The 66,686-nt window shown below is 37.6% G+C and overlaps 4 protein-coding genes across 9 annotated transcripts; 3 read left to right on the top strand and 1 right to left on the bottom strand.

Moving 5' to 3' along the window:
- Nucleotides 1-16,587: 16,587 nt before the first annotated feature.
- On the top strand, nt 16,588-17,220 carry LOC132305074 (uncharacterized). Its single transcript, XM_059802761.1, has one exon. It carries the CDS (start codon nt 16,588-16,590, stop codon nt 17,218-17,220), a length of 633 nt encoding a protein of 210 aa, XP_059658744.1.
- An 11,709-nt stretch (nt 17,221-28,929) lies between these two features.
- Nucleotides 28,930-34,053, top strand: LOC132303455 (cell division cycle 20.2, cofactor of APC complex-like). 6 transcript variants are annotated; one of them, XM_059800712.1, is made up of 6 exons: nt 28,931-29,306; nt 30,835-30,947; nt 31,877-32,458; nt 32,564-32,829; nt 32,930-33,086; nt 33,582-34,053. In XM_059800712.1, the coding sequence occupies exons 2-4, from the start codon at nt 30,945-30,947 to the stop codon at nt 32,699-32,701; spliced, it is 723 nt and encodes a 240-aa protein (XP_059656695.1). In that variant the 5' UTR covers nt 28,931-29,306; nt 30,835-30,944; the 3' UTR covers nt 32,702-32,829; nt 32,930-33,086; nt 33,582-34,053. The 6 variants fall into 6 exon arrangements, with proteins under 6 accessions (XP_059656691.1, XP_059656690.1, XP_059656695.1 ...); XM_059800709.1 differs by having other exon boundaries at nt 33,482-34,053; XM_059800710.1 differs by having other exon boundaries at nt 33,470-34,053.
- Nucleotides 34,054-38,095: 4,042 nt separating this feature from the next.
- On the bottom strand, nt 38,096-43,610 carry LOC132303454 (G-type lectin S-receptor-like serine/threonine-protein kinase At1g67520). The gene is made up of 7 exons (XM_059800706.1): nt 42,339-43,610; nt 40,055-40,150; nt 39,728-39,936; nt 39,409-39,619; nt 39,040-39,277; nt 38,781-38,931; nt 38,096-38,682 (listed from the first exon to the last, which is right to left on the bottom strand). Exons 1-7 carry the CDS (start codon nt 43,597-43,599, stop codon nt 38,374-38,376), a joined length of 2,475 nt encoding a protein of 824 aa, XP_059656689.1. The 5' UTR covers nt 43,600-43,610; the 3' UTR covers nt 38,096-38,373.
- Nucleotides 43,611-46,608: 2,998 nt separating this feature from the next.
- Nucleotides 46,609-47,481, top strand: LOC132305073 (uncharacterized). The gene is made up of 2 exons (XM_059802760.1): nt 46,609-46,696; nt 46,820-47,481. Exons 1-2 carry the CDS (start codon nt 46,609-46,611, stop codon nt 47,479-47,481), a joined length of 750 nt encoding a protein of 249 aa, XP_059658743.1.
- The last annotated feature ends 19,205 nt before the right edge of the window (nt 47,482-66,686 follow it).

Genomic DNA, 66,686 nt, shown 5'->3' with positions numbered 1-66,686 from the left:
AGCGTAAAGAGCTGTCAAGTAGTCATGACGCCTCTGGATCTTGTGGCCTGCCATGTAAATGTTCTGAAAAAGAACTGTGTCGATGAACCAGAAGTCGTCAGGCAAGAAGGTCCTGGTGGCGAATGTCTGACCACCTGCATGATGGCCTGTCAAGGAGACAGCCATGTCAGAAAATGAAGGCCTATGCAGCCTCGGGTATGTCTCTGCAAGCTCAGGTGGACACCGGTGTGGGCACCGGCAAGCACGGGCCAGAGTGTCAACTGTGATGACAATCTCATGGCCGTCCAGTGTAGTGATCATCTTTGCGGTAGATCGTAGCGAGGGCCAAAGATGCTGAAAGAATAGCCGCACCAGTCGCGGGTATACAAGGCCGGTGACTGGGGCAAAGATGGCTGAGAGGCCCCGCTGCATGATATCCTGATAGCCAGACCGGGTCAGGATAGACTTAGAGAAGTACGCAGTATCGAAGTACGACTCCTGAGCCACGGTCATAGCTGCATATCTCGGCAGCAACTGGTCACGGCGCTGAGCCGGTAGAGGTGGCTGCGATGATGGCATGGCGACTGTATCTGCCTGATGGCGCACAGGAGAAGGTGATGGTGTGAAGGCTGAAGGAGCCTGGGATGTAGATGGCATGTGGTCAGCTCCCTCCTCAGCCTCGTGGGATGGGGACTAAGGGGGAGTAGCCTGTGCGGGCTCCGCCTGAGCATGAGATGGCTCTGCAACCATCTCTATCTTGGGCCGCATATGTCTGCGGGGTCGCTGTGGCCCCGAAGATCTCCTGGCTGTACTCTTGTACCGCGGAGGCATGATCTGTAAAAAGACAAGAAATTTTCAATATAAGTCAGTGCCAGATATAAGAATTTAAGTGCATAATAGAAACATGTATGTCAAATAAGATAGACAAAATACGGATGACATGAATCTATGATGATGATGAAATATGAATCATGCTAAGCAATGTAGGTATGAAATGCATCCAATGTGGAATATCACAGGCATTGTGCATATAAAGATAGCATAAAGACGACACAAGATGAATGGAGTGTGTATGTATGATCTGTGAAAGTTCGATCGATCGAACTTTAAGTTCGATCGATCACAGAAATTTTCGATCGATTGAAGTGAAAAATGTTCAAAAGTTGGATCGATCGAAGTGAATTGGATCAATCCAACACTTGGATCGATCAAAGCATGAAAGTGCACAAGATTGGATCGATCGAAGATAGTGAAATGAAGTTCACTACTTCGATCGGTCGAAGAACAAGTTCGATCGATCGAACTGTGCGAATGCCGAATTTTGAAAAGTCACAGATCTGTGAGATCTAGAGCACGGGGCCCACACAAACGTGTTTGTGGGCCCATCTACACACCAAACATCCCATCCTCAACACCCAAACATTCCCCAAATGCCAAATCAAATCAAAAATCCCCAATTTTGGTTCGGCCGAATGCATGTGTATATGTATATCATGTAACAGGAAATTCAAGCTTCAAAATGGATGATTTACACATTTATAACATAATTCGACATAGAAAATCAATAACATGCATCAATTTAAGCTTTTGAATCAAGAAATGGGTCGCGGTTTACCTCACAACCGAGAGGGATGAGATGAGAGAGAGTGTGCGAAGCCGCGGTGAAAATAAGGCTCTACCTTGCCGGAATTGGCTCGCCGGAGATGGGGAAGATGATTGGAATGGAGGTTGGCCGGATTGAGATGAGATTGAGAGAAGAGGGAGACTAGGGTTTGGTTTCCTTTTGAAGTTGGATCGATCCAAAGTGATCGATCCAACTCGGTTATATTTTTAAAAACACGATATGCAGAGTTCGATCGATTGAAGATGGAGTTCGATCGATCGAACTTAGGTCTCCACTCTTAATGGCATTTTTTTGAAATTTTTTTTTTTTTGGAATAAATTTTGAAAAATCAAAGGGAATTAAATTAATGAGATGCAAATTTCGATCGATCGAAGAGGATAAAGAATGTACAAGTTTAAGGGTTCAAGAGTTGATATGTGCTGGAACCTTGGATCGATCGAACTTGGAATTCGATCGATCGAACATGAAAAATTTTGAAAAGTCCCGAGAGCATGCATTTTGGAATTTGGATGCAGGTCCAAAATTTTTCTAAGTGTTGGGACTATGATCGATCGAACCACATGTTGGATCGATCGAAAGGTAGTTCGATCGATCGAAATGGTTTACGATCGATCAAACTTTTGAAAATTTGGAGATCCCGAGAGCATGCATTTTGGAATTTGGATGCAGGTCCAAAATTTTTCTAAGTGTTGGGTGCAAAATGAGAGCTGGATCGATCGAGTCCATAGTTGGATCGATCGAACCAAAGTTCGATCGATCGAACCAAGACTTGGATCGATCAAAATTATGTCTAAATGCTCAAAATGACTTGAATGCTCATGCAATCCCTTACTCAGTTCCTTCCAATGTATATGAACCACAAAAATAGTATCTAAACTTCGCAAGAATCAAAATGCAAGATAGAAATGAGGGAGGAATAGGGTTTTGACATCCTACGAATTTCAGTGCTAGTCTTTAACGTCTCTAGCAAGACCTAGGGTTCTTTTAACCCGGATCAAAGATCTTGCAATGCATCCCCTCCTTTTTGGGATGAGAGATGTTTTGAGTTCCACCCAACAAATGGTTCTTGGAAGAACTTGTTGGATTTAACTCAAAAGATGTTTTTAAATTCTTATCAAAATCTTCATCAATATGTTCATACACCGGGTCAATAAGATTTGCAGCCTCTAAATGTCTTTGAAAGACTTGACCCTCTATGTATGGTTTCAATCTTTGCCCATTCACCTTGAAGATGTTCCCCTTCTTCAAGTCTTGTATCTCTACCGCTCCATGCGGTGCAACCGAGATAATTTCATAGGGACCTTCCCACTTGGTTCTCAATTTGCCGGGAAAGAGTTTTAACCTAGAGTTGAAAAGCCAAGCTTTTTGACCGGGTTCTAAGGACTTCTTCACAATATGCTTATCATGGAAGGCTTTGGTTCTTTCTTTGTAGAGCTTGGCATTATCATAAGCATTGTGCCTTTGCTCTTCCAATTCACTCAATTGAAGTAGCCTATTCTCTCCGGCTTTGGCTAGGTCAAAATTGAGCTTTTTAACTGCCCAAAAGGCTTTGTGTTCTAGCTCAACTGGAAGATGGCAAGGCTTCCCATAAACAATTCTATAAGGGGACATGCCAATGGGAGTCTTATATGCCGTACGATAAGCCCACAAAGCATCATTTAGCTTTCTTGACCAATCTTTCCGGGTGGTGTTAACCGTTTTCTCAAGGATATGCTTAATTTCCCGGTTAGACACTTCAACTTGTCCACTTGTTTGAGGATGGTAGGGAGTGGCTACTTTGTGAGTGACGGAGTACTTAAGAAATAATTGCCTCAAGAAATGATTGCAAAAATGCTTTCCTCCATCACTTATCATAGCCCTTGGCATACCAAAACGAGCAAAGATATTGGATTTAATGAATTGAATGACCACGGAGTGATCATTTGTTTTGGTAGCATAAGCCTCAACCCACTTAGAAACATAATCAAAGGCAAGAAGAATGTATTGATAACCATATGACATAGGAAATGGACCCATGAAATCAATGCCCTAAATATCAAAAATTTCAACAACCAATATATTGGTTAATGGCATCATATCTCTTTTAGAAATTGTTCCCATCTTTTGACACCTCTCACACGACTTGCAAAAGTTGTAGGCATCTCTATGAATAGTGGGCCAAAAGAGCCCACTCTGAAGAACCTTTAGGGCGGTCTTCTTTGCACTAAAATGCCCACCACATGCAAGTGTGTGGCAAAACACTAGGACACTTGGGATTTCACTCTCCGGAATGCATTTTCTCACAATTTGATCGGGACAATAACGGTATAAAACAGGGTCTTCCCAATAGTAATTCCGGATGTTGGCAAAGAAACGATTTTTGTCGTTCTTTGACTAAGAGGTTGGAAGCTTGCCTATTGCCAAATAATTCACAATATCAGCGAACCAATGCATTATTCCATTTGAGACTTGAAAAAGTTGTTCATCCGAGAAGGAATCATGAATTGGAGGACTAGGGAAAGGCTCTATTTGTAATCTGGAAAGATGATCAGCAACCACATTTTCGGTGCCCTTTTTGTCCTTGATTTCAAAATCGAATTCCTGGAGGAGTAAAATCCATCTAATCAATCTAGGTTTTGTTTCCCTCTTTGTTAAAAGATGTCTCAATGCAGCATGATCAGAGTAAACAACAACCTTAGATCCTAGCAAATAAGAGCGGAACTTATCAAGAGCAGATACTATAGCAAGTAATTCCTTCTCGGTAGTGGAGTAATTCAATTGAGCTCCTGAGAAGGTTTTGCTTGCATAGTATATGGCACAAGGGAGCTTACCTACTCGTTGGCCCAAAACTGCCCCCATGGCATAGTCAGAAGCATCACACATAATTTCAAAGGGCAAAGACCAATTAGGAGGTTGCATGATAGGAGCAGATGACAATGAAGTGCGCAATTTATGAAAGGCGTCTAGGCATGCTTGATCGAAGATGAAAGGAGTATCCTTGGTAAGAAGATTGCACAAAGGTCTAGCGATTTTGCTAAAGTCCTTGATGAAGCGGCGATAGAAGCCGACATGACCTAGAAAAGAGCGAACTTCCCTCACCGTTGAAGGTGGGGGTAGTTCAGAGATGAGTTCAACTTTTGCCTTATCTACCTCAATTCCTCTTCTAGATATGACGTGACCCAAAACAATTCCCTCTTGAACCATGAAATGGCTCTTTTCCCAACTAAGAACAAGGTTTGTTTCACGGCATCTTTTAAGCACTAAGTCCAAATTTTTGAGGCAAGCATCAAAGGAAGACCCAAAAATAGAAAAATCATCCATGAAGACCTCAAGATACTCTTCCACCATATCCGAAAAGATAGACATTATACACCTTTGAAATGTAGCAGGAGCATTGCACAAACCAAAAGGCATCCGTCTATAAGCAAATGTGCCAAATGGACATGTAAAGGTGGTTTTCTCTTGGTCTAATGGGTCAAGGGCCACTTGGTTGTAACTGGAATATCCATCTAGAAAGCAATAGTATTGTTGCCCCGCCAATCTCTCTAAGATTTGATCAATGAAGGGTAAAGGGAAATGATCCTTTCTAGTGGCGGCATTTAATTTTCGGTAATCAATGCACACACGCCATGAGTTGGCAGTGCGCTTAGAGATTTCCTCACCTTTAGCATTTTCAACCACGGTAATTCCCGACTTTTTGGGAACTACTTGTGTAGGACTCACCCATTTGCTATCGGAGATTGGGTAGATGATTCCGGCATCCAAAAGTTTCACTACTTCTTTCTTAACTACCTCTTTCATGTTAGGATTCAATCTCCTTTGGGCATCCCTAAAGGGTTTTGTATCCTCTTCCATGAGTATACGATGCATACAAATGGAATGATCAATTCCCTTAAGGTCCGCCACACTCCACCCTATAGCTTTTTTGTTTTCTTTAAGTACATTAAGTAGAGCATTTTCTTGGTCCTCATCTAGGCTTGAAGAGATGATAACCGGAAGAGTGTCGCGAGGACCTAGAAATGCATACTTAAGATTAGAAGGCAAAGTTTTTAGCTCAAGAGTTGGTGGAGATACCAAAGATGGAACCGGAGGAGTACTAGAAAGTGAAGGAAGAGGCTCAATTGGAGTTTTCCATGGTGGACAATTCAAACTTGCTACGGATTCCATTATATTGCTTACTTCATTGATTGAATTTTCATTATCAAACCCAGAACTCTCATACATTTCAAGAAGACATGAGGCAAGATGATCATCGGATAAAAGAGATAAGAGATCATCCTCAAGCGGTTGTTTCATGATCATTGTGGGAATTGATTCCTCAATAACCTCATCTAACACATCAATAACATAACACTCATCTTCATCTATGGGATGTCGACTTGCATTGAAAACATTGAGTTTGACCATCATGTTGCCAAAAGAAAGATCCATGATTCCGGACCTACAATTGATAGTGGCATTGGCGGTGGCAAGGAATGGTCTTCCCAAGATGATTGGGATTTGAGTAGTGGAATTAGCAACCGGTTCAGTGTCTAACACTACAAAATCAACCGGAAAGTAGAATTTATCTACTTTGACAAGGATATCCTCAACCATACCCCTAGGTGTTTTGACGGATCTATCGGCCATTTGAAGTACCACCGAGGTTGGTTTTAACTCATTTAACTCCAACTGGACATACACAGAATAAGGAATCAGGTTAACACTTGAACCTAAGTCAAGAAGAGCTCTCCGGATCTCGTGATTTCCAATTACACATGAAATGGTTGGAGCACCGGGGTCTTTGCATTTGAGTGGAGTATTTTGTTGAAGAATGGAGCTCACTTGCTCCGTGATGAACACTTTCTTAGGACCTTGTCCTTTGTTCCTCCTCTTTTGTGTGCAAAGATCTTTCAAGAATTTGGCATAAGGCGGAATTTGCTTAATTGCATCTAAGAGGGGAAGATTTATGTTCACTTGCTTGAAAACATCCATCATGTCAAGTATTTTCCCATCTTGCCTCTCTTGAGGTGAGGTTTCTCTCAAAGCATAAGGGAAAGGAGCTTTTGGCTCATGACATTTTGGCACTTGAGAAGATGATGAAGATTGAGTATTCCGATTTGGAACATTCTCATCCAAAGAGATAGGTATGGAATTGGAATTTTGATGAGTGACAACATTTGGTTGCACCGATTCACTATCCTCCTTTGGCAACTCAACCTTATTGTCAACTTGCTTACCACTTCTCAAAGTAGTGATTGCTTGTGTTTGAACTTGTGAGACATTCTCCGACGTAGAGTTTGCCTCCACACAAAATTGAGCTTTTGGGTTCCTCTCGGGTTGACTAGGTAACTTACCCACTTCTCTTGCATTCAATGCATTAGTTATGATCCCGATTTGGGATTCTAGCTTTGATATAGATTGAGAGTGTGAATGCAACAAATTTGTGTTCTTCTCTAGGCTATCCAAAGCCATTAAAACCTTATCTTCAAATGTAGAATCATTATGAAGTGCATGAGGAGAATGATGCTCCGTTTGGAATTCATACAATTGAGGATGTGAAGAATTATTCATTCTTTGATGATATGAAGGAGTGAACCCTTGAAAACTTTCATTTCTCTTGTGAGGTGGAATGTACTTGTTTTGAAAATTCTGAGCTTGAAAAGAATTTGGATGTTCATTCCACCTTGGAACATAAGCATTGGAATAGGGATGAGCAAATGTAGCATTGACTTGTTCATAGTGTTCATTATAAGCATGTCCGTGGGGACAATCAAAAGTAGTGTGCAAAACACTTGAACATGTCATACAAGGCTTATACATTTAAGAGGTATGATGATGAGGATAGGAATTGTTAGCCGGTTTTTGATTTAACAAGAATTGGTCAAACTTTTGAGAAAGAGTTTTAATCTCAGCTATAATTCCCATTGAACTCTCTATTTGACAAACTTGAGAATTTTTCTTCTTCTCTTTTCTTTCATGGTCAATTTGAGAAGTATAAAATTTTTGTAAAGAGTTTTCGCTCATCTTCTCAAAGAGTTGCCAAATGTCATCCTCATGTTTCCCAAAATATGATCCTCCACATGATGTATCAACAATGTCTTTATGAATGTCGGATAGGCTCTCATAGAAGGATTGAACCACTTGCCATTTTGGAATGCCATGATGTGGGCATTTCCCTAGTAAGTCATTCAATCTTTCCCAAGCCTCATGTAATAACTCCCCTTTCTTTTGAGAAAAAGTTCTAATTGAAGTACGCATAGCATTGGTCAAACTCATGGGATAAATTTTTTTTAAAAATTCATTTTGCATTTGCATCCAAGAAGTTATAGAATTTGCTTCCAAAGTATTGAACCAATGCTTTGCCTTGCTTTTGAGTGTGAAAGGGAAAAGGAGTAGTCTAATCACTTCCTCCGGGACATTCATGTATCTAATGGTGGAACATATTTCAAAGAATTCATTTAGATGCTTATAAGGCTCCTCATCATTTAGACCATAGAAAAGTGGACACAATTGAATAGTTTCGGGCTTGATTTCATATTGATTTGTCTCGAAATTAGGCAACATGATACAAGAAGGTGCATGGTATGCATGGAGATCATAATAGTCACGAAGTACCATTGGAGGCATTGGAGCTTAAGCTCCGAGACCGTATTGATCGGGAGGGAGGTTTTGCATGAAATGCGGGTCTAGGTAACCAAGATTACCCTCTAGGTTTTCCATGTGAATGCCTAGAGTGAATGATCAAGTAAAGACCACAAATCACAACAAAGCAATCAAACAAACACTTCTCCTCCACAACAAGTCAAATATCATCAACTTCCTCCATATACAATAATTCCCATACTCCCATGCTTTTAATGATATGCAATGCCACCACGTGGGCCCCCGATTTAACTAAGGAGATTGAGTAAGAAGGTCTCACAATAGTCCTTTAGCACTTCAACTCCAAATTTAAAAGCTTAGCTTAGCAAAAAAAAAATTTAACAACTCTTCATTTTAAGCATTTTTCCTTTGCTTTGCTTTGCTCCTTAGCTTGGAATTACTTTGCTAGCTCCTTGCTCAATGCACCTTGTTAATGAAGAACAAACTTAATAAGTAATCAAAAACAGAAAATAAAAAGAAAGTAAAGACACGATCAAAAGAGTACTAATCCTAATTGAATTTCACAATTCGACGTTGCCAATTTAACATCCCCGGCAACGGCGCCAAAAACTGACCGGTCCTTTACAAGGGTCGCGATACCAAGTCAAGCTTGAAGAGTTTTGTGTGTTTAGGAGGTGGCCAAGTTTTACATTTATAAAAAGCCACTACTACCTTTCTCTATATAAAATATAGATAGGGCGAGTAGGGATCGTCCCAAGGGATTTGAGGGTGTATCGAATTGTGAACTATGGTAATTAGGGTTAGTAGGTCGAGTGATCACACAATTGGTTGGTTGATTGATTATACTAAATGAGCTAGACTATAATAAAGCAATGCAATAAGATAAAGAGTAAGTAAGAAGGAAAGGTCTTGGGGTGTAGAGATCACCACCAAACAATACTATTCCAAACCATAATCAAGTGACTAATGAGGGAAATGAATGTATTGCAACAATGTTGTGTGTGTAAAAGACATTCAATTGGTAAGGGTGACTCAACAAGTGCAAATTGTCTCAATCAACATGTGTGAGGCCACAATACATCTATTGGTAGAGGAATATATTGTCTAAACATCATGTGAAGATAACAAAATAACAATTCAAGTATTGAACCTTTCATTAAGCTCATAGTCCAAGCAATCCATAAGGATGACTTAGTTAAACATGCATTATCTAATCATCATGTGAGAGGTACAAAATATCTATTGGGAGAGGAATAAATTGTCTAAACACATGTGAAAGATACAACATATCATAACTAATCATTAATCCTTCATTAAGCTCAAAATTCCTTTACACCACAAAATTAGAGCATATGCTTTTTGCATTCAAAAGCATGGAACATCAAAGAACAAGCATGAATTGTTTCCCCAACTAACACTACACTACTTAAAAGAGAAACACAATCCATCAAGGAATAAGTATGAACCATCTAGAGACATAACAAGAGCATTACATTAAGAACTTCATATTTTGGCAATCTCAAGATTAAAGGCATTAATACACATAGACATGCATCAATAACATTAAATCTAGAGGTGAGCATCTACTCTAGCATACATAGACATATAGATAGAGAAAATGATCAATTAGAAGCATCAATCCATAGAACTCAATGAATAATCAAGATCTTCATAAGTTCAAGAATCAAAATATGCATTACAACACTAATCCCTCAATAATACACAAGATTAGAGTATAGAAAGCATGCTTGGGGCTAACTCTAGCCCTAAGAAAATGTCTAGCCACTCATGGTAGTGATAATCCAACCCTCAAGGGCTAACTTCATGGCTGTTCCTTATAGATGAGGATCTCCTCCAATGGTTGCTCTAGCTTCCTCCCTTCTTCCTCTCCAAGAATAGCCTCCAAGATGATTTTCAATGTGTGACAAGAGACTCTAGGCTCCTCACCAAAAAGTGTATCATATTCCTTATATAGGTAGGTCAAATATACCCTATAATGAGCTGTGGTCGTGCAAGGCATATTCTCCAATGATTGGGTGAAGGACGGAATAAATAAGCTGGACTTTAACTTTTTCTCGCTGGAGGAAGTTCGATCGATCGAACCTTAACTTGGATCGATCAAAGATGGGTTCGATCGATCGAACTGCATCTTGGATCGATCGAAGTGGTCTGACTCCTCCGGATAAGGATAAGGCTGAGATATTTCGAAGATATTTATGGGGAAAAGGACAAAAGTGGTTGGTAGGCGTACAGCTGTGGATAAGATCAATCATTTGAATAGGACAAAATAGGGTTCGATCGATCGAAGGTGATGTTGGATCGATCGAACTTGGAATTTCAGCAAAGGCCAAGGTTAGATATATCGAGAAGTACTGTGATCGATCATAGATGTTCTATCTATCGAACTCTAAGTTGGATCGATCGAACTTTTCAGCTACACAACTTTGATTCCTTTTTGCTCCTTTCTTTCTCCACTTTGCTCCCTCCTTTGGTTTATCTCAGGATTGCTTCAATTAAGCTCTTATTTGGCTGAGTTAGCTCAATTTTGGGATTAGTGCCTGAAAATATAAATAACACGTAATAAGTCTAAAAAGGCAAAGTAAGATAGATAAAGGTACTAGAATTCTTAAGCTTAACGGGTTTAAATGCGCACTTTTCAGTGCTCATCAGTATGGGACGGTGGTATACTAAGGATGGGTTTGGTTTTTAAAACAATACCATTACCCACCTACTTGGAATAAGGATGGGATTAACTAAAAGTTAAGTCTCGTGGATTTGTATTGTCATGGCAACTACTTGTTGAGCGACAATACCAGGGATTTTGGATGGATTTTATATATGTACTGTTATGGTGCCTCGGTATGAGCTTGAGCCTCAGGACCGATGGCTAGGGAGCGTATATGCATCGGGATGTGTAGCTGGCTACGATGGTTGGAGGTGTACCCTGTTTAGGTATAGGTACATATGCCCACTTCGTGTGCGTTTTAGCATGTTACCTCTATTCAGGTTGAGACCGGCCTGTAGTCCAGTGAGAGTCCTTTAATGTGACTATATATATATTTATGGACTATTAGCTATTGTTGAATTGTTTAGGATGTACATGCGTATCGGGCCTCTGTTTGGATTATAGTAGTATAGAACTTGCGCGTGGGCCTGACCCACTTCTATTTTTCAGGTACACCACAGTTCCAGGCTTAGACGTGTTCGTGCTGAGCAGAGGTCTCTATTCACTCTTCCGACGATGTAGGGCTCTCTCTATAGTTTTATTTCTGGACGTTTATTACATTTGTTCTATCTTCCGTTTGGATGTTTAATAGGGGTCCACTAGAGATGGATTCCCAAGTTGTAAACTGATGGAGTTTTGGAGTTTGGGTTTGATGAATTTTAATAATTATAATATTTTGCGGATTCTATTTTTAGTTCCTTCCAGCTTTAATTTCATTTCTTAATTTATTTTGTATTCCGTGTTCATTATAAAATATTAATTGTTTGATATTCCCTCGGGTTTGGGCGTGGGCCTGATCAACCCGTGTCTCGGATCCGAGGGGTATCACACTACTCCTATGGTATTCTTTTCCTTACCATAAGATGATCACTTGACCATTGGATGCATGGATAATCTATGCTTTTTTGGTGCAACCAGAGTTGGACAATTGCTTACCTCCTCACCTTCCTCACAGAGTTGGAAGCTCTGAGGTCCTCTCCCATGGCAGAAACAATCCAATTAATATTTCTTCCTCCCCTCCACCTTAGATCATGGGCTGATGTTGCTAGAGATACCTCTGGTACCAAAATGATTCTTGAGCATTTTACTCCAAACCTTACAAATGTTGGGAGTGATCTCATTCTTGAGCCTCCAGAGGACATAGTTGAAGAAGGAATCTCTTACTGGAAGGAGTACCTAGTTGGTCATTTCCCAAACAAAAGAATGCCATATGGTGTTGCCTCTGCTGTAGCTATGAAGCTTTGGAGGAAGGCTGGACTTTCTGAGGTCCTTATGGATGGGGAAGGAGTTTTCTACCTCAAATTTGATGTTTGGGCCTCTGCTGAAGTTGTTCTTGCCTCTGGACCTTGGACACTTGCAGGTAAACCTTTTGTTTTGCAGAAATGGCTTCCTGATCCTACTACTTAGAAGGAGGAATCACCTCTTGTCCCTATTTGGGTCAGGTTCTACAATGTTCCAGTTAAGTACTGGACTGCCAAAGGGCTGAGCCTCATTACAAGCTCTATTGGACACCCACTTCATGCTGATCACTTCACTTAAACCAGGAAAAAGCTTAAATTTGCAAAAATTTGTGTTGAATTTGATGCTAGGAATTCTCCTATTGATATTATTAAGATGAAAACGGGCCCTCATACCACTGTTGATATCAGAGTGGAGTACTAATGGATACCCCTTTACTGTACCAGCTGTTGCATCACTGGACATGCCTTATCTTCATGCCCCTCTAAAGCTACGGGTCCTAATACCACTAAGGTCAGCCCAGTTGTTCCAGTTATGGATTTGCCTGAGGATGAAGACTATTTTAATGGATAGACAACAGTTAGGAACAGGAAACAAAAACAGGTTTTGTCTATGAACCACACCCCTTTACCTTACCATGGCTACTCTACATCCCACAGCAAGGACTTTATCATATTCTCACCACCCACAGATGATCCACCACAACCTCAACCCTTACCTGTATCACCTGTTGTGCTACCCTTACCTGTTGCACCAGCTGAGCAACCCTCCTCTACTACACCAACCCCTAGCTCTGATCCCATCGACATTACACCTATACCAAAGTTCCTTGTTATTCCCCTGAGATTGCAACCAAAAAGATCAGCCAAATCGAAAAAACCATCCGCTCACCCTGGTACTAGTTCAAAGATAATTGGCACACCAAACAAACCAAAACAAGGCTCATCAGCCCCACCAACCTCCATACTGATGGAAAAGCAAAAACCACAGCAGTTACCACAACAGTCAACCCCTCTACACCAAACTCCTCCTAACCAATTGTCCAAACACCAATCATCACCATCACCTGAAAGACATAATTTCAACTGTTCCTCTAATGATTCCTCTTAACCCCCAGCAGTTAGGACATCCTCATTCAAGAACTTTAGCAACCTCGAGGATGGATATTGTAAACTTATTGTTGACCTCTCACAACACTTGGATGTTGCTCCACTGATGTTAATGCCACCTACTGATGATATTGCTGCTACTCCCATCCAGTTTACATCAACTAATGATTGCATCAATACTGATGACACACATGTCTCTGAGTCTAATGACGAGTCTGTAACCATGTCTGGTTCTTGGAACCCATGCTCAAGTGGCAGGCACAGGAAGAAGAAGTTTTTTCCACCTAAAAATAAGACAAAGAAGAGTCTTAAGGCTAACTCATTCCCATTTAAGGGACTGAGGTTGGGGGGAAGGAGCAGGACTTCTTCCAAATGACCTGCATTGCTGCTTGGAACATGAGAGGCTTCAATAGCCTCTCTAAGTAACTAGAAGTCAAGGCTCTTCTAGCTGAGCATAGAATTTCAGTTGTTGCCTTACGTGAAACTAGGGTTAGTTCTATTAATGTTGATTCAATTCACAGGTTTGTTGCTCTTCACTGGAGCTTGATTCATAATTACAACCATTCACCCTTGGGTAAAATTTGGCTTCTTTGGGACCCCACAGTTATTCAGTTATCACTTATCTCTGATTCAAGACAAGCCATTCATTGCTTTATTAATATGGTGGCTAACAACAAGTCCTTCAATGCTTCTTTCATCTATGGTGCAAATGATGATCTGGATAGAAGAATGCTTTGGGAAGATATCACTACTCTCTCTGATACATTTTCCTCATCACCATGGATCCTACTTGGTGACTTTAATGCTACTTGCAGCCTTAGTGAGAGGTATGGTGGCTCCTTGAGATGGAATCCTGCTACAGCTAATTTCAGAGAATGCATTTATGAGGCTGGTCTTGAGGACCTTAAATTCAATGGCATCATGTTTACTTGGAACAACAAAAGTGAAGGGGTTGCCAACATTGCTAGGAAGCTTGACAGAGCCCTTATTAATGTCAATTGGAACATCCTTTTTCCTAGATCAGAATGTCTTTTCCTTCCACAGGGCTTATCTGATCACAACCCTATTTTGGTTAAGCTTGGGGACATCCAACAAAGGAAACAAATTCCATTTAGGTTTTTTAACTCATGGGCTGCAAATGATTAGTTTATCTCAATAGTTGCTTCTACTTGGAGCTCCTTCATCAGGGGTACAACCATGTTCCAAGTCACCCAAAAATTAAAAGCTCTTAAGCAGCCACTAAAGAACCTCTCCAAATCAGATCCAGCAAATTCTTCACAATTGATCTCTGACCTTAAGTCTCAGCTCAACTCATGTTAAGTTGCACTTGACCACAGTCTTATGGATCCCATATTGAGAATGAAGGAAGCTGACCTTATCCAACATTATTCCAGCCTCAGCTTATCTGTTGAGCAAGATTTGAGGCAAAAGTCAAGGATTAGATGGCTCCAACTGGGTGACAGTAACTCATCTTTTTTTTTCAAATCCATTACAGCCAGAAACAACAGAAAGAAGATTATATCTCTAGACAATCTAGCTGGTGGACTTATTGAAGGTGATCTCCATGTGAAGGAGGCCATTCTCAACCATTTCAAAGCTTTGCTAGGTACAGATACTTATCCTTATCCTGGTAGAACTTGTTTAGTTCCATTCATCACTAAATCTGTGCCAGAACACCTCACTGAGCATTTGATTATTTTGCCCACTTTTGCTGAAATCCAACACTGTTTTCTATCTCTTAATAAAGAGAAAACTCCAGGCCCAGATGGTTATAATGCATTCTTCTTTCACAAAGCTTGGTCTATTATTAGCAATGATGTTATTAAGGCAGTTAGTGAGTTCTTCACCAGTGGCAAGTTACTCTAAGAACTTAATTGTTCTTATATTTCCCTTGTTCCAAAGACCCCAAGCCCATCTTCACTTCATGAGTATAGACCAATTTCATGTTGTAACACTATCTATAAATGTATTTCCAGGCTCCTTGTGCTCAAAGTTAAGCCAGTATTGCCTCTCATTATTGATCCTAGCCAATCAGCTTATATCAAAGGGAGAGCCATTAGTGATAATGTTCTTCTTGCCCAAGAGTTAATGCATGGTTATCACTTGACATCATCCACTTCATCACCAAGATGTGCAATCAAAATTGATCTTCAGAAGGCATTTGATTATGTCAATTGGGAGATTCTCATTGACTCACTCATCCTCTTCAACTTTCCACCACCACAGTTGGTTCATTGGATCAAGGCTTGTATCACCTCACCCTCTTACACAATCTCTGTTAATGGTGAATTTAGTAGGTTTTTTAAGGGTGCAAGGGGGCTGAGACAAGGGGATCCACTATCCCCCTTCTTGTTTACAATTGTCATGGAGGTCCTATCCCTAATTATCTCCTCAGTTACATCACAATCTTCATCATTCAGGTTCCATTGGAGATGTAAGAAAAAGTCCATTACTCACCTTATTTTTGCTGATGACCTGTTACTTTTCTCTCATGGAAGTCTTCAGTCAGTTAGTATCCTACACAATGCTATCAATATCTTCTCTACTATCTCTGGTCTTAACTTCAACAAGTCTAAGAGCTCTATATTCTTCTGTGGTATGGATCAAGTTACCCAAAATTCCATCTCAAGTCTATTGGGGATTGGAATTGGTTCTCTTCCAATCAGGTACCTTGGTGTGCTTCTAATTACAACAAGACTAAGGGCTCATGACTGCAAGGCATTAGTTGATAAGATATCCAGTAGAATCAATCACTGGACAAGCAAAGCAATTTCTTATACAGGAAGAATTAAGCTAATCCAATCTATCATAATTAGTGGGCTAGTATGTTTATCTTGCCCAAAGCTATCATCAATGATATCAACAGGTTATGTAAGAACTACCTCTGGTCTGGAAATTGTCTCAACAACAAAAAAACAAAGATTGCTTGGCTTCATGTGTGTAGGCCTAAAGGTCTAGGTGGGCTTGGAATTCCTAATGTGGAACTTATTAATAGGGCTTCTATGATGAGGCATTTGTGGAAGGTTGTTACTGATTGCAAGGATAACTCTTGGGCTCAATGGATTATTGACCATCATTTGAAGAACAAATGCTTCCAGGAACTAAATATACCACACAACTGCTCCTATAATTGGAGATCTTTACTGCATCTTAGGCCATCTTTTAAGAGAATGATCAAAGCTAATATTGGGAATGGAGAGAGTATTACCTTCTGGCATCACAATTGGTTAGAGGATAGCCCTCTCTGCAGTAGCTTCTCTCATGCCTAAATCGATGCTTCTGGAATTCCTCTTAATGCTAGTTTGAATAGTTGCTTTTTTGGAAACTCTTGGATCTTTCCCATAGACATGACCTTGTTGCTGCCAAGCTTAAACCATCTTCCCCCTCCTGGTTCAGGTATTGATTCATTCACTTGTAGGCCATCACTAAATGGCAAATATTCTCTTAAGCATACAATTGAAGCTTTAGCCAGTCCCACACCTCCAGCCCCATGGTACCAACTTGTTTGGAATTCTTTATCAATCCCTCGACATTGGGTCATCCTTTGGTTGGCAGTTCTCAACAAGCTACCCACACTTGACAGTAACTCCATGGCCTACAAGCACATCCCAAATCACTGCACACTGTGCCTTTCCTCTGGAGAATCACTGAATCACATTTTTTTCTCCTGCTCATTTACTGCTCCAATTTGGTCCTATTTGCAAAATGCATGCAGCTTCTACACAAGATCACAGTGGATTGACTTCATTTTTTGGGCTTCACGTCACTGGTCATCCAAAAGCATTGCAAATGCCATAAACAAATTGGCACTTTCAACATCCATTTATCACATCTGGGCAGAAAGGAACTCAAGGATTTTCAAGGATATTTCAAGTTCTCAGAACTCTATCTTGTTCAAAATTACTACCTCCATCAGAGAACGGCTCCTGCCTCTGTCATTCAAGGATGGTGTGGCTGCTCAGCGTGTCCGTCATGTTTAGGTTCTTCCTTCTTCCTTCATCCGTCCTCCCCCTCGTCCTCCAGATGGGTCTTCTCTACAGCTCTGAAAGCTGTGGAAGTTTGTTGCTGCTTGTTGTCTGCTTTGGCTTACTTCACTGGATTGATCAACAGCTTACGGTTGTTTGTTTCAAGCTATTGCTTTAGGCCAAATAGGGGCTGTTTGTTGGTTTTTTTGGGCCTGCTTATAGGGGCTGTCTATTGGGCCTCCTTTGGGGTCTTTTCTTTTTTGTTTTTGGTTTTGTTTTCTTTGCCTGTACATTCTTCACATCTATAAAATTGCTTGACTTTTCGAAAAAAAAAAAAAAAAAAATATAGTACTGTTTCTTTATAATTTTATGCAAACTGGTGTGCCATAGTTCTTGTCACTTAATACTTAAAAGACCATTAATATTTAACTCATTTTCAAACGATAGAAGGTGCTAAGGGGCAAGACGGTGCAGTTGGTGAAAGTTCTTTGGCGACACCACGGAGTCGAGGAGGCTACTTGGGAGCTTGAACAGCAGGTTCGCTCCAGGTACCCAGAGTTATTTTCTTCCCCAGGTATGGCTTGATTTTGGGGATGAAATCCTTTTAAGTTGGGAAGATTGTAACGTTTCTGATTTTTAGCATTTTTTTTTTCAATTTCCTGAAAATGTGTTGACGCAAGGGCATTTTCGTCATTTCACGTGTGCGTGCGGGATTTTAGTTGAGTCCATTTGCATTTTGTGCATTTTAATTTATGTGGATTAAGTGGTAGTTGTTTATGGTGCATTTATTTGTGTGTGGTGTAGAAAATGGAGTAAAAGAAAAGGGAAAAGAAATTCAAAGTGTTAGGACCCACCACTCATATTTTAGTGGTCTAGAGACCACACTTGGCCCTTATTTTTCTCTCTCCCCGTTGATTCTTCCTCTCCCTCAATTTCTCTTCATTTTTCTTTTCTTTTGAGAAGCAAAATTTGACCCAAGATTCCATCTTCATTACTTACCGGATTAAGGTGCCGTTTGAGGCAAAACGAAGAGTACGACGAGCTCTACGCACTAGTACCAGAAATTCCAACTTTGGTACCCACCTTGGATTTCGAATTCAAGACCCATTTCAAGGGTTTTGTGCAAATTTGAGGTAGGGGCCCTTAATCCATGAGTTCTTGTGCTTTTGTGAGTTGATCTCTCTTAAATGTTTGTTTAGCATGCTCAATTTGTATGGTATTTAACTAAATGATTCGAGTTGTGTATATTTGTCAATTTTATGTGATTATGTATGTTAAATGGATTATGTGAAGAGCATGTTCACATGTTGATTCTCTATATGTTCATCATGCTAGATTCTTGCCGTAATTAAGCGTGTTGTAACTTTCTTGTTATTCTTGTGAATTGTACTATGTTGCTTAAATTGGACGATTGTGGAAGGATGAACATGTGTATGTCATTGAGGCATTCATGCATTAACATTGGGCATAAAAAGGCAAAGAATTGACTTTGAAATGTAAAAGGGAGAATTTTGGGAAAGTGATTTAATGAAATGTTTTTCTTAAACTCGGTCGCCACGGGGTTACCAAAGGGCCAGTAGGTTAATGTAACCTAGAGGGAACTAGGGAGTCGCCCTAGCGTGGTTGAGCTATCTGGGCCCTCAATGACGCTGCGGGGTTACCAACGGTCTAGGGACAGCAGCCAATCCTTCTCTCGACGCTGAGGGGTTACCAAAGGGGGTTACATTAACAGTTTAAAAGTGACGGTTTCGAAATGAAAATGGGGAGCGACATTAGCATTACATCGCATCCCATTGCATTACATTTTTGTGCTTGAGATTGAATTGTTATACAAGACCATTCCTTCATTATATGATCCCCATTCCCCTTGACCTATTCTATGTTTGGATTCACGGGGACACAAGAAACGTGTCTTGAGTGTCACCTACTGAGCGTATAGCTCACCCCATCATATTCTAACATTTTTTAGGTCATGGTAAAGAATTGGCGGATGATAATCCACCCCAGATTTAAATGGCTCTTGAAGAATCTTTTGGGATATATTTTGTAGAACTTGAACTCATTTTTGTATAGCTCATGATCTGAAATGTATTAAGCCCATCTGGTTTTGTATATGATAATGTCACTCTCTATTTGAATCCATTTTGATGTAAAATGTCTACGATGTAAAGTTAAGTTAAAACTCTTGTAATTGGCCCCAATGATGTCTTATATGATTACAAGTGGTTGTCTTAGTCCCTGGTACAGGATGTCATATGTTTGATTGTATAAAATGAGTTCGGATCAATTCCAAGCTTCCATTTCAGTTTCTCCTTCCATTCTCATAGCATAACAGGTTGGCTTTAGGATCCAGGCTCGGGATCTCCATTTCGGTGGACCGAAATGGTGCATCGGTCGACCGAAACAGAAGTGTTGGCTCTCGGGATCTTCATTTCGGTCAATCGAAATAGAGGTTCGGACGACCGAAGTGAAGGAGCTCATTTCGTATGACTGAAGCTCCACTTCGGTTGACCGAAATGAAGCCTTGTGATCAAGCTTCCTTTTTCTCTTTGTTTGCTCTCGAGATCTCCATTTCGGACGACCGAAACTCCCCTTCGGTCGACCGAAATGAAGCTGTGTTGGCCACTTTGCATCTTTTCCTCCGGTCATCATGTTGTTCAACGATGGAACGGGTTTGAGAAGTTCTAAGGATGTAATTCAAGGTTAATGACGGTATTTTGACTTTAGAATGATCGAGTTTGGCATAGATGATCTCGGGTTCGAGCAAGGACCCGGCTAACGGTTCGGGCCTCCGGGTCCGGGTTATTACATTGCTCTCCAAAGAGCATATCAATGCATCATTTGATTTTTCTGAGACAACGTTTGCTTCAGTTTTCTTTTCGGTTCCCTTCTTTAGAAGTCTGCAATCAACACAGTAATGTCCCTTCTTTCCATAATTCCAACATTCAACATGACTAAGATCTGTGGAATTCCTAAAATTTTGAGACTGAGTCCTTCCATTCCTTGACTTGGATCTACCTCTGTTTCTATTACCGTTGCCTTTCTTCTTGTTTGAACTCTTGCCTCTGCTTTCAGCATTCAATGCCAAACCACTGGTGGAACTGCTATTTGCCTTATGATTTCTTTAGTCAAAATCATGCTCACAACTTCATCAAACTTCAACTAGGTCTTCCCTGCAGAGCTACTGATCGCTGTAACTGTGCCACTCCAACTCTCGGGTAAGTGCCTTAGAATTAGCAGTGCTCGGACCTTGTCTTTGAAGTCGATATCAACAGACTTTAATTGCTCAAATATCTCATTGAATGCATTTAGATGTTCGTTGAACTTACCACATTCGATCATCTTCATGTTGAACAATTTCTTGATCAAGTGCACCTTGTTTGCTGCAGAAGGTTGTTCATACTTACTAGAAATGGCTGTCATGAGAGACTTCGTCGTCTTCTCAATCTTGATATTAAAGGCCACTGATTTTGACAATGTCAATCTGACGGTGCCAAGAGCCTTCCTATCAAGTAATTCCCATTCTGCATTCTTTGTTTCCTCTATCTTCTCTCCCAAATGTTGATACAGATTTTTCTGAAACAAGAGTTCTTCAATTTGCATCTTCCAAAAACTGAAGTTTGTGTCATCAAACTTCTCAATCATGGATGTGGATGTCTTATCTTCTGATGCCATTACTCCCACTCGAACGGACAGATCTGATCAAAAGACTCTCAGAATTTCGTCAGACACCTTTTGTGCCCAAGGTTCTCAACCAAAGGATCTGATACCAGTTGTTGGAGTTGTTTTGCACAATCAACTGGATTTAATACCAGTTGTTATGGCGGAAACACAAAATAAACAACGTTGTTCAAGGAATAAATAAGCAATCACGAAGAATAGAGAAAATTACACACAAGAACACAAGATATACATGGTTCACCCAAATCTTAGGGCTACGTCCATGGAGCACACCGAACAAATTCACTATAAAGAAGATGAAGAATTACAGAATTTTCTCTCAATCTTTCTCAATTGCTCTCTCTTGTATTGTTACAAATTAATCAATCACACAACACGTATGATGATCTTTTTCTTTTTTCTTCTCTATATTTTTACCTTACCTTAAGATCTAATTAGAGTTGATATATATAGCCCCTAATAATTTGTCCTACAAGAAATTGTCTTTTGTAGAATCCAAAACCAATAAGGAAGTAAAAACAGATTAGGAAACTGAATTTTTCCTAAAATTCAGCCATCTTGAAGTTTCTATATAATTAAATCTTCCTAAAAATATTTCACCTAATCAGACTCCACAAAACCACAACAGTGGAAGATTCTGATTTGCTGAAGGTACATTGACACTCTCTGCTCTCTATCTCTCTCCTCTCTACTTCCACACTATTGTAGCGGTATTTTTTATTTTATTTTATTTTATTAGGGTTGAGTGTAGTGTTGGTTTTCTAGGTCAAGTCTGAACTCTAGTCCTGCAGTATTCTTTTCCTTACCATAAGATGATCATTTGACCATTGGATGCATGGATAATCTATGCTTTTTTGGTGCAACCAGTGAAGAAAAATAATATTGTTTCTTTAGTACCCAATTTTCATTTTAAGTTATATAATATGTAAACAAAAGAATCTAAAGTTAGATTTTTATGCATACTGGTGTGACCTAGTTCTTGTCACTTAAGAGTTAAAAAACCATTAATATTTAACTCATTTTTAAAAGAACACTGTCACTTGCAAATTTAGTTTCAATTTGATCTTTTTCCACATAAACATATCTTGATTTTCTTTCTTAATCTTAAAGTTCGTGCAAAATTTCTCTCTCGTTTTTTATGCAGGTACAATCCGTCATTATTGCTGATGTTCTGTGAATTTATCTCCGATGTAGTCAGCCATTAGGTATGTGGTTAATTGTTTGTGAATTTCAATTTCTCTTTTATCAATTTGAGTAGTCAGATGTAAAGCCGGGGGTTTTATGATTCAAACAATTTGCTGGCCATTTTGTGAAATTTTTTCCTTTCGATCTAGGTATCACTATAAGTTCATGTGTTCTTATTTTAGTGTCAACTTTCTCTCCGTGTGTTTTGCCTTTCAGCTTTCTTGGTTTGCCTTCCTCCTTTTTCTGGGTTTGGCTTACCGTGGTGCATAGCTTGGCTATGAGCGTAGTGCCTATTGTTGTTGTTAATGCCTCTAGTCCGTGGAACGGTGATGGATTTATTGGCTAGGAAAGGAAGTTTTTGGTTCAGGAGGGTTCTGTTGATCATTGTTCTAGGCGATGTTTTCCTCGTGTCCTTGGCGATTCTAGTGATGGAGAATCGCTGTTCCCATCTCCAGTAGGGTTCCTGGGGAATTTGTACGACATGGTGCTACGCATATTAGTGGCAGGTTGGGGATACCTATCAAGTTTCTTGCTTTTGCCCTTGATAATGGTTGTCTAGTTCCTTGCCGGCCATTGATCACTTCCTTGCCGTTTAGATTGCCGGCAGTGGGAAGCCTTGGGATGATGACTGCTCAAATGACAGTCTTTTCGTCTGACATAATAATGATGCTTTACTGTTGGCGTGTTGACCATGGTTATCTACGTCTAAGTGAACCTTCTAGTAGATGCAAGATGAACCATATTCTGCTGGGCCTCTTTAATGGTGCTACAGACCTGATCATTTTTAATGGGCGTTTTCCACCATGTGGGCTATATAATTCCTCGGCCCACTTTGCGTTTGCACCATGTTTGGCTAGGATTAATGGATGGTTCAGTCGTATTGTTGTGGATTGGTTGTTCCTTCTTAAGTTGATTGTGTAAATTACTTCGATGTATTGTGTGTCATGTTGTTTTGTTTTTGTGGGTCTTCTTGTTCTTTTGTTGTGTTGCTGTGGTTGTTCAGTTTGTTTGCTTTGGTTGGGTTTAGTGGTTATGTTTCTTGTAGATGCCGTATGGCTTCTGTTGGGGAAAAAAAAAAAAAAAAAAAAAGAATTATATATTGGAAATGACAAGCACTTAAAAAATCTAATTAGTTGTGGCTAGATTTTGGATCTCCTTTTTTAAGGTTTTAATTGTTTTGTTGTATCAACATTGTGATTTTTTTGTTAACAATTAATGATCTCTATTCAATTCAATTGTTTTGAGGGTAAATAATGTGCTATTTCCTTTTACAAAAAAACCAAGCCTCCGTTTGTTTTGACGTAAAATATTTTCTTTGAAAAATATTCTTTTTTCAAGTATTTTTTCCTGTTTGGCAAATGTCTAGGGTGAGGTTGAGGTCAAGCCCATTGGATGGGGCTCCCGAAAATTGATGGGTAAATTATTTTTGTTATGTTTTAATATTTTTTTTCTTTGTAAATATTTTACGACAACCAAACACTAAAAAATAAAAATATTTATTTTACATCCAATCAAACGGAGCCTAAATTTTGTTTGATATCTAAAAGAGGACAAGTGATGGCCATGAAGTCTTCCATAGGGATTATGAAAATGCTTGTGATTTTATTAAGTATGGCTGCTAGGCTAATGAGTTCCTAAGAATAAGCATTCAATTTTTTTTATTAAACATGTCCCTTACTTATGTTGATACTAAAATTATATTTTTGTTCTCCGTCGTTTGTTTCAACTTAAAATATTTTTTTTAGAGAATATTTTTCTTTTTTAGGTATTTTTTCAGTATTTGGTAAAGGTCTATGTTGAGGTTAAGGTTGAGTTCATCGGACTGAGTATGTAAAATAACTTGTTAAAAATTGATGAATAAGTTATTTTTGTTAAATTTTAATATTTTTTTTCTTCCTAAATACTTTACGATAATCAAATATTAGAAAATAAAAAAATATTTTATAAAAAGTATTTTACATCCAAACAAGAGGAGCGAAATGTTGAAGAATTTACTGAGATATATACCTGTGTATTGTATATGTCAGGTTGATTTATCTAAATCCCTTTTCATGAACCGGACCACTCATGTTGAAGCTCATAGAGCATCTTGACTACATAGAAAGTTCCAGAGTGTCACTCCATATGATATTGGTTTAGATTAGTTTAAGACTTTGAATATTATATTGGTTTTCATTCTAATTAATAACAAAAAAATATTTATTATTTGGAACGAGTTGCATTAATGTGAATCATTACAAGAATTTTTTGTGCTTATCATATATTCGTTTTTTTGTTATGCTTAGCTGGGTTTTTATTTTTTAATTTTTGTTTGTGTAAGCAAAAATATTAATTATCTTTTCCTTTTTTTAAAAATGTATAAATTGTAGTTGAAGACGACAGTAAACTTTGTTAAATTTATCTTTTCAACATATTATAAGAAAGAATCTAAGTATTTAGAGTTAACCTTAGACATGATGATACACCAGAATCAAAATGGAATAATTATGATGATAATGTTCACTGATTTCATAATAAAATTCATTTGGAAACTAAAAAAATCTTCAGATTAGTTTTCTCTAATATTACAATTATTTAAATAAATTTTATTTTTAAATTTTCATAAATATTTTGTTTTAAAATTTTAAATAAAAAAAATCTTAATTGAAACTTCAAACCAACAAGTTGTATATTCAAATAAAATTTAAAATCCAGTCTTCAAAATAAAAGAACTGTAAATTTTTGCATGAAACACCTAAATAATCAATTTCGGCGTGTAGTTATCGGGCCATCAAGCTTTTTATCATCCCAAGCTAGTTCTCAGGCCATTTTGTCCCAGCCTTCCAAACTGGTGGACTGGGCTTGTGCGTTGGCGTTGGAGTCCAGTTTGGCCCAAAAACCTGATTGATGAAAAGATTGGGAGATTTTGAGAGATGAAATAAACAAATAATAGATTTCAAAAAACCAGAAATTGTGAAAAATGCTTAAGGGTGTCTGCCCAATTTTAACAGACGTTTGTTGATTGCTAATTAGTTGGAGCACAACATTGCTAATTAATTTGATATTTTATTAAAAACGAATTACTCTGGAGAGTTAAGAAGTAGATTAATTTAATTATATGGTGTCAGTATCAAAAGGAATCACCAGTGTCACAATCTTCTCTCAGCTGTGATGGACATTTCAGCATAAGAAAAATAATAATTAATCTAACACTATATTCGTTTGCGTGAAATTAAAGATTTGGAATTGAACCAAAAAAAATTTAAAATTTAAATTATATTTTCTCCAATTTTAACTTCAAGTAAGAAATGTTGGTTTTTGGCCAAGACACAAAATTACCAACTTTTTGCGGGGAAACAAATAAATCTCTAAGTGCTCTTTGATCTTCGAAGGCCATTCAATTTACATGTAAATTTCAACAGCCTCTCCATGAGTTGATTTTTTATTTTTTATTTTTTTATTATTATTATTATTTTGTGTGTGTGTGTATGTGCACCTGGAGCTGAAGTTTGAACTCCATCTAGAACATCCATGGGTGCAAAAAGGAACCCTCCAAATAGAAGTAGGACTAATGCCTAAGTCCTCCAGAAGCTCCGATATACATGGAGGATAGAACCAACCTTATTATTATTATTAATATATTTTTTTTTAAGGGGAAAAGACTTGCCTATTCAGCGGTGAGTAAGTCTTACTGACCGCTAACGTGATCCAATCACAAAAACACATAGTATGCAATTACAAAATCAAAATTTTAATAAATAAAGAAATCAGTGAGTGATTGAATTTTATTATAAATAAGACCACATCAGTATGATGAACTGATAAGTCTTGTCCTTTTTAAATTATTGCATTCTTGGGGTATGAAACAAATACTAGCAAGGGGTGAATCTTAGAAATTTTGAAAGAGATTATAGAGATATGTACTCATTCCAGATGGGGTATTAAACTTACAATACTTTGAAAATAAGATCGATAATTAGGATGTATAGCCCTAACTTGTGTCTATATTAGTGTTTTGATCAAATATGTTTTGCCCCAACATGAAAGAATATAAGTAAATGACATTATAAAACAATATCATAGGAAGCAAAACAGATCAATAGATATACACATGCTACTAATAATTAATACATGATAATAAAATTGAAGAGTAGAAGATATACATATTAATAAGATAAAGATATAGAATTATATTTAATATAATGATTTTAATACCATATTAATTCTATATTTAATGTTGTCATATCATTATATGCTTTTACAATATAAAATGGTTACATATGATATATTTGATTATGATTAAGAAAATTTTCATCCTTACGTACGTGTGTATTTGAGTATTTTTATGAGTTTATGTGCAACGAGACATAAAGACTTGACCTGGTCTTTCTGTGGTGAGGAGACACTATTGCAACTTGATTGAGTTGAATATTGAAATTAACTAGTGCGCCAACACCCACAAAGAAGAGGAATATCAACTTATCTATCAGGTTAGCTCTTTCTTCCTTACTTTACTATTGTTGTTTTCATTTCTTAATTTTATTATTATGTTAACATTGTGTGGTTGAGATTATATTAGTGTTTTGCTCTTGTTCATATTGATGTAACATTTTTTTTTGCAAAGTGATATTTATATATTATTCATAGTTATTCGGTAATAAATTATTCATTATATATTATATTAATTCATTGTGAATGAATAAATTTTGATGCATTGCTCTTAATGTTTTATAAAATATTTGGAAATTTCCATTACAAAGATTTTCCATTAAAACTTTAATTTCAACAGAGTGCTCATGCAGCAACAAATGTATTTACATGTGGTAATGCAATAACCAGAAAAAGTATACAATACTCGAGGGAATGTATACTCCATACCCTCAATAACTCTCATTTTGTCTTCATATACGAAAAATGTGCAATTTTTGAAAAAAGAAGAAGAGGAAGACATGATTGTGCATTGGGCTCGATACCACGTATTATACACTTTCTCCAATTGCCCATCCTTCCATACCATTGTCAAATTAAAAAATCACAAACTAAACAGTTGACCTCTCTCCATCACTCTCCATACATCCACCCTCCTTTATCCCTTAACAGTCCAACTGCATTAACTTCACTAGCTATACAGATTATGTTTCGGCCCCCTGTAGATTGATCATGTACCTAAAGATGACGATAGCAACATCAATTAAATTAATGATTCAATTAGCAAAACAACAAACTCTACAAGAAGGGTTTCAAAAGGTGGAACTAGGAAGAAATGCAGCTCTTCCAAGCACAATGGAAAGGGCATGAGAGTACATGTCAACCCCTCCAGGTGCTTAGACATATGAAGGATTCTCTCAAGACCCTTTCCAAATGAACCTAACTGCATAAAATACAAGAAGAGGCTTGAATCACCAAGGAGAAAATTTTCATTGTGCATGTTGCACGGTGCAACGGGTACATCCAACCGTTCATTACTGCGTGTGTAATACATGTACACAGACGGTCCAAATGCTCCTACTGCATTGAATCTTTTCTCCTCACGAAGCAGATAGGAGCGAAAACTTTTCTCTCTGAGCACAAAATTGACATTCTTTCTCTTTTGAATTATGATGTTTACTCTAAATTGTTGTAATTTGCAATTCTATTATTTAAAATCCACAGAGAAGAACAATATGGTTAAATTAGAAAAGCTATTGGAACATAGGCTAACCTTAATTACATGGATAAGGAAATCTCAACAAAAAGAAAAAAAAAAGAAAAAAAAAAAAGGGTTTATTGGTATAAACTCTCTTTATTTATTTATCCTTAAAAAGAAAAAGATAAAAAAAGAAGGTAATGATATTATAATGTTGAGCTCATGACAATTCTTACGAGTTTTTTGTCTTTTTGTCATGATCATGTTCATATATTAAGACGCATATTTAACCGTTTCAAAAAAATTTGTATATGAATTGTAATAAAAAAATTCATACAAAAAATCATTTTCACTAAATAACACCACTAAAATTTTAAATTTCTTCTTTTGATTTTATTTGAACAAATTAAATTATCACATTTGACCATCTCAAACAATTTTATTTTACAATGAAATCACTTCAATATTGGCAACCTGACTATACTTTGGGAATTAATAATTTTTTTTTCTTCAAAATGTGCAATAGAGTTGATGACCACGGTCATAAAATCAACGTCTCAGTAACATTACTTAATAATAATAATAAGGTAAAGTGCAAAAAACTCCCCTCAACTATGTCTAAATTTACAAATAACCCCTCAATTATGTTTTGTACATAAAACATTCTAAACTTTCATTAAATAACCATAATACACTTTCTTATTGAATTACACTTGATATATTTTTCTTGTTAAAATAAATTATGAAAAAAAATTCATACTAATCTGATGAAATATTCTCCATTAAATTTGCATAAGTTTACTTTTAATTTTTTAAATTAATTATTTAAATAAAAAAATTTGAAACAATTTAAGTAATTTCTTAATTTTCATGAATATATTGTATTAAAAAGAAGATATTTGTTATTTACGTATTTAATTAATTTTTCATAAATATTATTTGAAAAAGAAGATATTTTTTTGTACTAATTTTTTTTAAAGAGAGTATGATAAGTTAATCATTTTAGAAAATGATAATTACAAATTTATTTATTTATTTTTCATTTTTATACTCAATTGATACGAATTATAAAAATTAAGTTAAATAATATAATTAATATTTAATTAAGAGAAAATATAATAAAAAATAATTTAATAATGAGAAGGCATTACATAATAATAATAATAATAATAATAATAATAATAAAATCAACAGTTTATTATAATAATAATAATAATAATACTTTAAATGTAAAGGGTTTTGGTTGACCTAAAATAAAAACCGGTTCATAGCTGTTCAACCGCTTCGTCACAAATTCATAGTCGTGTTTATATAGCCGTTGCCAGATTTCCTGAAATACCCTACTCACAATTCGCAGAAAAAACCCTAGTTACAATTCGCTATTTTTCTCTGAAAAATCTCTCGAACGCACAACTCCTTCATTAACGCTCTTCTTCTCTCTCTCTAACTTTTAGTCTTGTTCATGTTTTGCTGGATTTCTACTCTTTCTATACAATTTTGATATATCATATATATATTATCTATATATGTTCTGTTTCTGAAACTGTTTTTGGATACAGGAATTGGTACGAAAATGTTGCGATTTCCTCTCTCCAATCGAAAACTTCGAAGGAAAAAGTCGCGTGAAAACGTATGTATTTCCATCTGCTTGCATGAACATTTAGCTTTGTGTTTTTAGTATAATTTCTTCAAGATTTTGTATGGAATTCCATTTGATTTCATTTATTTGGTTTATGTGTTCGTGAATTTCTTGGATTTTTGGATTTATTGTGAACTAGGGTTTCTTCTTCTTATGAATTTTTCTATTTGTTTAGACGGTTGAGTGTTGTTTGCATTCTTTTTAGAATTTTGTGGTGGATGTTACCATTAATTTCTAGGATTCTGATCTTTTGTCACATAGGGTTTCTTTAGCATATTTTAGGATTCTGATCTTTTGTCACATAGGGTTTCTTTAGCATTTTTTAGCATAGAGTGATTATGAATTCTCAGAAATTTATTGTTTAGTTCTTCAACTTGTATTGATTCTGCACAACTATATCTTTTACATGATTATATGATTTTTTAATTCATAGTCCTGCGGATTTATTGGTTTGGATTTTCCTGTATAGTGGGATTCAACATGAAGATTCAGAGAAAAACACACTATATATATTTTTTTATTCGTTGAAATTTGGATCTATAACGGTCTATTGTAGTAGTTATTTCCTTATTCAGAGAAACACACTCAATAAGGTTCAGGACACACTCTCAGCTAAAGAATTGATATCATAATACCCTGCTTTGGGCTCTTCTTTTTCGGGAGATGGCCCTTGGACCTCATAATCAATAGGCCCCATAATCTCTTGAGACATGTGCAACCACAGCTCTTAACTCTTCAGGGGTTGCAATTGAAGATACCTTGAAAGGAGAGGGGGATTCAAATATGTTTGACAATGAAGCAATAGGTATTAGCCATTTTAGAGCTCTCCTTTCTCAATTCCTCAGTGGGAGGATCCACAACACTTCTCCCTTTTTCTTTTATAACTCCCTCGCACTCATTCAAATTAGGTCTAGAGACAAATTCTCCTTCATTCTCCATTTTTGTTTATGCTTAGTAGTGGGCTTAGAAGAGCAAGATTTGGTAGAATGACCAAAAGATTCACAATATAACATCTTTGGGGTTTCCTGGATCCTCCTCCACCCCAACCTAAAAGATTCACAGAACAAGGATCCTTGCTTTTAAGAACAAACCGCCTCCTCTAGTAGATAGTTATCAAGAATCATTCTCAACCTTTCACCAATCCAAACCCACTAAGTCTAGGAGATATTCCCCAAGTGGTTTTTTTTTTTTTTTAATTTTTATTTTATTTTATTTTATTTTATTTTGCTAAACTCTCATTCTGATTTGTGGTGTTTATATCTTCCTCTCTGCTTTTTTTTTTTTTTGGTTGCATATGTAGTGATAGCTTCTTTTAAATTGATTGCTTTCTTGTTGACTTGTGTTTGTTTGGTAATTTAACAGTCTTCGGAAAGGACTCTTGATGCTCCTAAGCTCTTAGATGACTTTAATTTGAATTTACTGGATTGGAGTAGCAGTAACATTGTCGCTATCGCTGTTGGGAATTCAGTATATTTGTGGAATGCTGCTAATTCGTCTACTTCTGAACTTCTTGTGACAGATGAAGAAATTGGACCAGTGACAAGTGTCAGATGGGCACCGGATGGAGTACATCTTGCTGTTGGTTTAAATAATTCCCACATCCAGCTGTGGGACTCTTCATCTGGTCGGATGGTAAGAGTTTTCTTTAAAAAGTGTTTTATTTTTTTACATTTTATCGATCATTTATGCTTTGTTTTATTATTGTCAGTAATTAGATGATGCATGGTGAAAAGTTGGCATTCTATTTGAATGTTGTTCTGTGAAAAAAAAAAAAAAAAAGGATGACAAAATTTTTTGACTAGATGTAAGAAACTCCGGTCTTTGTTGTTATTGTTTTTTTATTTTTTATTTTTATGTGTCCCCTTTTTTGGCAAGTAACATTAAATTACTAATAATGAGATCATATATAATAAGATTCAAAACGCGATCTCAGTGAAAGAAAATTTAAACCAGAGGAAAAAGGCTAACAATAAAGAAAATGCATACTCACACCCTGAGAGGTTAGTGGAACGAAATATTCAATTTCAGGAAAAGAGGCCTTTGTTATTTCATGAACTCATGTTATCCATGATAGTTAGGTGCTAAGGAAAGATTGGGCTTTTGAACGTTTCTCTAAAAAAAAAAAAAAAAAAAACTGCATTTTTTGTGGAAAAAGAAAAACTAAAATAAAAAAGTATATTTACATGCAACACGATGTGTCGTTTATATCCAATTTAACTTTTGATAAAGTTGGTAATTTCTTTTACCTTCTATTTAGTTTGGAAGAGAACTAAGTCAGGTATAGTGGTGAACTGCAAGGTTGAATAAGGCATGTATCGTTGAAGATTTTATTATATTGGTGTAATGGATAAAGTGGACAGTTTGAAGGATTATGGCTTGTAAAGTTGTTATATATTTTAGAAAACAGTATTCTTAGAATTATGAGTTTTATATTTTTTATTTTGGAGTGAAATGAAATGTATTTATTGCAAATTTCTCATGATCTAGGCATTATAGCTTTGTAATTTTCTGGTGCCACCTCTCCATCCTATACTCTAATATGCTTTGGTTCTTCTGAACAGCTGAGGAATTTGCGTGATGGGCATAGTTTAAGGGTTGGTTCACTCGATTGGAACAATCACATCCTTACAACTGGGGGAATGGACAGTTTGATCATAAACAATGATGTAAGAATAAGATCCAGCAATGTTGGAACATATAGGGGACATTGTCAGGAGGTTTGTGGACTCAAATGGTCTGCATCAGGCCAGCAACTAGCAAGTGGGGGGAAGGACAGTCTCCTCTACATATGGCATATCTCTATGACCTCTAAAAATTCTGCCAATAAGTGGATTCACTGCCTAAAAGACCACAGAGACGCTGTGAAAGCTCTTTCCTGGTGTCCTTTCCAGAGTAATCTGCTTGCCTCTGGTGGTGGTGTAGGAGACCAGTGCATAAAGTTTTGGAACACCAACACTGGATCACGCCTGAACTCAGTAAATACAGGTTCACAGGTCTGTTGCTTGCTTTGGAACAAACATGAACGTGAGCTAATGAGCTCTCATGGCTTCAATGATAACCAACTTACCCTATGGAAGTATCCTTCTATGGTCAAGATTATAGATCTTTATGGTCATACATCAAGAGTTCTTCATATGGCTCAGGTGAGTTGGGTCATCAATAAATCATATGCTTTAGTCCTGTTCTTGTTTTATGAATAATAGGTTTTCTATTTTGTTCACTCCCCTTTCTTGATGGATGCATTTCAGAGTCCAGATGGGGGTACAATTGCATCTGCAGCAGCGAATGAGACACTATTGTGGAACGTGCTTGGAACTCCTAAATTGGCCGTGAATGCTCCCAAAACGAAGCCAGAACCATTTGTTAATCTCGCACGCCTCAGGTGAAGAGTCTGTACCTGGAATGGGTGATTAAAAGCATTTTTCTTGGTACATGCTCCGTTGGATTTGTGACGAAATTGGCTAAAAATTATTCAAGGGGAAAAAAAACGAATAAAGAAGTTTGCATATTTAAGGTATGATGAAAGTTTATTCAGTTCTTAATGTACACAAAATCAGCCCAGTTTTTAATAAAAAAATATGGATCATACTTTATTCTTTGCTTTTGATATGAAGGTTCCCATTTAAGAGCAACTGCCAACCAATATATTAGCCCCATATCTACAAGCCTTCATTTTTAAGTCATCGTCATCGTCATCGTCATCATCCATGCCTTTATCCTACAATCGGGATCGACCACATGGATTCCTTTTCCACTCTTTTCTATCATAAGGTACATCTCCTACTAAACTTAATTTTTTAAAATCATTTCTTATCACTTCATTCCATGTTAGTTTTGGTTGCCCCTCGTTTTTCTGATTTGTTCTTTTCTTGGCAAAAATGGTTTGATCCCATATCTCAAACTTGAAGTAAAAATTACCTTTGAAAGAGTCCATTTTCTGTTATAGAGGATAATTATTTTCAGCCAAAGAGGCATTCTGGTCTTTTCAAGTCTTTCTAGCAGTTGAAATTCTTTCCCCCTCAGGGCATTGCATTTCTCTATTCCTATCCCTTGGCAGTTATCTCTAACAGCAATTTTGAAATGTTATCATTGGCTGTGCATTCATACATACATATACATATATATGTATATATATCAGCTGCAATTTAAAACAGATGTTTTTGCAGAAATGTCAAAGAGCATAAAGTGTTGATTTATAAAAGATCTAGAACTGAATATTACATTCCCTCCAAAGCTCTATTTTTGGGTGATTTTGATCTTTAACAGCAAGAGAATCTCACTTATATCCAGTCTATTCCAAAGTCTTCTGCTGAAGCAAGTGATTGTGCCGAAAGTTTAGAAGCATTTCATCTTGATTATACTCTGGTCATAAGCCCTCTCTACAAGCTGTGAAGTACTTCAAATCCTCTTCTCTGCAATTTCACATCTGCTGCAGATCAAAGTTTAGAAGCATTTCATCTTGATTATACTCTGATCAGAAGCCCTCTCTACAAGCTATGAAGTACTTCAAATCCTCTTCTCTGTCCTCTGACTGAAATTGTGTTTTTTCTGACCGAAATTTTTTTTTTATTTTTTTATTTTATCTTTTTTGTATAAGTTTGTAAAGCACTATTGACCTTTAGTTTTAGTGGAAAAACAGTGTGAGTTTGTACTCTGTGAGATAGAACACTGTGAGTGTGTGAAGAAAAGAGTTGTGTGTGTAATTCTCTTCACATAGTGGATAAGATTTCATGCTAAATTGTTTCATGTCTCGTGTGATTGTTGATCTCAAATTGTGTTAGAAGTCATCTACAGTGAAATAAAAATTTGAAATATTTATGCTTAAACTGCTATAACTGAAGAAGATGCCAAATTGTACTGAACTCAACTTTATTATCAAAAATTACAAAATACCCCCCTCTGCTAGTTTTGTTTTGTTTTTTTTTAATTCCTCAATTCACCAAAAGTTGCGAATTATCCTCTTTTGAAAAGTAGGAATTCTGGTGTTAAAGTGATGACTCTTTGAGCTGATTGTTTGGACAAAAATACCCTTACGGATGCCTGTTTTGCCCTTTCAAAGTTGAGTGTTTGTTGCATATGCATAAGAGATGGTCATTTTGTCTTGTAATCCTTGGAGGCAATATCAAAATCATAATAACATTTTTTATTATTAATTTATGCAGTGAAAATCGTATTAATTGATTTTGCTTATTATTAGACAAATATTTTTTTGGTGCACGTGGGTTTAATGCTAAAGAGTGGACTTGTAGTGACATGTAGATTTCGGCATAACCACTTCAAATAGTACAAAATATGTGCATAAAAAAAATGCAAATAAAAAATGCTGAAAAATCATTTTATTTACGGACATTTTTCCTATGCAATGTAATTTGGAGAGTTTTTAAGGTGGTTATAAAACATATTTTAATTACTTAAAGTGGTGATGAGCCAATTACCCATTGTTCTTTAGTGTATTGTAAAAATTTTGATATTCGAACCTACGAGTATTTATTAAAATAATAATAATAATAATAATAATAATAATAATAATAAGAAAGAAAAGTAATGACATTACGAGGTGCATTGTCCAACATATTTTGGCATATCAATGTTACGAGAAACCTGGTGAAACCGATTGCTTTTATATTAAGAATTTTGTCATTCTCACTATAGTATATTTAACTACCTGTCTTTGATACAATAGAGAAGTTTTCGACTCCCAAGAGGCAAAATGGATGCCAAGGGATGATTCTGATAAGCAAACCAATTCAAGATCAGTTAGAATTAAATAGAGTGAAATACTCATATATTATAAACAAGGTTGTTAAAATCAAAATTCTACTTAAAATTGATAAGGGGTTCATAGGATCGGAATCATAGGGATATAAATTTTCTTTGTCATTGGTGTGCCATATTCCTAAATAACCATTAACGTTCGCGATGGGGATGGTGAAGAATCCTATGGTGAAGACCCACCTTCAGAAACAAGAGGACTAGCAGAGGAGTTGAGTTCATCACCGCGTCGGATCGTGCTTGCTCCTGCTACAAGGGAGGAATCGAATCCAAGGCAGCATAAGATCGATCAATGTGAAAGAAAGAAGCAACATTAGATTCATAGAGCCTGCCTTCAGGGAAGCCATAACCAAAAGCAGCTTGTGCATGGAAAGCTCTATTATCTAGTAATGTTATGAGAAGGAACAATTATTAATTATTGGAAAGTATAATATAATAGGCCTGTCAAGGCTGTCAAGCCGTGTCATTGACTGATCAAAAGAAGGTTCAGAAGATTTTCTAAATTACGTGAATTATATTTCTTTAGTTGGCTTTCTGACTTCTTGACATGAGATTTGCAATAAATCTTGGAACATCACGCTTGTCGTAAATTAATGGGCATTTCTAAATAATGTTCAAATCTAGAAAAGTCGACTCTAGTCTTTTTAGTTTTTAAACCCAAATTCTGTCAAGTCTGAAAAATTATTAATAACATTGGCAAAATTTAGTATCAAAACTTGTGGATTGAGGTGTAATTTTTTTGTCTACTTTGATTTTCGATTTTGGAAGCTGAATGATAAGCGCCTTGTTGAATGACATTCAAATTGTATTATATTTCTTGAGGTGGTACCCCTTGGATGCCCTACAATTTCTTCATGGCATACTAGATGGTAAGCAATCTTATTCGATCTAGTTAAGTGAAATGCTTTGGTGAAAAAATAAAAATCAACTAAGCTACTTATATATGTGAACGGATTATAGCCAGATCAGTATAAGAGAAAATGCGTTGGAAACACAATGTATATAAGATATTAAGAAATTAATAGAGATACAAGTAGACTTACCATTCGATGAAGTTGGTGGTTGTATGGGTGAACTTGGTGCCTCCACGGACCGATGTGCTGGAACCAGCAAATACATTGCCCCCCACATTAGGTTGATCTGTTGTATAATTTATATTCCCATCCCAAAACGTACAGCCCGTTTAAATACCAAACGCTCGCAAACGATATAACGCAGTGCAAAATGGATAATCCCAACATAAATGAAGAACACAGTTATGTCGGAGAAATTTTTAGAAAACTGAAATTTGTCATGGGGCCCACACAACACCTTCCGGGCACGAAAATTGAAACTGGCCGAAATGAACTCAAATGAGTTTTTAAGGATTCTAAACCCGAAGAAACTTCCTAAATAATTCTCGTGGCATGCATCCCCGTGCACAGATAAAAAAAAAAAAAAAAAATGCCCGAAAAATATCCGAAAAATCCGGGATGTCACAAATACCTTGGAATGGACTGAAATCGGAAGAAATTTTCCTTAAAACTGGCCCTCTAAAACTGATCAACAGGATAGCTTAATCTGGCTTCCTACTAGAGGTGAATTTAATCTTAAATCTGCTTGGGAGAAGATTAGACCTAAACAAGGTACAGTGGAATTGGCTGACATTGTTTGGTTTCCAGATGCTATTCCAAAACATTCATTCATCTTATGGTTGGTTATACATGACAGGTTGCTTACTCAAAAGAGGTTGGTGAGTATGGGCATTATAAAGGATGTGAGCTGTTTTTATTTTATTTGTATTTTTATTTGTATTTTTTATTATCAAAATAAGGATAGGAATCATTTGTTTTTTGAGTTCATGTTTACTAGCAGATTATGGTACTATATAGATTGCTTTGGCATTGAAAGGTAAAAACCTCATTTCTAAGGTAAATAAACTAGCCTTTGTTGCTGCAATTTATGTTATATGGCATGAGAGAGAATTGTAGAATGAATAGAAATATGTGCAAAAAGAAGCAACGGATCTAGTGAGATGCAGAGCTTCCTCTTTCTCACCCCAATAAATGGTTGTGCAAAGCTTGGAGGATCAATTCTGTTATGATGTGTAGCAAGCAGTGTGGAACTCTGTTGCATTCCAAAAATCAACTTTTGCTGTTGATCTATGTTTTTTTGTTGCTTCTGGCCTATTTCTGCTTACTGCATAGGTAAGCTCAGTTTGATGCTATGGGTTGGGATGGCATTCTATTACAGTGTACACAGGATTCTAAATGTCGTTTTGACAGTATGGTTCTTCCAGTTGTTTGCTTTGTTGTCTGTTGTATCTTTGCTTCTTTCTTGATCATGGTCTCGAAATTTCTTGGTATGCTTCCATCAGGAACTTATGCTGCAAAAAAAAAATATGTATTCTAGTATGGATCGTCTGTTTAAGGGAAATGAAATGCCCAGTTTCTCTTTTTATGTTATCTTTCTTTTATTTGAATTTCTGATTTATTTTCTGGATGCTCTTTACTTGGTGGAGCTGGAGTTTTCATGAATTTATTTTCCTTGGGATGCCCCAACTCAGTTGTACATTGATTTTATGCCGTCTATTAAATAAATTCTCATCCTCTTGCCCATAAATTTTTTTTAAAAAATTATAAAAAAAAAAATCTTTGACAAACCAGCACTACTCACACGATGCAGAAAAACTGAAGCCAATTTAAAAGCTTCAGTCCTGGTATTCCTCAAAACTAAGCCTCTACCACATTTCATTGAAGGAGCATTACATGCACCGTCAAAGTTGATAGAATCCCTTATGTAGGTCTGATCCAATGGGTAGAATAGTCTTTCTTGCTCTAATAGGCAACAGAGACACACCACTTCTCTACCCAGCAATCCACACTCAAAACATTTCCAATTTTTTCAATCTTGATAACACATTTTGTAGAACACATACTACTCCACACCCAAGATGCCCTATCTGCACAATATGAGTCTAGGAAGCTAAAATTTGCAAAGTACTTGTTTTTGGAGTTTGAAAAGTACTGAATCTATCATGCACCTCAAATCTCAAACCAAAATTTTCCATAATTAGACATGTTATGGATGAAAAAAAAGCATGTTTTGTCGGCACAAGTGCCCTTGATGCATTTCAAGAAAAGAGATTTGAAAGACGCCATCTCAATTTTTCTGTTGGTCTCGAATGTGAATATTTCACTATAACATGTGTAAAACAAAATCACCAACAGAAAATAATCGAGATAAAATCATGCTCTCTTCAGTGCTACGTTGCCAATCTGATTGGGAACTCTTCAAATCTATAGCTTTATCTCGCATCTAGGACAGAGATGGAAAGCCCATTTAATGAATAATTTTCTTGCTTACTTTTGTGTACGTCTTCCTCAGCCACTCTGCTTCTCGTTATAAAGCCCGGTTTCTTAGGCATTGGCAAAGCCATGCTGTCATTTGTTAACATGGAAATAACTTCTAGCATAGTTGGCCTATCCATCGCATGGTCTTCTACACATAAGAGACCGACATGAATGCATCTTAACAACTGTTGTTCAACATATGAACCCCTTAGTGTTAGATCCACAAGCTCTAGAGCAGCATCCTTGTTCCACAATTCCCATGCCTGTGATTATAAAATTATCAGTTAAAATGTTGGAAACAAACACACAACTCCTATTTAGCAACAAAAATAATAATAATAGCCACATTTGTATTACTTACGAATCCTACTAGGTTAAGTGGACCCTCAATGTCATGAAAGCTGTTGTTCCTTCGACCACTCACAATTTCAAGCATTAGTACTCCAAAACTGAAGACATCAGATTTAACCGAGAAAATTCCTTCCATGGCATACTCAGGAGCCATGTAACCACTACCAACAATATAATTAATAGTGTAAGTATGTAATGATTAATAAACTTGTGAGGTTTAAACTTCACACCCATCAAAACATGTATAAATAAATTTATTCAATACTTACTACGTCCCAACAACTCTATTTGTATTAGCTTCTGATACATTATGCTTGTAAATTCTGGCCATACCAAAATCAGAAATTTTGGGATTCATGTTTTCATCAAGTAATATGTTACTAGCTTTCAAATCTCTATGTATTATCCTCACTCTTGAATACTTGTGAAGGTAAAGTAGTCCTTGAGCAATTCCTTCAACAACGCTAAGGCGTCTTTCCCATGTTAATTGCTCCTTCTTAGTTGTATCTGTTTCAAAATGAAGTGCAAAATATGGTAACATACTTTTTAATTTTTTGGGCAAAGATAAGAAAGTTATTAACCAATTACACTTGAAAATAAAGCAGATATACACTAGAGAAATAAAAGGGATTTCTTACCAAAGAGAAAGGAGTCCAAACTTTTGTTTGGCATGTATTCATATACCAACATTTTCTCATCTCCTTGAATGCAACAACCTAGAAGCCGCACTAGATTCATGTGTTGGAGTTTGGCTATGAGAATGAGCTCATTTTGGAACTCCACCAATCCTTGTCCCGAACTTCTTGAAAGTCGCTTTACAGCTATTTCCCGTCCCGTAGGCAATTTTCCCTGGAATAGAAGTTCATTACCTGAGAACTCAACTTTTGATCTATGCTAATAAACAGAGTAATCCTATAAAATCAAAAACTTGAACTCAACTTTAGATCCATAATGTACCTTGTAAACAGGTCCAAAACCGCCCTCTCCAAGCTTACATTCTGATGCGAAGGAACTTGTAGCATCCCTGATACAAGCAAAGCTAAATAACTTCAAGGGTGAGTGACCCTCGATGTCGTGACCCTTGTTCCCATCATGTTCAAGTTCATCTATGTTCATATATTCATTTGGTGTCATATGTTCAAGAACAACTCTCTCCTCATTATTCCCTATTTTGAATATAAAATACAAAACCAAACTTCTCATTACATAAAAATAATATATAGAGATTAATGAAAAAAATTACAATATATGCAACCTATTTATTAGTATTTGTTAGCAATGTACCTTTTAGTCGTCTTCTTAAAAAGCATAAGAGGCCAAAAAGAAGCATAAGAACTGCGACTACTACAACAGTGACAATCCATATCCATTTCTTCTCTCCTGCATTCCGAAAAAAAAATAATTGTAAAGTAGAATTACCTTTCGAAAAAAAAAAAATTGTAAAGTAGAATTTGCCAAAATTGTTCTCTTCATTTTCTGCGGATAAAACAATAGTGTCCTGACTAGTGATAAATGTTCAAATTGTGCCTCTTTTGGATCAGATAAAAATTAGGGGTGGCAAATGGGCGGGTTGAGTCGGGTTTGGGTTGGGTTAAAAATGGGCAGGTTAACATGGGTCAAGACCCATATTCAACCCGCTCAGAACGGGTTAAAAATGGACAGGGTCAACCCGTTATGACCTGTAGATCTATTAATTATTATTAATTTTTTTTTTTTATTAAATGTTAGCATGATTTAACATATATTATCTGTTTTGATTATTCATTATGTGTGTCTTAAGAAAACGCAACTTAATTATTTCAAAAATAAATAAACCTGTATGTGGAGGTAATATGCATTTATATTGAGAGGTACAAGTACAACACATTACATTAGAGTGTCGCATGAATCTTCAATCTAATATAATTGGGTTGTTAGTTTACAATTAATGCAAAGAACCTGTATTCCATGTCCCCTAGTACAGTATCTCATTCTGAGACCATTCACTTGCTCGTAGATAGATGATGAAAACTTTGCCTTACTGGTGTGCATGAGAGTTATTGTTATTAGTTTATAATTTGTTTAGATAAAAATTAATAGTGAAAGATATAAAATGAAAGTAAATAAATGTTTGAACATGCACTTGATTAGCATTCAAAATTTAAAGAAAGATACAAAAAATTATTATTTCATGGATTGAAATGTACGAAACTTATAAGAAAAAAGAAGAAGGTATTATTCTTGTAAAAAAATTAAAAAAATCCAAATTATCTTTTTTTTTTTATTATTATTTTTTTTTATTTTAAATAACTAATGAAAATTTAATTAGTTATAAAAATTATTATTAAAAACTTAATTTCCTCCTATCTAAACTCTTGAAATGTTGGACATTACCTAGTGTCTTTGGTAGAGTGTACAAAATAAAAAAAAAAAAAACAAAAAACGAAAAAAAACCTATGAAATGTCTAAAATTGTAGTATCATATTCAATTATTTATGTTTTTTGTGACACAAAGAAAGGTTGAGGTAATGAATAACGTGAAAGGGCAGAGGAGTAGGAGAAAGGTGGGAATGGGGCCACCCAACACTATAATAGTAATTTTTTTAAATTTTTTTTATTAATTATTATTTATTTATTTATTATTTTTTAAATTATTTATAATTTTTAAATTATTTTTTTCTCAAAAGGTTTTAAAATTTTTAAAATTATTTACTTTTTTTAGAAGAAGTTTCTAGAGAGAGAAACTTAAAGAGGGGATTGATAAGAGACAAATTGAGAGAGAGATGATTGTGAGAGAGAATTTTAGAGAAAGAAATGAGTTGAGTGCAATATAAAATAGATGTGTGTTGTGTGTTTATTATGTGATGGATGAAATATGGGTTGAATATGGTATTCAACTCATCTTGACCCTCAAATTAAGTGGTTAAAAATTACTCAACCCATCTTAACTCTCAAATTAAATATGGTTCACCCATAACCATCAAAAGGCGGACGAATATGGGCAGGTTGATAGTTCCTGACCCATTTTGCCACCACTAATAAAAATGTTAAAGGTAATTGAAACTGTGAATGGACAAAAATGAATCGAAATTGTGAATCAAAAATGAGTTTATTGGGCATGATGGATATGACCAAATAAAATTTGAAATTAATGATGTTGAGAAGCATTGTACTCTGTCTTGACATCAATTAAATGATTATTTTGTGTGCATGCGTGTGTTTTTGTGCGCCTATAGGTGAGACTAACATCGAGTACTAGCGTTTTACTCCATTTGGGGTTATCAAGCTTTAAAAGCTAGTTCATTTTTATATTTTTTATTTTCAGATTAAATAGTCTATATAACTCAATTCACAAGTTTTGACACCTAAATTTGCCCAACACATAACTTATTTTCTCACAAATCGTGTAGGCCAGGTAACCAGGTAAGTTTAAGCAATCTTATTCGATCTAGTTAAATGAAATGCTTTGGTGAAAAAAAATAAATCAACTAAGCTACTTATATCATTATAGCCAGCTCAGTATAAGAGACAATGCGTTGGAAACACAATGCAGATATTTAGAAATTAATTGAGATAAAAGTAGACTTACCATTGGATGAAGTTGGTGATTGTATGGGTGCACTTGGTGATTGTATGGGTGAACTTGGTGCGTCTGCGGACCGATGTGCTGGAACCAGCACGTACATTGCCCCCAAATTAGGTTCATCTGCTGTATAATTTATATTCCCACCCCAAAACGCACAGCCCACTCTAACGCTAAACAATTCCATAAAGCCAACACAATTGCAATCGTTCCAGCACATTTTCATACAATCACCGACACCGAGACTCTGATTTTCGTTACGAATTCGAGTGTTGCCACTAAAGGCTGCTTGCCTTTCGTGGAACTTATCACCATGTCTCCTGCACTCAGGCAACGGCACAGTAGATCTCACACAACCATCGTCTGATTCATAACCGTAACAAAACTCATATGAGGTCAGGTTAGCCTTAGACAAATTGTCAACAATTCGCCCATTTGGTGTCAGCTCCAACTTGGGTGGAATGGCCAAAGATGTTGGAGAAAAAGTGAAGTAGCTCCCATCACTAGCTGAAACATACCTAAACCTGTGATTGAAATATGAATCATTTAATTGCATATGTTCAAAATTCCCATCTTTCAATTCCCCACTAGTCCAATAACGCTCTCCTCGATGATGAATGATCAACTGCCCAGACTCTTGGGTGGATTCCCAGCTCAAAGTGAAAGTCCCGGTGGACGGGTAAAAATCACTTAGCCAAGAAGTTAGAGTCCAATTCTGCCCACTTGTGAGATTAAAACCAAGCTTCATACCTTGCGATTGCATGCTGGTAGGATGATCAAAGCTCTGCCACAAAATCCTGTTATCACTTTCATCCTTCACCACAAAGTTACCCGAATCTTCTAGTGTGGCACTAACATTTCCACTCCCAACTTCATCATTAATATTCACAACAGTGCTCCCTCCACTCATAACCTTCAACCTTCCTTTGCCATCAATGGTCAGAACTCCGATATTGTTCACAATAGGCGTGTTGGGATTGGCAATCCATACTTTATTTTCTTTGTCGTCGGTGTCCCATATTCCTAAATAACCAAAAACGTCCCCGATGGGGATAGTGAAGAATCCTAAGGTGAAGACCCCACCTTCAGAAACAAGAAGACTAGCAGAGGATGAGTTGAGTTCATCACCGCGTCGCATCGTGCTTGCTCCTGCTACAAGGGAGGAACAGAATCCAAGGCAGCATAAGATCAATGTGAAAGAAAGAAGCAACATTAGATTCATAGAGCCTGCCTTCAGGGAAGCCATAACCAAAAGCAGTTTGTACATGGAAAGCTCTATTATCTATTAATGTAATATAATAGGCCGGTCAACCCGTGTCATTGACTGATCAAAAGAAGGTTAGAAGATTTTCTAAGTTACCTGAATTATATTTCTTTAGTTGACTTTGACTTCTTGACATGAGTTGTAATAAATCTTGGACCTTCACACCCAGCAGAAATTAATTGGCATTTTTGAATAATATTCAAATCTAGAAAAGTCGACTTTAGTCTTTCTAATTTGTAAATTCAGATTATGTCAAGTCTGAAAAATAATATCTAACATTCACAAATTTCAATATCAAAAATTTGTAAATCCAGATTCTGTGAAGTCTAAAAAATTATATTTCCTCAAGTCAAGCTAATTGATGCATTAACGTATTAGAAGGTTGTCTCTGCCCCTTGACCCATAAGCAGCACCTTGGAAAAGTCATAAAGCAGCAATAAGTCTGTGTGGCTGCAGAAATTTGCAACTAAAGGCACTTTTTTTTATAGGCTTTTCATCGCGATTAAAGGCTTGATTTGTAAATTTGAAGACTGTTTTTTTGAGTCTTGTCATTTTTATAGACTTTTGAGTGTCTGATTGATAGAACTGATGGGTGTTTTTGGGAGACATTTGTATAATTATTATTGAGTGAATGGTGACAGAATGGGAAATTTGAAAAAATAAAATTAATTTTGCAGAAACGTTGCCATGGTGTCATTAGGGTGACTAGTAACCGGAATACATCAAGTAATTTTTATGTAAGATAAATTTAGGAATTTATATATTTTTATGTAAGATAAGAAAATAAAAATAAAAATAATTTTTCTATAAGGTAAGAAAAAAATATATATATATTAAAATCAAATATAGAGACGTGGACTAACAAAAAGACAACATAGCTACAATGTAATGTTTATATATATATATATATATATATATATAATCAATGTTAAAAGAAAAAGAAAAAAAAAACAAGTGGGCCCCACCACTATATTAAAACATCAAAAAGGCCATAAGGTCATTATAGATACGCATTTTGGTTCTCTCTCTCTCCAGTTTCCATATTCTCTATCTAGAATATTTGTTTTATTTTTGCTTTCACCATTCAAAGCTTGATCTAGCTCTATCCCTTTGAAATTTGATAGAACATTATAAAGCAAAGTTGTTGAACTCGTCGAGGCCGTCAATTTGATAGGAGCCAATCATCATTTGGTGCACTCCAAGGAGTTCGAAATTCTAGGGTTCTTGAGCTTAAATTGGGAGTTTTCATCAATTTGAGGTAGGGGTGTTCTAATCTACAATTTCTTGGCTTTTGGTGAATTTTTTCCCCTTAAATTTGATTCTAAGCATGCTAAATTTTAATTACTTAGCTTGTTGTTGTTGTAGTTCTTTGTAATTACAATGATAATTGTGTTCCTTGTGTTATTTGAGTTCATATACATGTCTATTTTCATTACGGTAAATGAGCTGCTTAGTGCTTGATGTGTTGTATGTTCCATGATTATTTATTTATTTATTGTCTTGAGGAAAAATGGATGCTATGGTTATAAATAAATAAATAAATAAAGGAAATGAATGTTTAGAAATTTTCATTAAATTGTTATGATGATGTAAATGGAAATGTGTGAAAACATATAGTTAAATTAATGATTTGAAGTATGAAACATTCATGCATCCATTGGGAAAGAGAAAGGGGGAAAAATATTTGTTAGAACAAATAAAATTGTTTTGGGGAAAATATTTTCTAAAAGTGTTGCGAAAACCGGACGCCTAGGAGGCGCCTAGTGGTCCGTGATGTTGGTGTAGTTTAAAAGGGAATGTAGTTGAGTTAACTAGGCCGGATGCGACGCCTTGGAGGTGCCTTGTGGTTGTGGATAGTTAACCAACCTTCCTTTCGTGATGCCATGGAGGTGCCTTGGGTCGGACTGTACTAACGGTTTGGTTGTTGAAACGGAATTGTTTCGGAAATGGGGAGTGACACTTGCATAACATTGCACTTTATGACATTGTGGTAAATTTGTGATTGGTTGATATTTGCTACATGTTATTGTGGTTGAGAATGTGTGTTTCCCGATAGCATGATCTCGTTCACTTTTTATCTATTCATAGTATAGATTCACGGGGTCATTAGAAGTGTATCTTAGACACTTCCTACTGAGCTTATGCTCACCCCATTATTTTTAACATTTTTCAGGATATGGAAAAGAGGTGGCGGACGATGATCCACCATAAGTTTAAACGAGCTTGGGGATCTATTTTGATTTTTGTTATCTTTTGTATTAGAACTTTGATATATATTTTGTAAATGTAATCTTAAATATTTTGTGAAACTTTAGTTTAGTTGATATAATTTTGTAAGCTATGAACTTTAAAATTTTAGCTACAATTATGGACTGTAACTTGAAGTAATGGATGTGTCCCTTGTTTGGATGAGATGGAAGAACGGGACTTTTGTATGTATGTAACCATTTTGGGAATGTAGTATAATATTTGAATTGTGCGTTGGGACATGATAAGTTAGATTTAAGGCCAAGTGAGGCCATTGCATTTATTTTTGTAATTCTACAGGTTGTTGAGGGACATTTTTTGCGGAGGTCATGCCGAAATTTTTATAGATTTTATTATTATTATTTTGGTATCTTTTCGAGTCGTTACAAATTTGGTATCAGAGCAATGGTTCAAATACCATTAGGACGACGGGTAAAGGCCTACCTAGGATTACATAGGGAGTTGAGTTATTTGCTTACTTGCTTAATTGCTTACGTGATTGTATGCTTATATGCCTATGTGTTAAGGTGCTTAATTATTTGAAAGGCATGCTTAATTGTTTAATTGCTTATATGATTACGGGCTAAGTGCTTAATGTTGTTGTATATTATTAGCATGATCATGTTTCTCATTAGTTGGGTGTTCTGGGAGCAAGGAAGGTGTTTATGTGTTTCCATATTTGTCAAGTCATTCATGTGAGAATTCCGTTCTTGTGCGTATTTTAGTGTCATCGTTATTGATCCATTTCCTTTTTCTTATAGCGTCATGCCAACACGAAGGGATCCTGGGGAAAGTTCTAGCTCCAATCCCATGGAAAGGGATCAAGAGCAAGAAGAGGAAGATATCTTATTGCGTGACTTGGTCCCGCCAAGAGAGGGACAAGCGAGGGGGCTCGTTGACCCACCTTTTCAAATAAATAGGGAGCAGTTGAGGTTAGTCGTTCATTAGGCTATTTTTTATGCATATCGACTGACAGGTGCATCATCGTCACAGTTTGTGCCACCACCGGCACCACCATCACCACCTCCAAAGAAAAATGAGTTAGATGATACTCTTTACCACATTGCAAAGTTTGTGAAGTTGATGCCAACTCTATTTGAGGGCGGTCCAAATCCGCTTGTTGCGGATAGTTTCATGGATAGGGTGGAGAAGCATATTAATGCCATGAATTTAGCAACGGACAAGTTGAAGATTACATTGGTTACTTACAATTTTATGGGCGATGCTGAGATTTGGTGGAAGACCGTTTCTCACACCCATATTCTGGATACTATGACATATGCTACTTTTAAGAAGTTGTACTATGAGAAGTACTTTTCGGCGCCTAAGCGGAGGGAACTAAAGAAGGAGTTTGATGGGTTGAAGCAAGGAAGCATGACAGTTACAGAGTATGAGAATAAGTTTACATCGCTTTTGAGGTTTACACCGGGGATTGCTAATGATGAGGAAGGAAAGATAGAGAAGTTTGTTGATGGTCTTCATCTCACCATCAGGCCAATTGTAGCTGCCTCAGAACCGACAGAGTATGCAAAAGCAGTGCGAAAGGCCTTAGTAGTTGAGGCTGAAAGCAGGGACAGTAAGGCTATCAAGGAATCCTACAAGCACAACAGGGGTATGAGTGCTTTTTCCGAGGGTTAATCAAGTAAGAAGCATAAGCATGAGCAGTCAGGGTTCAGAGGACAGCAGCCAGTCAGATCCGCCCCCACAGCTTCAGTGTCCGTGGGGTCTTCTACACCGAATGTTACTTGTTTTAGATGCGGATAGCTGGGACATTACAAGTCCCAATGCACTCAGACATAGGTAGCTCAGATGATTTGTTTCAAGCGTGGGCAGCTAGGGCATCACAAGTCCCAGTGTACTCAGATTCAGGTGGCGTCTGGTGGATATTTCGAGTGTAGCAAGCAGGGTCATAGGGTGAAAGATTGCCCACAACGGGGCAGTGGTTTGGGCAGAGGTGGAGGTTCACAGCAGAGGCAGATGCAATCTACCACAGTTCAGTCAGGGTTTCGACTACCACCACCACCTCAGCCGTCTCAGTCAACTATGTCAGCCCAGAGTTCTCGACCTGGTAGGGGAGCTTCTTCGAGTGCACCCACTCAGCAGTCTGGCTATCAGGCAGGCAGTTCTCAGGGGCAGAGGACTCAGGGTCGCGTGTTTGCACTCACTCCAGTTGAGTCACCATCCAGTCCTTCAGTTGTTAGGGGTATGTTTCTTGTGTCCCATTCTTGGGCTCGTGTATTGTTTGATTCCGGTGCTTCTTATTCATTCATTGCTTCATCATTTGCACGGGCATTGGGTTTGGAGGTCAGTCAGGTAGACAGACCGCTTTGTGTTGACACGCCTATCGGGGGTTCAGTTACTCTTAGTAGAGTTTGACAATTGCCGGACGTGTTCTTGAGTTCGATCTCATCCTTCTCGAGATGACGGGATTTGACATCATTCTTGGGATGGACTGGTTGTCATCCTTCAGAGCTGTCATTGATTGTTTCAGGAGTAGAGTTTCAGTGTGTACCCCGGATGGGGATTGTTTCTGTTTTGTGGAAGATCGGTGCGATCCTCTCACTCATTCATTTTATGGTGTTAAGGGTTAGGATCGGCAGACATTCTTCTTGGCTAGTCTTTTCGCCGATGATGACGTTGAGTTTTATGGGGTTGATTATCCAGCGGTTGTGCGTGATTTTTTGGATGTGTTTCCGAAGGACTTGACTGAGTTGCCTCCACACCGAGAGATGGAATTTGCTATTGATTTGATGCTTAGTACCGCACCAATCTCTATGGCACCGTATCGTGTAGCACTGATTGAATTAAAAGAATTAAAGAAACAACTTGATGATTTGAGGATGAAAGGTTTTATCCGGCCGAGTGTGTCACCGTGGGGTGCACCGGTCTTGTTCGCTAAAAGAAAAATGGTTCTTTGAGGTTGTGCATTGATTACCGAAAGTTGAATCATGCCACTATCAAGAACAAATATCCTTTTGCCAAGGATAGATAATTTATTTGATCAATTGAGGGGAGCCAGTTGTTTTTCGAAGATTGACTTGAGGTCAGGTTATTATCAGTTGCGAGTTAGAGAGGAGGATATTCCAAAAACTGCTTTCCGTACGCGGTATGGACACTATGAGTTTCTTGTTTTGCCTTTTGGTTTAACTAATGCGCCGGCAGCATTCATGGATTTAATGAACCGTGTCTTATATGATTACTTGGATCAGTTTGTGGTAGTTTTCGTGGATGATATTCTTGTGTATTCATGGACTCGGGAGGAGAACGAGATCAATTTGAGTATAGTGTTGCAGATTCTACGGGAGCACTGTTTGTACGCCAAGTATGAAAAGTGTGAGTTTTGGCTACAAGAGGTGAAAATTTTAAGACATGTTGTCTCGGAAGGTGGGGTTTCAGTTGATCCTTAAAAAATAGAGGCAGTTTTGAGTTGGGAGCAACCCAAGAATATCTTTGAGATCCGGAGTTTCCTTGGCCTAACGGGTTATTATCGGAGATTTGTGAAGGATTTTTCCCGTTTGGCAGCTCATATGACCAGATTGACCAGGAAAAGGATCAAGTTTGCATGGAATGAGGCCTGTGAGTCATCCTTTCAAGAGTTGAAAAAAAGGTTGACTACGGCTCCGGTGTTGGTAATACTTGAGCGTGGCTTGGGTTATGTGATCTATTGTGACGCCTCACGTGATGGTTTGGGTTGTGTACTGATGCAAGATGATAGAGTAGTGGCTTATGGGTCTCGACAGTTGAAGGCTCACGAGCTTAACTACCCTACTCATGACTTAGAGTTAGCGGCAATTGTATTTGCTTTGAAGTGTTGGAGATACTATTTATATGGTAAGAGATTTGAGGTGTTCTCGGACCACAAGAGTCTCAAGTACCTTTTCTCCCAAAAGGACTTGAATAACAGACAGAGGCGATGGGTTGAATTCTTAGAAGACTACAACTTTGATTTGCAGTATCATCCTGGGAAGGCAAATGTGGTAGCTGATGCTTTAAGCCGGAAATCTCATGGGACTTTGGCTAGTTTAGCCATTCGGAAATGGAAGATGCTGGAAGATTTGGCTGAAATGGGATTGTATTACTTTGATGATGATAGCAGTGAGTCAGCATTCTTGTTTAGTCTCGTGGCTCAACCCACTCTTGTTAGACGGGTGATTGAGTCATAGAGATAGGACTCAGATTTGGATGCCATTTATACTTTGATTTCTAGTGGCGAGACCGTGAAGGATTGGACCTTACATGCAGATAGAGGTCTACGGTTTAGGGGTTTGTTGGTTGTTTCCATAGTTTGTCGTGAGGACTTTTACGGGAGTTTCACACTTCCCGCTTTGCAGTTCATCCGGGTGGTACCAAAATATATCACAATTTGAGACGTTAGTATTGGTGAAATGGAATGAAGAAGGATATTACACAGTTTGTAGCTAAGTGTCTTACCTGTCAGCAGGTGAAGGCCGAGCACCAGAGACCAGCTGGTTTATTACAGCCATTGCCGGTAGCGCAGTGGAAATGGGAGGAGATAGTAATGGATTTTGTGACGAGTCTTCTTAGGTCACGGAGGGGAAATGAAGTCGTATGGGTCATTATCGATAGATTGACCAAGGATTTTTCCCATTTGGCAGCTCCTATGACCAGATTGGCCAGGAAAGGGATCAAGTTTGCATGGAATGAGGCCTGTGAGTCATCCTTTCAAGAGCTGAAAATAAGGTTGAATACGGCTCCGGTGTTGGTGATACCTGAGCGTGGCTTGGGTTATGTGATCTATTGTGACGCCTCACGTGATGGTTTGGGTTATGTACTGATGCAAGATGATAGAGTAGTGGCTTATAGGTCTCGACAGTTGAAGACTCACGAGCTTAACTACCCTATTCATGACTTAGAGTTAGCGGCAGTTATATTTGCTTTGAAGTGTTGGAGACACTATTTATATGGTGAGAGATTTGAGGTGTTCTCGGACCACAAGAGTCTCAAGTACCTTTTCTCCCAAAAGTACTTGAACAACAGACAGAGGCGATGGGTTGAATTCTTAGAAGACTACAACTTTGCTTTGCAGTATCATCCTGGGAAGGCAAATGTGGTAGCTGATGCTTTAAGCCGGAAATCTCGTGGGACTTTGGCTAGTTTAGCCATTCGGAAATGGAAGATGCTGGAAGATTTGGCTGAAATGGGATTGTATTGCTTTGATGATGATAGCAGTGAGTCAGCATTCTTGTTTAGTCTCGTGGCTCAACCCACTCTTGTTAGACGGGTGATTGAGTCACAGAGATAGGACTCAGATTTGGATGCCATTTACACTCTGATTTCTAGTGGCGAGACCGTGAAGGATTGGACCTTACATGCAAATGGAGGTCTACGGTTTAGGGGTTTGTTAGTTGTTCCCACAGTTTGTCGTGAGGACGTCTTACGGGAGTTTTACACTTCCCGCTTTGCAGTTCATCCGGGTGGTACCAAAATGTATCACAATTTGAGACGTCAGTATTGGTGGAATGGAATGAAGAAGGATGTTACACAATTTGTAGCTAAGTGTTTTACCTGTCAGCAGGTGAAGGCCGAGCACCAGAGACCAGCTGGTTTATTACAGCCATTGCCGGTAGCGCAGTGGAAATGGGAGGAGATAGCAATGGATTTTGTGACGAGTCTTCCTAGGTTACGGAGGGGAAATGAAGCCGTATGAGTCATTATCGATAGATTGACTAAGGATTTTTCCCGTTTGGCAGCTCCTATGACCAGATTAACCAGGAAAGGGATCAAGTTTGCATGGAATGAGGCCTGTGAGTCATCCTTTCAAGAGTTGAAAACAAGGTTGACTACGGTTCCGGTGTTGGTGATACCTGAGTGTGGCTTGGGTTATGTGATATATTGTGACGCCTCACGTGATGGTTTGGGTTGTGTACTGATGCAAGATGATAGAGTAGTGGCTTATGGGTCTCGACAGTTGAAGACTCACGAGCTTAACTACCCTACTCATGACTTAGAGTTAGCGGCAGTTGTATTTGCTTTGAAGTGTTGGAGACACTATTTATATGGTGAGAGATTTGAGGTGTTCTCGGACCACAAGAGTCTCAGGTACCTTTTCTCCCAAAAGGACTTAAACAACAGACAGAGGCGATGGGTTGAATTCTTAGAAGACTACAACTTTGATTTGCAGTATCATCCTGGCAAGGCAAATGTGGTAGCTGATGCTTTAAGCCGGAAATCTCATGGGACTTTGGCTAGTTTAGCCATTCGGAAATGGAAAATGCTGGAAGATTTGGCTAAAATGGGATTGTATTGCTTTGATGATGATAGCAGTGAGTCAGCATTCTTGTTTAGTTTCGTGGCTCAACCCACTCTTGTTAGACGGGTGATTGAGTCACAGAGACAGGACTCAAATTTGGATGCCATTTACACTCTGATTTCTAGTGGCGAGACCGTGAAGGATTGGACTTTACATGCAGATGGAGGTCTACGGTTTAGAGGTTTGTTGGTTGTTCCCACAGTTTGTCGTGAGGATGTCTTACGGGAGTTTCATACTTCCCGCTTTGCAATTCGGGTGGTACCAAAATGTATCACAATTTGAGATGTCAGTATTGGTGGAATGGAATAAAGAAGGATGTTGCATAATTTGTAGCTAAATGTCTTACCTATCAGCAGGTGAAGGCCGAGCACCAGAGACCAGCTGGTTTATTGCAGTCATTGCCAGTAGCGCAGTGGAAATGGGAGGAGATAGCAATGGATTTTGTGACGAGTCTTCCTAGGTCAAGGAGGGGAAATGAAGCCGTATGGGTCATTACCGATAGATTGACCAAGACGGCTCATTTTTTGCCTATGAAGGCATAGATGACGCAGAAGCACTCGGTGTACTTTATGTGAAAGAAATTATGAGATTGCATTGGGTTCTAGTGGCTATTATGTCAGATAGGGATGCTAAGTTCACCTCAAAGTTCTGGGAATGACTTCAGGCAGCGTTTGGCTCAGCATTGCACTTTAGTACTGCATTCCATCCACAGATGGACGGCCAGTCGGAACGTACCATCCAGATCTTGGAGGATATGCTTCGAGCCTGTGTACTTGACTTGGGTGGTAGTTGGGAGGATCACCTTCCACTTATTGAGTTTGCCTACAACAACAGTTATCAGGCGAGTATTCAGATGGCTCCATTTGAGGCGTTGTATGGTAGACCTTGTAGGTCTCCTATCTGTTGGACTGAGGTGGGCGAGACAGCCGCCTTAGAACCCAACATTGTACTTGAGACTACTGAGAAGATTAAACTGATCAGACAGAGATTGCTTACAGCTCAAAACCGACAGAAGAGTTATGCAGATAGACGGAGACGACCGCTATCCTTTGAGGTGGGAGACCACGTTTTTCTTCGGGTTTCTCCAAGGAAGGGGTTGATGAGATTCGGGAAGAGTGGCAAGTTGTCGCCACGATTTATTGGACCTTTTGAGATCTTGGACCATGTAGGAGAGGTTGCCTACAGACTAGCATTGCCACCATAGATGAACAGGGTTCATAATGTGTTTCATGTGTCGAAGCTACGGAAGTACGAGCCAGATCCGTCTCACATTTTGAGTTAGGTTGATGTGGACATTGATGAGGATGTTTCCTACGAGGAGAGACCAATTCAGATCCTTGACACACAACAGAAGGTGTTGAGGAAAAAGACGATATTGTTGGTAAAGGTTCTTTGGGGGCGTCATAGAGTTGAGGAGGCTACTTGGGAGCTCGAACAGGAGGTTCGCTCCAAGTATCCAGAGTTGTTTTCTCCCTCAGGTATGGCCTGATTTCGGGGACGAAATCTTTTAAAGTTGGGGAGAATTTAATGTTTATATATATATATAATTAATGTTAAAAGAAAAAGAAAAAAAAATAAGTGGGCCCCACCACTATATTAAAAACATCAAAAAGGCCATAAGGCCATTACAAATACGCATTTTGGTTCTCTCTCTCGGCAGTTTCCATGTTCTCTCTCTGGAATATTTGTTTTATTTTTGCTTTCACCATTCAAAGCTTGATCTAGCTCTATCCCTTTGAAATTTGGTAGAACATTGTGAAATAAAGTTGTTGAGCTCGTCAAGGCCGTCAATTTGATAGGAGCCAATCATCATTTGGTGCACTCCAAAGAGTTCGAAATTCTAGGGTTCTTGGGCTCAAATTGGGTGTTTTCATCAATTTGAAATAGGGGTGTTCTAATCTACAATTTCTTGGCATTTGGTGAATTTTTTCCCCTTAAATTTGATTCTAAGCATGCAAAATTTTAATTACTTAGCTTGTTGTTGTTGTAGTTCTTTGTAATTACAATGATAATTGTGTTCCTTGTGTTATTTGAATTCGTATACATATCTATTTTCATTACGGTAAATGAGCATACTTAGTGTTTGATGTGTTGTATGTTCCATGATTATTTATTTATTTATTGTCTTGAGGAAAAATGGATGCTATGGTTATAAATAAATAAATAAATAAATAAAGGAAATGAATGTTTAGAAATTTTCATTAAATTGTGATGATGATGTAAATGGAAATGTGTGAAAACATATAGTTAAATTAATGATTTGAAGTATAAAGCATTCATGCATCTATTGGGAAAGAGAAAGGGGGAAAAAGATTTGTTAGAACAAATAAAATTGTTTTGGGGAAAATATTTTCTAAAAGTGTTACGAAAACCGGACGCCTAGGAGGCGCTTAGTGGTCCGTGATGTTGGTGTAGTTTAGAAGGGAATGTAGTTGAGTTAACTAGGCCAGATGCGACGCCTTGGAGGTGTCTTGTGGTCGTGGATAGTTAACCAACCTTCCTTTCGTGATGCCATGGAGGTGCCTTGGGTCGGACTGCACTAACGGTTTGGTTGTTGAAACGGAATTTTTTTGGAAATGGGGAGTGACACTTGCATAACATTGCACTTCATGACATTGTGGTAAATTTATGATTGGTTGATATTTGTTACATAATTGTTATTGTAGTTGAGAATGTGCGTTTCTCGATAGCATGATCCCGTTCACTTTTTATCTATTCATAGTATGGATTCACGGGGACATAAGAAGTGTATCTTAGACACTTCCTACTGAGCTTATGCTCACCCCATTATTTTTAACATTTTTCAGGATATGGAAAAGAGGTGGCGGACGATGATCCACCATAAGTTTAAACGAGCTTGGGGATCTATTTTGATTTTTGCTATCTTTTGTATTAGAACTTTGATATATATTTTGTAAATGTAATCTTAAATATTTTGTGAAACTTTAGTTTAGTTGATATAATGTTGTAAGTTATGGACTTTAAAATTTTAGTTACAATTATGGACTGTAACTTGAAGTAATGGATGTGTCCCTTGTTTGGATGAAATGGAAGAACGGGACTTTTGTATTTATATAACCATTTTGGGAATGTAGTATAATATCTGAATTGTGCGTTGGGACATGATAAGTTAGATTTAAGGCCCAGTGAGGCCATTGCATTTATTTTTGTATTTCTATAAGTTGTTGAGGGACATTTTCCACGGAGGTCATGCCGAAATTTTTATAGATTTTATTATTATTATTTTGGTATCTTTTCGGGTCGTTACATACAAAGCTCGATCACTTTTTCTCAATTACTTTGTATTCACTTTTACTTCCTTCTGGTCTGTTCTACTTCCCTCTGTATGTATATACATGTGTCTTTTATTGTAATACCCCTAATTTTTAAAAGGATATTTCTGGTATTTAATGGTATTTAATTTATTATTTAAGTGCATTTTATTTGATTATGTGTCATTATTTTTTTTATTAGGTGCTTAATTATTTCTTTTGTGGTGATTTAATTTATTTAAATGATATTTATTTTTAGTTATTTGATTGGAATTACTTGTTAGTGTTTTAATTATTTAATTGGCATTAATGGTTTAAGTGTAATTGGTTTAATTATTCTATGTGTGTCTTATTTTATGTGTGTCTTATTTGGTTTAATTGGGTTTACTAATTATTATTTTGTTCAATTAGATTATTTGTTAAGTATTTAATGGTGAATAGGGTAATTAGGTAAATACATCTAACTAGGGTTTTAATTACAGTATAAATTAGGGTTTTATATTATAGCCGTCGTAGGTTTTTACGTTAATTGGATGGGCCGGTTAGGATTGTGAGTTGGACTTAAATGAACCTAGGGTTTAGGAAAACTCTATAAGTATAAGGTAGACGTCTGTGTAGGGTTTTGTTAAACAAAGCACACGTTTTGTGGAAGTGGAGAAGGAAAAGCACAGGTTTTTTCATTCTGCCCAGATTTCATCAAACATACGATCCTGCTTTGTCCGTGGTCCGATCGAGCTGAATTTTGGAGGAGAGGTTCACGACTCAGTGACGCACAATCTGAACGGTGGAGATCAGAGTTTGACCTCGGGAACAGTGATTCGTACTCATGAACAGTAACTGGGTCGCACTGGTTTTTTTTTCCATTCTGCCCAGATTTCATCAAATATCCGATCCTGCTTCGTCCGTGGTCCGATCGAGCTAAAATTTGGAGGATAGGTTCATGACTCAGTGTCACACAATCTGAACGGTGGAGATCAGATTTTGAGTTCAGGAATAGTGTTTCGTACCCGTGAACAGTAATCGGGTTTTGGAACTCGCCGGGATTTTTTTCAGAAGACGACGTTGAAACTTTGAACAAAAGTTTCTGAGGCAAGATTCTATCCTTACTCTTTCCCTTAGGCTTCATACTCTTTGCACTCTTAAATGATTCCAGGATTAATGAAGATTAAACCAAATTAAAATGATATCTGTTTTGCTATGAAACTGGTAGTTATAGTAGTGTTGTATGCTTGTTCAACCTAGACTAAGCATGTTTGTGGATGCATTGTGGTTCTGTGGTTCACGTTTTTCCTTACCACTGCTAGTATAAATTATTGGAAGGATGGGTCTAGATGATAGCTATCTTAACTTCTGTAATAGCAACTGTTGGAACTTAAATACTAGGAGGATTTGAGTTTAACACTAGATCGGTTTTGTGGAACACTATAACTTGAGCATGTCTACATACATACTGTGAATATTGTTTTGATGCTTACATTATCACAGTTAGTATCAACTGTGGAGGTTAGGATTTTGTGATACATACCCTACATATCTGTATGTCATTTGTAAGGTGTTAAATGGAAGTTTTAATTAATTCTATCTCTATATCAGACTAAAGGGAACAACTTAAATTGGGCATGTATATGTTGTTGTTGTGACCCTGTTTATCAATACTTATTTTATCACTGCTAACATTGAATGTTGGATGTTGGAATTTAGTTGATATATACTTGATTTATTAGTATTATTGACTACTGGAGGATTGGAAAGTAGGCACCGGTATGGGACGGTGGCATACTAAGGATGGGTTTGGTTTTTAAATCAATACCATTACCCACCTACTTGGAATAAGAATGGGATTAACTAAAAGTTAAGTCCCGTAGATTTGTATTGTCATGGCAACTACTTGTTGAGCGGCAATACCAGGGATTTTGGATGGATTTTATATATGTACTGTTATGGTGCCTCGGTATGAGCTTGAGCCTCAGGACCGATGGCTAGGGAGCGTATGCATCGGGATGTGTAGCTGGCTACGATGGTTGGAGGTGTACCCTGTTTAGGTATAGGTACATATGCCCACTTCGTGTGCGTTTTAGCATGTTACCTCTATTCAGGTTGAGACCGGCCTGTAGTCCAGTGAGAGTCCTTTAGTGTGACTATATATATATTTACGGATTATTAGCTATTGTTGAATTGTTTAGGATGTACATGCGTATCGGGCCTCTGTTTGGATTGTAGTAGTATAGAACTTGCGCGTGGGCCTGACCCACTTCTATTTTTCAGGTACACGACAGTTCCAGGCTTAGACGTGTTCATGCTGAGCAGAGGTCTTTATTCACTCTTCCGACGATGTAGGGCTCTCTCTATAGTTTTATTTCTAGACGTTTATTACAGTTGTTCTATCTTCCGTTTGGATGTTTAATAGGGGTCCACTAGAGATGGATTCCCAAGTTGTAAACTGATGGAGTTTTGGAGTTTGGGTTTGATGGATTTTAATAATTATAATATTTTGCAGATTCTATTTTTAATTCCTTCCAGCTTTAATTTCATTTCTTAATTTATTTTGTATTCCGTGTTCATTATAAAATATTAATTGTTTGATATTCCCTCGGGTTTGGGCCTGGGCATGATCAACCCGTGTCTCGGATCCGAGGGGTATCACAGTTGGTATCAGAGCACTCCAGGTTCAAGTGTCTCTAGGATGTTTTCGTATTAAGTCTTCCGCGTAGCATTTTCTCTTGAATAGAGCTTAAGTTAGGATTCATTGTATTCCTTATGGTTCATATAGAAAGGGTACTGATGTCTGTCTTTTCGTGTTAATAGATGGTTAACGCTAGAAATGGACAGAACATGCAAGGAACTATGAAGGAAAGGAGAACGACACGTAGGCAACAATATCTCCTACGGCGTCAGCAAATGGAGGAAGAGCAGCAAAGGCTTGGGTTTCAAGATGACATGGATCAGTTTCAGGAGGAACAGGAGAATGTTCAACAGACTCTGGACCAGGTCAGAGATCTAGAGATTCCTCCTCACCTCAATGACCTCGTTGCTCAGGCTATAGAGGTTGGGATAACAGCTGCACTTCGGAATCAGCCTCAGGTACAGCCGGCACCTGTACCAGTACCAGTGGTTCAGACGGATTCTTGGGGAAAGGCTAGGAGCTCTTTCATAAAGGGGAGTCCACCTGTGTTCTCAGGCTCAACGGATGCGAGAGTAGCTCACCAGTGGAAACAGGACATTGAGCGTCATCTTCGTTTGGTTCAGTGCACGGAGGTTTAGAAGCAGATGCTTGCTACTTTCAAGCTAGTTGGGGATGCATTACAGTGATGGGAGTCAGTTACCACCTCAGAGGAGAGGATGACATTGTCTTATGATGAGTTCAGTGCTCGCTTTGATGAGAAATATTTTCCCTATGTAGTCAGGGCAGCTATGAAAACCGAGTTTCTAAGTCTACAGCAGGGAAACATGATAGTGACGGAGTATGAGCAGCAGTTCACATGCTTGTCTCTCTTTGCACCGGAGGAGGTGGATACAGAGGAGAAGAAGCGCAACAGTTTTGTCAAGGGACTGATGTGGTCTATCAAGAGAGCTATTACAGGTAGTCCAGCCTATACTACTTATGCTCAGGTGGTAAACGCCGCTCTACAACAGTATCAGTTGACTGTGGACATCAGACAGGCTCGTGGTGAGAAGCGGGGAGATAAAGACTCTACTAATCAGTCAGCTGAAAAGGGGAATAGCAATGGTCACCGGCAGAATGACAAAGGCAAGTTCTAAGGACAACAGCCTTGGAAGAAGCACAAAGGTGGTTCAGATACTCACCAGAATGGGGCACCTATTCAGAGGCAACAGAATGGGGGACCACAGGCAGGACAGGGTTAACCACATGCTAACCGACAGAGGAGGCCATTTGGTACTTTCCAGGGTAGTTGTTACACTTGTGGAGAGTATGGTCATACCACCAGGCAGTGTCCTAAAGCAGGATAAGGACAGAGACAGAGACAGTATGTGCAGCAGGGACAAAGGGCGCCAGTGCCTCTACCAGCTCTACAGGTTCCACGGATTCAGGGACAGACACATCTGGCTTTACCGGCACCGCCGCAGACTCAGGGACATGCACCACAGCAGTTGCACTATGGCAGGGTGTATAACCCCATGCCACAGGATGTTCAGGCACCTCAGACTATTGAGGGTAAGTTTCTTATTCATGGTTTGCATGGACGTGTTTTATTTGATACGGGTGCTACACACTCATTTGTAGCTAGGACTTTTGTTGCTTTGTCTGGGATGAGGATGAGGGTATGCACTAGATCTCAGGGTATTTCTACACCATTGGGTGATACAGCTATTATACATGAGAGTGATGGGCCTGTGACACTAGATATTGGCAAACTCAGATTTCTAGCCAATCTATTGGTCCTGGACATTCACACTTATGATGTGATACTTGAGATGGATTGGTTGTCTCATTACCATGCCCAAGTTGTTTGTTTTGATAGATCTATTATTTTTTTACCATACCTAGTCAGGGTATGTATGTAGTAGCTATGCCACTTTCTAAAGGGGGCGGTAGCACCTATTTGTTCCATGTGGAGGAGGAAAATGAGGAGGGGATTACTGTGTCATTGGATAACATACCGATTGTACATGATTTCCCGGATGTATTTCAGGAGATTCCAGGGTTGCCACCTAGTCGCGAGATCGATTTTGTGATAGACTTAGCTCTAGGCACTGTGCCTATTGCTAGGGCACCCTATAGGATGGCACCGGTAGAGATGAGAGAGCTGAGGGATAAGATTCAGCAGTTACTCAGCCAGGGTTTTATTCGTAGGAGTACATCACCTTGGGGAGCACCGGTTCTGTTTGTAAAGAAGAAGGATGGTTCGCTTCGTCTGTGTATAAATTACAGGGAGTTGAACAAGGTTACGATTCGTAACAAGTATCCTTTGCCTAAGATTTATGACTTGTTTGATCAGTTAAGGGGAGCCACATATTTCTCCAAGATTGATCTGAGTTCTGGGTATCATCAGCTGAGGGTCAGGGAGCAAGATGTTCGTAAGACAGCATTTCTCACGCGATATGGTTCTTATGAGTTTCGAGTTATGCCGTTTGGGACGACTAATGCACCTGCAGTATTCATGGACTTAATGAATAGAGTCTTCCGGGCTTATTTGGATCAGTTTGTTATTGTCTTTATTGATGATATCTTGATCTATTCTCGGTTGGAGGACGATCATGCTAGACATCTTCGTATAATCTTGCAGACGCTTCGTGAGCACCAGTTATATGCCAAGTTCGAGAAGTGTGAATTTTGGCAGCGGGAGGTGAAATTTCTGGGTCACGTGGTGTCAGAAAAGGGGATAGCAGTGGATCCGGCCAAAGTTTCAGTGGTGGTTGAGTGGGGACAGCCTACATCACCTACTGAGATTCAGAGTTTTCTCAGTTTGGCAGGATATTACAGGAGATTCATCCAGGGGTTCTCCAAGATAGCAGGACCATGAACCCAATTGGTTAGGGTCGAACCCAAACAGAATCCCTAAGGTTTGAACCCAATTGGTTAGGGTCGAACCCAAACAGAATATAAAAGAAAAAGAGGGAGAAGTAAATTCAGAAGAGAGAAGATTTTTTTTTTTTTTTTTTTTTTTTTTTTTTTTTTTTTTTTTCTGAATTTGGTATATTGAAATGAATCCAAGGAGGGCTATTTATAGGCTTAATGGTGCCTATTCCAAATGGGTGCACCTATATTCCGAATGGATGCAACCATTGTGGACCAATGAGACATTAGAAAGCTAAAACTGATTTAGGTTCAAAAGGTGCAACCCTTGGTTCAAACAAAAACTGTTTTATGGTTTTTTAATTTGAATTTAAACCCAAAATAGATTAATCCGATCCAGCCAAGCAAGCAAACTTCGGCCATTAATTCAGCCCAGCCCAGTGTGCTCCACCCGCAAGCCCACTTAAATAAGTCCAGTAGACAAATAAAATAAATTTCAACCACACAGGCCCAGTCCAACTTTGTGTAAAAAGGTTAGACCTATTTTACAATTAAGCCCCGCCCCGCCCCTCCCAAGCCCGGACCGGACGGGGTCGGGTCGGGCGGGTGGCGCGCGCGTGTGTGGTAGTTGGTTCGGATCCGGGCTAGCCTAGGTCCTCCCCCTCTTAAAAATTTGGGTGCCCTTGGGCCCAAACCCAAATCCCATACTAGACATATATATACTCAAGGTTGCTTTGCTACTTTTTCGATGTGGGACAAGCATTTCCCACTTTATTCACACCCATTTAGGCTTTATAAATCACTTACTTTGGAGCCAATTTATCATTCACCCGGAAACGGATTTGAGAAAATAAATATACTACGTTCATCTCCTCGCAGAGAGGAACGCGCTCGTCAATAGATTCGCAAAAAATTCTTAGCGGAATCTTTTAAAAATCTGTCCAAAGTTTGCATTTTCTAATGCCGTTTCCAACAATCCCCCACATGAATGAAAATTTGCGCAGATTACAAAAGGAGAAGATACAGACACTATAGAGAGTAATATTGGAAAGTTACTGCATCGGGATAGGTAGCTTTTGGCCTTGAACCTTCCCTAGTGTATTACTATCGGATTTACTGGCTAACCAGTGAACATGATGTCTTGAACTGTTCAGCCGTTTATGTAAACTAAGACAATAGTAAACACACAGTTCCTTCCCGCACAAAGTCGGTTCTCATGGTTGTGTTCATATGGCCCTGAACAACACCTGGTATTTCATGAGAGCTTTAGAAAACTTAGCCTTAGAAGTTTTCATAGAAGCGGCCCCACTTCACACTCATATAGGTGACTTCTTATTAAGAGTATCCTACCATACCCCACTTGAATTTTTCAAGGTATAAGAGTCATTAAAAGCATAGCATATCCTACTCATCGCTGTAGGTAACACTGTCTCATCATAGAAATGGGTAGAAGATTAAATCTTCCCAGTGCTTCTGGTGAGCCATTCAGAATTTCTGTTGTCCCTTTGAACCTAGATCTTGGGATCTCCAGTCAACTAGGTTGGGTTTCCATTAAGATGACTCGTTAGCTTTCGGCTTTAATCCCATTCCCCTCGATGAACTATACACTTGCTCTCTTGTCAAACCTTTTGTAAATGGATCCGATAAATTATCTTTTGACCTGATATAATCTATTGAGATTATCCCACTTGAGAGCAATTGTTTAACGGTATTATGTCGTCGACATATATGTCGAGACTTACCGTTGTACATATTACTTTGTGCCCTTCCAATTGCTGATTAACTATCACAATGTATACATATAGCGGGCACCGGTTTAGGCTAATTTGGAATATCTTCTAAGAAATTACGATGCCACTCAGCTTCTTCACCAGCTTTATCCAAAGCAATAAATTCAGATTCCATAGTGGATCTGGCAATACAAGTTTGTTCTGAAGATATCCAAGATATGGCACATCCTCTAACAGTAAAGACATAGCCACTTGTGGATTTAGAATTCTTTGTATCTGATATCCAATTAGCATCACTGTATCCTTCAAGTACTGCTAGATATCTAGAATAATGTAATCCATAACTTATAGTATATTTTAAATACCTTAGAACCCTGATTATTGCAGTCTAATGGTTCTTTCCTGGATTACTAGTATATCTACTCAATTTATTAACTGAGTATGCTATGTCTGGTCGTGTGCAATTCGTCAAATACATTAAGCTTCCTATAATGCGAGAGTACTCAAGTTGTGATATGCTAGGACCAGTATTTTTCGATAAATGAAGATTTACATTAACAGGAGTCTTTACAAGACTACTATCCTCTTTATTAAACTTTTCTAATATTTTCTCAATATAGTGAGATTGAGATAATACTAGACCATCTGATGTTCTAGAAATCTTAATTCCTAGTATGACATCAGTTATGCCTAAATCTTTCATATCAAAATTTTTGGTCAACATCTTTTTAGTAGTTTTGATTATAACATCATTACTACCCATTATTAGCATATTATTCACATATAGGCACACAATGACATATCCATTTTGAGTGTTTTTCACATACACACATTTATCACACTCATTAATTTTAAAACCATTTGACAATATCACTTTGTTAAATTTTTCATGCCATTGTTTAGGTGCTTGTTTTAATCCATATAAGGATTTTACAAGTTTGCACACCTTCTTTTCTTTTCCTGGAACTATAAACCCTTCAGGTTGTTCCATATAAATTTCCTCCTCTAATTCACCATTTAAGAAGGCAGTCTTAACATCCATTTGATGTATTTCTAAGTTTTGCAGTGCTGCAATAGCTAGTAACAATCTAATGGATGTTATTATTGTGACTGGTGAATATGTATCAAAATAATCCAAGCCTTCTTTTTGCCTGTATCCCTTAGCAACAAGTCGGGCTTTATATTTTTCAATTGAACCATCAGGCTTCATCTTCTTCTTGAAAATCCACTTATACCCTAAAAGTTTAGTACCAGGAGGAAGATCCACCAGCTCCTAAGTATGATTATTGCATGATGGATTCAATTTCACTATTTATGGCTTCTTTCCATAAATTAGCTTCAGAAGAAGACATAGCTTCCTTGTAGCTTTGTGGCTCATTCTCCAATATATATGTCAGAAAGTCAGGACCGAATGACTTAGACGTTCTAGCTCTTTTGCTACGTCTAGGTTCTTCCTCATTTTCATCATCTATAGACTCTTGGTCTATATTCTCTTGTATATTGCTATTAGCAGTATCATAATTTCTTTTAAGAGGATTTTTGCATGGAAATATATCCTTAAAGAAATAAGCATTCCTTGACTCAATAATTGTATTGACATGGATATCAAGAATGTCTGATTTATGCACAAGAAAACGATATGCACTACTATTCTGTGCATAGCCTATGAAAATACCATCAAAGGTTTTTGGTCCTATCTTAACTTTCTTAGGAGTAGGAACCGCAACCTTAGCTAAACACCCCCACACTTTTAAGAATTTATAGGAAGGTTTTTGACATTTCCATAATTCATAAGGTGTCACATTTGATTTCTTTTGAGGTACCTTGTTGAGAACATAATTAGCAGAGAGTAAAGCTTCCCCCCACAAATTCTGGGTTAAACCAGAACTTATCAACATAGCATTCATCATTTCTTTTAAGGTACGGTTTTTGCGTTCAGCAACACCGTTCTGTTGAGGTGAATAAGGAGCGGTAGTTTGGTTAATAATACTATATTCTGAGCAAATGTCAGCGAATGGTACTTCGTATTCACCACCTCTATCACTTCTAAACATCTTTATCTTTTTTTCAAGTTGATTCTCAACCTCATTCTTGTAATATTTAAACATTTCCAAGGCTTCATCTTTACTTCTTAACAAGTATACATAACAATATCTTGTGCAGCCATCAATAAAAGTAACGAAATACTTTTTCCCACCTCTAGTTGGCACAGATTTAAAGTCACAGATATCACTGTGAATTAATGCTAGAGGTTCAGTACTTCGCTCTATGGAGTGAAATGAGGTTCTAGTCAATTTTGCTTCTACACATGTTTGGCATTTTTGATTTAAATCAATATTAAATTTAGGTATAGATTCCATGTTAATTAATCTACGAATAGTATCATAATTAACATGTCCTAACCTACCATGCCATACATCAGATGAGTCAATAATATAAGCAGAAGAAGCACTAGCTTTATTATTATCATTAATAGCTTTGGGTACAACAATCATTACATTGAACTTAAATAGTCCATTACTTAGATACCCTTTGCCCACATACACCCCATTCTTAGTCAGCACAAACTTATCAGATACAAAGACCAGCTTGAACCCATTCTTGCTTAGTAGTGACCCAGAGACCAAGTTCTTCCTGATGTCTGGTACATGCAGCACATTATTAAGAGTGAGCTCTTTCCCTGAGGTCATTAGTAGCTTGATCTTTCCTTGTCCTTCAACCTTTGCAGTAGAAGAATTCCCCATGTAGAGTTGTTCTTCATTATCTATAGTTTCATAGGTAGTGAACATCCTCTTTTCAGAGCAAACATGACGAGTAGCTCCTGTGTCCACCCACCATTCTCTATTGTTGCTTACCAGGTTGATTTCAGAAACCACAGCTGAAAGATTTAACTCTGATACATCAGCTGTCAACTTATCTTCTTCAGCTATGTGCACCTCAGTGGTCTTCTTCTTGGGGTTATGATGTGTTTTTCGGCTACGACAATCTTTAGCTCGGTGTCCTAGCTTGCCGCATATGAAACACTTCCCAGTGAACTTCTTGTAGTTTCCTTGGCTAGGACCTTCTCCAGAGTGCTTCCTCTTCTTATTTTTCTGTCCAGCTTCCACTACATTTGCCTTTGACACCATTGAAGAATTTCCGGCTCTCTTTTCAGATGTACGGTTATCTTCTTCAATTCTCAGCCTGACAATTAAGTCTTCGAGCCCCATTTCCTTGCGCTTATGCTTCAAGTAATTTTTGAAATCTTTCCAAGAGGTGGCAGTTTTTCAATGATTGAAGCTACTTGAAAGGATTCACTCAATGCCATCTTCTCAGCATGTATCTCATGTAGGATCAGCTGGAGCTCCTGCACTTGGCTCACGACTGTCTTGGAGTCTATCATTTTGAAGTCCAGAAATCGTCCAACCACGACTTTCTTCAAGCCAGCATCTTCTGTTTTATACTTTTTGTCTAACGACTCCCAAAGCTCTTTAGCAGTATTTATTGGACTATACACATTATATAAGGTGTTGTCCAATCCATTGAGGATGTAGTTCTTGCATAGGAAGTCTCCATGCTTCCATGTATCAACAGCTCCAAGGTTGGTAATGTTTGTATCACCCTCATCTAACACTGGAGCAGTCTCAGTCAGATACTTGCTTAGATTTAGAGTTGTAAGGTAGAACATCATTTTCTGTTGCCACCTTTTAAACTCCGTCCCATTGAATTTTTTGGGCTTCTCCCCATGACTGACGGGAACATTAGCACGGTAATACTCGTACTTGCCATTTGTCTGTTATATATTGATATACAGACCACGAGTCAAATTATAATAATTATAACAACAATAATAATTAAATAATTCTTACTATAGTATAAAGTTATCTGTCTTAAGATTGTGGATCAAATGTGTATCATATACTATAGTATAATTTATTTAAATATTATTTGTAAATATAATATTTATTATAATAATTTATATATATTTATATAGTTTAATATCAAGAAAATAAAACTATAAAATAAAAGAACCTGTTAAAGTCGAGGCTAGAATTTAATTCTATAGCCTTAAGACAGATTCGCCCCGCTATGGTGCTAACGGACTCTTCGGCGTC

The sequence above is a fragment of the Cornus florida genome, unplaced genomic scaffold, assembly GCF_030987335.1.
Source record: "Cornus florida cultivar Cherokee Brave unplaced genomic scaffold, ASM3098733v1 CherokeeBrave_3.0.0_Hap2_Chr04, whole genome shotgun sequence".
NCBI lineage: Eukaryota > Viridiplantae > Streptophyta > Magnoliopsida > Cornales > Cornaceae > Cornus > Cornus florida.
Note: the sequence above shows the minus strand (reverse complement) of the source record. Positions and strands in the feature narration are given on the sequence as shown.

What these genes read in the sequence shown, in the direction of transcription:
- LOC132305074 (XM_059802761.1), top strand. Translation starts at nt 16,588, where the DNA reads ATGACCTTGTTGCTGCCAAGCTTAAACCATCTTCCCCCTCCTGGTTCA.
- LOC132303455 (XM_059800707.1), top strand. An exon ending in GAGTTCTTCATATGGCTCAG is followed by an intron (nt 32,459 to 32,563) that starts GTGAGTTGGGTC and finishes GATGCATTTCAG; the next exon opens with AGTCCAGATGGGGGTACAAT. An exon ending in GTTAATCTCGCACGCCTCAG is followed by an intron (nt 32,698 to 33,481) that starts GTGAAGAGTCTG and finishes ATGTTTTTGCAG; the next exon opens with AAATGTCAAAGAGCATAAAG.
- LOC132303454 (XM_059800706.1), bottom strand. Translation starts at nt 43,599, where the DNA reads ATGTACAAACTGCTTTTGGTTATGGCTTCCCTGAAGGCAGGCTCTATG. An exon ending in TTTGGACTCCTTTCTCTTTG is followed by an intron (nt 39,278 to 39,408) that starts GTAAGAAATCCC and finishes ATTTTGAAACAG; the next exon opens with ATACAACTAAGAAGGAGCAA. An exon ending in CACTTAACCTAGTAGGATTC is followed by an intron (nt 38,683 to 38,780) that starts GTAAGTAATACA and finishes TTATAATCACAG; the next exon opens with GCATGGGAATTGTGGAACAA.
- LOC132305073 (XM_059802760.1), top strand. Translation starts at nt 46,609, where the DNA reads ATGCCAACACGAAGGGATCCTGGGGAAAGTTCTAGCTCCAATCCCATG. An exon ending in AGAGGAAGATATCTTATTGC is followed by an intron (nt 46,697 to 46,819) that starts GTGACTTGGTCC and finishes ATCGACTGACAG; the next exon opens with GTGCATCATCGTCACAGTTT.